This window comes from Myripristis murdjan, chromosome 3, assembly GCF_902150065.1.
Source record: "Myripristis murdjan chromosome 3, fMyrMur1.1, whole genome shotgun sequence".
NCBI classification, from domain to species: domain Eukaryota; kingdom Metazoa; phylum Chordata; class Actinopteri; order Holocentriformes; family Holocentridae; genus Myripristis; species Myripristis murdjan.
This window is the reverse complement of record NC_043982.1, coordinates 51681-114180: the sequence shown is the minus strand read 5'-3', so window position 1 is coordinate 114180 and position 62500 is coordinate 51681. Positions and strand designations below refer to the sequence as shown.

The 62500-nt window shown below is 43.8% G+C and overlaps 2 protein-coding genes across 2 annotated transcripts in view; both read left to right on the top strand.

Annotated features, from left to right (window-relative positions):
• The first annotated feature begins 18525 nt into the window (after positions 1-18525).
• LOC115376309 (kinesin-like protein KIF2C) lies at positions 18526-29867 on the top strand. The gene is made up of 21 exons (XM_030075799.1): positions 18526-18786; positions 18878-18972; positions 19221-19322; positions 20698-20746; positions 21660-21803; positions 22211-22330; positions 22569-22663; positions 22814-22909; positions 23071-23125; positions 23285-23447; positions 24156-24246; positions 24407-24470; positions 24794-24885; positions 24996-25138; positions 26968-27181; positions 27749-27859; positions 28442-28509; positions 28668-28734; positions 28825-28863; positions 29001-29094; positions 29684-29867. Exons 1-21 carry the CDS (start codon positions 18726-18728, stop codon positions 29752-29754), a joined length of 2034 nt encoding a protein of 677 aa, XP_029931659.1. The 5' UTR covers positions 18526-18725; the 3' UTR covers positions 29755-29867.
• Positions 29868-52598: 22731 nt separating this feature from the next.
• LOC115380345 (ATP-dependent RNA helicase DDX1-like) overlaps positions 52599-62500 on the top strand; it is a 10262-nt gene continuing 360 nt past the window's right edge. Inside the window, exons 1-13 of the mRNA XM_030081484.1 lie at positions 52599-52691; positions 53034-53130; positions 53640-53687; positions 53830-53913; positions 54206-54289; positions 54464-54540; positions 54767-54839; positions 55441-55517; positions 55636-55750; positions 60978-61116; positions 61385-61445; positions 61600-61698; positions 61965-62054. Of these exons, the coding sequence (XP_029937344.1) occupies positions 52599-52691; positions 53034-53130; positions 53640-53687; positions 53830-53913; positions 54206-54289; positions 54464-54540; positions 54767-54839; positions 55441-55517; positions 55636-55750; positions 60978-61116; positions 61385-61445; positions 61600-61698; positions 61965-62054 (1137 nt within the window). The remainder of the gene's footprint in view (positions 52692-53033; positions 53131-53639; positions 53688-53829; positions 53914-54205; positions 54290-54463; positions 54541-54766; positions 54840-55440; positions 55518-55635; positions 55751-60977; positions 61117-61384; positions 61446-61599; positions 61699-61964; positions 62055-62500) is intronic.

Here is a 62500-nt window from a genome sequence, read left to right as displayed (position 1 = left end):
GACTGCGGACGATTACGGACTATACAGGACGAGTGAACACCTCGGCTGTGGTGGACTCCTCACTGGCGGAAGAGCTTAATACCTTCTTCGCTCGCTTTGAGGCTGGCGGCGCTAGCGCTGTGGCTAACGCGATCGAGGCAGGCGGCCTGACCGGTGAGGAGGACCGCCCACTCTCGCTCTCGGAGCACGACGTCAGGAGAGCTCTGAGGCGAGTGAACAGCAGGAAGGCAGCCGGCCCAGACGGCATCCCCGGGCGGCTGCTAAAATCCTGCGCTAACCAGCTAGCTCCGGTGTTCACCACCATCTTCAATCTGTCCCTGGCCCACTCTGTCGTCCCCACCTGCCTAAAAAAGTCCACCATCATCCCTGTGCCCAAAAAGACCAACCCAGCCGGTCTAAATGACTTCCGCCCTGTAGTTCTGACCTCCGTGGTGATGAAGTGCTTTGAGAGACTCATCAAAGACTTCATCTGTTCATCACTGCCGGACTCCCTGGACCCCCTTCAGTTCGCCTATCGCCCCAATAGGAGTACTGACGACGCCATCACCCATGTCCTCCACTCCACCCTCTCCCACCTGGACACCGGTAAGGGGAATTATGTGCGTCTGCTGTTTATTGATTACAGCTCAGCATTTAACACCATAGTTCCCCACAGACTCGTCACCAAGCTCAGGGACCTCCAGCTCCCGTACCCTCAACACTGGTGCCCCCCAAGGCTGCGTACTGAGCCCTCTGCTATACTCCCAGTACACCTATGACTGCACAGCTACACACCAATCCAACATCATTGTGAAATTCGCGGATGACACAGTGGTGGTAGGCCTGATCTCCAACAACAACGAGACGGCCTATCTGGAGGAGGTGGAGCTGCTGTCTTCTTGGTGTAAGGACAACAACCTTGACCTGAATGTCGACAAGACCAAGGAGGTGGTGGTCGACTTCAGGCGAGAGAAGCAGAGGATCCATTATGCACCGCTCAGGATCTATGGGACCCCGGTGGAGAGAGTAAGCAATTACAGGTACCTTGGGGTTCACATCTCTGAGGATCTGACATGGACTACACACACCACAGCGTAGCAGTGGCAGTAGTAGTAGTAGTACTAGTAGTAGTAGTAGTAGTAGTAGCAGTGGCAGTATTATTATTATTATTATTATTATTAGTAGTAGTAGTAGTAGTAGTAGTAGCAGTAGTAGTAGTAGTAGCAGTAGTAGTAGTAGTAGCAGTAGTAGTAGCAGTGGCAGTAGTAGCAGTAGTAGCAGTAGTAGTAGCAGTGGCAGTAGTAGTAGTAGTAGTAGCAGTGGCAGTAGTAGCAGTAGTAGTAGCAATAGTAGCAGTGGCAGTAGTAGTAGTAGTAGCAGTAGTAGTAGCAGTGGCAGTAGTAGTAGTAGTACTAGTGGTAGTAGTAGTAGTAGTAGCAGTGGCAGTAGTAGTAGTAGTAGTAGTAGCAGTTGTAGTAGTAGTAGTAGTAGTAGTAAATGTAAATGTAAATGTTCTTTATTTATATAGCGCTTTACAACAAACCTTTCGGTGAACCAAAGTGCTTTACAATAAAAGGAATAAATAAAAGCAGTGAGAGACAATAAAGACAAAAAAAAAAAAAAAAAAAAAAAACAATAAAAACCAAATATAAAATACAATAAATAGAATACAATAAAATAAACTTAAAATGTCATCATGCTACTAGTTTCTAAAAGCCAACCTAAAAAGATAGGTTTTTAGTCTTGATTTGAAGAGGCCCAGGTCAGAAAGCAGACGCATTTCAGCGGGGAGCTTATTCCAGAGCCTGGGAGCAGCAACAGAAAAGGCTCAGTCGCCCCAGTGTTTGTATTTTGACCTGGGCACTTCCAACAACAGTTGGTTAGACGACCTCAGCGCTCTTCCAGGCTCACGAACCGTTAAAAGCTCAGATAAATAAGATGGTGCGAGGCCATTAAGAGCTTTAAAAACAAACATTAAAAGTTTAAAATCAATTCTGTAGCAGATGGGAAGCCAGTGAAGGGAGTTAAGAACAGGAGTGATGTGCTCTCGTCTGTTAGTGTTAGTTAAAAGACGGGCAGCGGCATTTTGCACAAGTTGAAGGCGACTAAGAGACGATTGCGAAACGCCGATATAAAGTGCATTGCAGTAATCTAATCGTGAACTGATTAGCGCATGGATGGCTTTTTCCAGGTCATGACGGCTCAAAAACATTTTGACTTTAGCCAGGAGACGTAGCTGGAAGAAACTAGTCCTGACAACATTGTCAATTTGTTTGTCAAACTTCAGATGACTGTCAAAAACCACACCCAGATTTCTGACAGTTGGACTGAGCTTTGAAAACAAAGTGCCAAGGCCAGCCGGCACAGTATCCCTAAACACAATGCATTCAGTTTTATCATCATTTAAATGAAGAAAATTAAGGGCTAGCCAATGCTTAATATCAGCAACACAAGCAAACAAGGAACTCTGTGCAATGTGACTGTTAGGCTTCACTGGCAGATAGATTTGTAAATCATCTGCGTAACAATGAAAAGAAAGGTTGTGCCTCGCTATAATTGACCCAAGAGGCAACAGGTATAAAGAAAAGAGAATAGGGCCAAGAATAGAGCCCTGTGGGACCCCACAGGAGAGAGGAGCACAGGAGGAGGACAAGTCACCAACCATCACAGAGTAGGTTCTACTGGATAAATATGATGTAAACCACTTAAGGGCAGTGCCGTGGATACCAACATAATCACTCAAGCGTGACAGGAGGACTGAATGGTCCACCGTGTCAAAGGCTGACGTGAGGTCAAGCAGTACTAAGACAACAGGGCATTTGGCATCCACAGACAGCGCAATATCGTTGTGCACTTTTAACAGTGCAGACTCAGTGCTGTGTCGAGATCTGAACCCAGACTGAAACTTTTCAAGAACACTGTTGTTTTCCAAAAAGGACTGTAATTGTTTAAAAACAACTTTTCCTAGGACCTTAGAGAGAAAGGGCAGATGAGACACAGGTCTAAAATTTGATAAAACTGAAGGATCGAGAGTAGGCTTTTTAAGAAGGGGCCTGACAACGGCATGTTTAAAGGCCGTTGGGACGGTTCCTAACCTAAGGCAGGTATTAATAAGGCCCAGCAGGCTAGGCCCCACAGTATTAAAAGCCGATTCCAGCACAGTGGGAGGGACAATATCCAATGGGCAATTTGTAGGTTTTAAGGATTTAACTATGTCACTTAAAGAGGAGAGAGAAACCAACTCAAACTGGTCAAGTACAGCAGAGTGAGTTGGGTCAACAAGCAAATCATCATTAAAACGCAAGTTAAAATTATTACTGGTGTTTTGTCTGACAGAGTTTACTTTGTCAGCAAAATAACAAAGAAACTTCTCACAAGTGGCGTTTGAGACATCAGTCACAGCAGAAATGCATGGGTTAAGAACAGCATTAATAGTATTGAATAACACCCTGGGACAGTGATTGCTGCTAGAAATAATATTAGAGAGGTACTGAGATTTGGCTTCCCGTACAGCCCTCTGATAGTCAGCAAGAGAATTCCTCAACATTTCCAGGGACACATGCAGTTTGTCCTTCTTCCATTTACGTTCGGCCTGCCTGCAACGTTGCCTGAGGGCGCGGGTGATATCGTTCAACCAGGGATCCGTTCTTGGCTTAGCCGATTTTTGCCTAAAGGGGGCAATAGAGTCCAGAATGCCAGCGCAAGTGGAGTGGAAGGAGGAAAGAAAACTGTCAGGACAAAGAGGGGACACCAAGTCATTCAAGGAAAATAACTGTGAGTCCTTGAAAGCAGCAGTAAACTCATCAGCCGTGGAGGAAGTGATGATGCGCCGCTGCCGAGATGGAACCAGAGGTTTGCTCGCTGACTGGGGGACTGTCAGTTCAAAAATACTACTATTCATAAATAGTAGTTGCAGTAGTAGTAGTAGTAGTAGTAGTAGTAGTAGCAGTTGTAGTAGTAGTAGTAGTAGTATTAGCTGCAGTAGTAGTAGTAGTAGTAGTAGTAGCAGTGGCAGTAGTAGTAGTAGTGGTAGTAGTAGTAGTAGTAGCAGTAGTAGTAGTAGTAGCAGTTGTAGTAGTCGTAGTTGTAGTAGTAGCAGTAGTAGTAGTAGTGGCAGTAGTAGAAGTAGTAATAGTAGTACTAGTGGCTGTAGTGACAGTAGTATTACTCCCAGTATAAAGACAGTACACAGTAGTACCACCAGTATGAAGTGAGAAGTGAATACCTGTCGTATCATACACTGCAACAGGCCTCTCATCAGCTTCACCACGCTCTGAGAGACAGACAGGGAGAGAGAGAGACAGACAGGGGGAGAGATAGACAGACAGGTAGAGAGACAGACAGGTAGAGAGAGAGACAGAGAGACAGACAGGTAGAGAGAGAGACAGAGAGAGAGACAGACAGGGAGAGAGACAGACAGAGTTTGATCATTAAGCAGTGTAGCAGAGAGAGAGAGAGGAGCTCTGACATTCAGGCCTCGATCTGCCGAAACCCAACACTGGCACTTATGGCCTCTGGCATTTAAACACACACGCACGCACGCACGCACGCACGCACGCACGCACGCACGCACACACACACACACACACAGTAGTCCTGCGAGCTGACAGTCCGTTGCTCCAGTTCTCTTCGTGTCTCTCATTCATGCCACATTAGCTGGCAGGTGAGTCTGTCAGTGTTTACATCACACACACCACATCAGCACACACACACACACACACCACATCAGCACATCACTTCCCTTCACCTGAGGCTTTCCCCAGCCTGCACACAGCACACACACACACACACACACAGCACACACACACACACACACACACACACACAGCACACACACACACACACACACACACACACACACACACACCGACCTGCACCTCAGTTTATGTCATTTTGTTTTATTTTATTTTGAAGTATACTATATTTTTCCATCATAACGATGATACTTTTATTTTCTCAATAGGATCTGAGCTCGTTCTCTGGCTCAGTGATGACTTCACTTGCGGCTCAGACATCTGGCTTTCCCAGCCTCTGACGCTGAGGGAGGTGATGTGTTTGTGTCCGGCCCAGGTGTGTGCAGGTGTGTCTCTGACCTCACCTGCTCCAGCTCGTAGGCCTTGGCCTTGTCCTCGTCACGGTCTGCGTTCTTGCGGTAGGCGAGGCTCAGGCCCCACACGGCCAGCACGCCGTACACGTTGTCCCGCACCCAGGCGTGGCTCTGCTGCTCCGAGGACGGCAGCAGGCCCGTGACCGGGTCCTGCAGTGGGCGGGGCCAAAGGAAAAACACAAAACGGCTTCAGAGGCCGGCCAGAGACAGATTTCATATCGTAAGTTTGTAAGTTCTGATGGGACAGGAGGTTCAACATTTTACTTTCAGATATCACTATAAAAATTCACAAGTTGATTACACACACAAAGACAAGAAAAAAAGTCAGTTACAAGTTCTTTGAATTATTCTGTTTACACATGCATATCACACATTATCTGATTTGATATGCGCTAATAAGGAATATAAGGAATAAATGCCAGAAGAGACATTTAAACAGTGAATTAAAAGGTTACTATTTATATAGTAAGCTATTAAAATGTTGAACCCCTTTCCCCTGTGTGTTAAAAGGCTGTTTTTTGGTATTATATGGTCATATAGAGGTGATTTTCAAAACTTTCCACCAATGGGATTTCTTGGGACTTTTTCCCCCTCACTCAGGACAAACTGAGGATACAGAATCAGTTGAGTTTGCTTCTCTTGCAGTTTGTCCCAGGTTGACCCCAATTTTGGCCTAAAATGACTGGACTAACTCTACAGCAGCTGACAGGGTGTCCTTCCATGTTCTCAGGCCATTGTCTTGTTGTTTTTTGTTGCTTATGTTTTAAGATAAGATAAGATAAGATAAGATAAGATAAGATAAGATAAGATAAGATAAGATAAGATAAGATAAGCCTTTATTGTCCCAGTGGGAAATTTGTTTTGGACTTTGCAGTGTCTGGATAAAAAAGGCAACAGCAGCTCCATACTTACAGACATAATAAAATACAGCAGGAGAACAAGTGCCTCCACTCCAGTGCACATGCCCTTTGCATCATCATACACACACATATTACAATAACACAGTGAGGAGTGACACTTAAGCAATATAAAAAGAAAAGTACAGTCGCATCTCCACATTCACTGCAAAAACTCAAAATCTTACCAAGAATATTTGTCTTATTTCTAGTCAAAATATCTTATTACACTTCAAGTGAAATTTCTCTTGAAACAAGTGAAATTGTCTAAAAACAAGTTACATCTGAGGTGATCATGTCTTATTTTATATGTAATGAGATATTTTGACTAGAAATAAGATATTTTGACTTGAAATAAGACAAATAATCTTGGTAAGATTTTGAGTTTTTGCAGTGTTTCTGCCTAGGTGGTGTTCAGGACCTTAATAGAAAGCGGCACAAAGGAGTTTTTGAAGTGGTTGTGCTTGCTTAGGGGAGTCTGCCTGAAGGGAGGGGCTGATGTTCAGGGTGGAGAACATGGGTTGGATCTGAGATGATTTTCTGTGCTTGTTTAGTTATGGTTTGTTGGAAAATATGTTGAAGACTGGGATGTTGGCGGACACCCGTGATCGTCATGGCTCTCTGTGTTAGTCTGTGAATTTGGGCCTGCTATTGTTTTGAAATTTGACTTGAAAAGTGATTTATAAATTAACATGTATAGTTATTATTATCATTGTTATTATCATTATTTACTCATTTAATCACTTTTTTGGCTCAGCCTTCTCTCAGACATGCAGCAGCTGGGCTGATCTGCTCCTCCTGCCCCAGATGTGCAGCAGAAACCTGGTCTGATAAAAGCCTCCCAGAGAGAGAGAGACGGGACAGGCAGGGGACGGAGAGACGGGACGACCTGCAGCAGAGGGCCTGAGGTCGGATTCGAACCCGGGGCGCTGCGGTCGGGACGCAGCCTGAACAGGTGGGAGCCACCGGGACGCCCCAGGCATCCTGTTTTTGTGTCTGACCCCGACCCGAATCCCAGATTTTGCTCGTCCTCCATCGTTAGGTCACATCTGCCACCTGAAATAGTCCATGTGTTGCCTTCAGTGTCATCACGGAAACTCCAGCACTACACAGGACGAAGGTCCATCGTTTTTGTCATTATCACAGTGGAGATTCACTGAAATAACATCGATGTGACCAAACCTGAACTGAATCCAAACCTAATTTCTAAATTTTTGTCTAACCCTGTCCTGACACTTTGAGGCCTAACAGATTCGGGCGGTCGGGTATCCACACTCTGGAACCTAAGCCTGCCGGCATCAGGCAACTCTCCTGTCATATCCGGCAGACCTGACCGGGTGGGCACGGTGCCGGACGGTGCCACGGCCGGCCCACCTGATGCCGACTGATGGTGCCGCGGCATGTGCGGATCAGTACGGTAGTCTAGAAAACTGGAGATTTTTTTTTTTTTTTTTTCTTCTTGTGTGCCCCCAAGTAGATTGCGCCCTTGGCAGTTGAACTGCCCATAGCAGAAACCGTCCCTGCTGCCGAGTCTGCCAGCACAGCAGGATACTGCTGCAACTCTCTCTCACTTGTTTGCGTTGCGCACGCACAGCTGGTTGTCTGTCTGTCACTGAAAGTGTAGCCTCCAAATCCAATCCAGTCTCTCACTCTCTCCACCAGTCACATAAAAATGAAATGTCATAATCAATAACAGAACACATAATTCTATTTTTTCTATTTTTTTTTTATTTATTTTTTAATTATTATTATTTAAAAAAAAAAAAAAAAATCTCCCACAGAACCCGAAGCAGGCCCGAAAATGTTGGGTCGGGTAGGGTTGGGTCGGGTCTTAATTTTCAGGCCCGATGAGAACTCTACCTCCCAACACATCGCTTCCCGACACAACACCACAGGACACACCGCTTCCCGACACCCCGCTTCCCGACACACTGCCTCCCGACACACCTCACCGCTCTCCGGCTCCCGACACACTGCCTCCCGACACACTGCCTCCCGACACACTGCCTCCCGCCTCCCGGCACAACGCCACCTGACACACCGCCTCCCGCCAAACCGCTTCCAGACACAACACCTGCCTACATAGGCTACTGCTTCCCGACACACAGCCTCCCGACACAGAGCCGCTCGCTTCCCGACTCACCACCTCCCGACACATCTATTAAACAAACAAACAAAAGTACAGGTCTCTCACCTGGCTGCCAAATCACAAAGATGCTGCCAAAAAGTAAATAAAAAAAAAAAAAAAAAAAAAATAGACAGCCTGAAGGGATTCATATATGAGCAGCCGGGTAACCCACTATGTCCAGTGGCCTCCCTGGAGAAATAGCCTACCTCTCCCTGCTGCCTCCTGATCCACCTGCCTTTTATCTCCACCCAAAGCGGACACAGTGTGACAGCGCCGATGTATGGTAAATTAACAGTTTACTTTTATTATTATTATTGTTATTGTTAAAACTGACATTAGGCATACGTCTGCGCAAAAACGCACGTCGCCAAACGCACAAACGTCTGTGCAAAAGCGAACCTGTCGCTACACGCACACCACCAAAAGAGGAGTCCAAACATAATTGAACACTATTTTAACAATTGTGCTATTAATGGAAATATCCAATTCAACATTAACAAGCCCAAATAGCCTGATGTGACATGATGCTGGCACTAGATGAAAAAGCAATCTTAGCATCTGTGTTACTTGGCAACCATTCTGTCCACTCTATCTTGCTTGGTGGAAGAATGAATAGCCTAATTCTCATTTTTCCTTGTGTGTTTATTTTATGGGCTAAATGTAGGGTGACCGTTTTATAAAATCAATAAGCCCTTTGAAGCCGTGAGTTACAGTCAGGGTTGGACTGGGCCCTGTCAGGCCGGGAATCAGTCATGAAACCGGGCCGCGGGTGGCGGCACCCGGGCCGCGGGTGCTGCTTTTATAAAACGGTTACCCTACATATAGCCCATAAAAGAAAGTTACGCCTGTGACAGGTATAGCCTATCACAACAACAGCCGCCCGACGCTGGAGGCAGTGTGTTGGGAGGCGGAGAGCGGTGAGGTGTGTCGGGAGGCAATGTGTTGGGAAGTGGGGTGTCGGGAATCGGTGTGTCCGGTGGTGTTGTGTCGGGAAGCGATGTGTTGGGAGGTAGAGTTCTCATCGGGCCTGAAAATTAAGACCCGACCCGACCCGACATTTTCGGGCCTGCTTCGGGTTCTGTGGGAGATTTTTTTTTTTTAAATAATAATAATAATAAAAAATAGAATTATGTGTTCTGTTATTGATTATGACGTTTCATTTTTATGTGACTGGTGGAGAGAGTGAGAGACTGGATTGGAATTGGAGGCTAAACTTTCAGTGACAGACAGACAACCAGCTGTGCGTGCGCAACGCAAACAAGTGAGAGAGAGTTGCAGCAGTATCCCGCTGTGCTGGCAGACTCGGCAGCAGGGACGGTTTTTGCTATGGGCAGTGCAAATGCCAAGGGCGCAATCTACTTGGGGGCGCACGAGAAAATCTTTCTTTATTTCTTTCTTTCTTTCTTTCTTCAAACACTAGAGCACAGGTGTCAAACTCATGCCATGGAGGGCCAAGAGGGTCCGTGTATGATTCGTTCAATTGATATTCAATTGATAATCAAAAAACAGTAAAATAAAAAAATGACTTGATATTCCATAGTTTGTTTTTCAATGTCACACAAAAAAACAAATAACAAGTCGTTTTTCGAACCTTTGATGTTATGCTCAGGTCAAAAAAAGAACATTTAAAAAACAGTGGCCCGGAAGTTATTAGGCGTATGGACTTCTTCATTTGTTGTGATTACCAGTAGGCTACGTTCGGGCGCTTACAGTGACCTCATTGGAGTCGCATGCTGACTTTATCAAGGAGTTATTTAAAACAGGCAAGACTCATGCGGATATTTCCACGGTTCTGCCTATGTTGCCACCCTAGGTGAAATTACTGGCTTGCGCCCTTCCATGTTACTTGGACCACCAGGCTATCATACCTGCTACGGGAATAGTCCAACCACATAGTAAATGTCAGGCAATAATCACACGGCTTCTTCCAGGCTCTGAATACCTTTGCCAGATTAACTTGTGACCGCTGTTACAGTGATGATAACAGCCACACACACATAGCAACTATAGCGACTACAATGAATTTGACACATAGCAACATGCATACAGCTGGCCCTGCAGTTTAGCCTACAATAGAAATCGATTCCCCAGTGGATGCAACAACTGCATCCACCGCCACACTATAAAAAGGAGAGCATCAAACTTTATCATGAAGGGTAAGTTGTTGAATGTGGTTGAATTAGTGTCACAGCAGGTACGATAGCCTGGTGGTCCAAGTAAAGAACTTACAATCTTTCCTTTGCGTTTCCCACCCGTATCGAACCCCAGGTGGACAATTTCTTATTCTGAAGAAAAATAAGCAAAATATGGAGTAGATTTCTGATCCCACTGTTTCACTGAACCGCATGAACCACCAACACGCTGAAAACAAACAAAGGTCACCAGATAACATCGAAACCAATTAATCCGTAACACCGTAACGAGTCGTTTACATTTCAGGTTGTGTCTTGCACAAAATCAGGGAAGGTTTTTGCTATGGGCAAGCCCCCGGCGGGCATCAGGCGGGTAGGTCGGCAGACCACCCGGTCAGGTCTGCCGGATCTGACAGATGAGCGACCGGTGCCTCGGCCGGCTCGCCTGATGCCGCGGTCGACTGGTGCCGTGGCATCAGTCGGGGGGTGGGAGGTTGGGGGGCGGTGGGAGTAGTAACATGGAAGGGCGCAAGCCAGTAATTTCGCCTAGGGTGGCAACATAGGCAGAACCGCCACTGCACAAAATCTTCTAACACTCATTTCTGAGCATCTCTCGACTCCCATCTGCTGCAGCGTGGTGGAAATATCCGCATGAGTCTTGCCTGTTCTAAATAACTCCTTGATAAAGTCAGCATGCGACTCCAATGTGGCCATTGTAAGCGCCCGAACATAGCCTACTGGTAATCACAACAAATGAAGAAGTCCATACGCCTAATAACTTCCGGGCCACACAAATCAGAAAGATTGGATATCAAAATCAAATTCGGCCCTGAGACCGTTTTTTAAATGTTCTTTTTTTGACCTGAGCATAACATCAAAGGTTCGAAAAACGACTTGTTATTTGTTTTTTGTGTGACATTGAAAAACAAACTATGGAATATCAAGTCAATCCGTGTATCATTCGTTCTTTCTATTTTCAATTGCCAATCAAAAATTAAAAAATGAAAAAGTGACTGGTTATTTTGTTATTTGTTTTTTAATCTAACACCAAAATCCAAAATATGCCTGGTTTTTCATAGTTCAATTTTAGGCTCGGATCAAAAATACGAAATGGAAAAACGGGAATGAGGACTGAATTTGATTTTATTATTTAATTGGTCCGGTTTACGTGACCCAGAAGTTTGGTAATGAGCCGTAGCTCACAGCAGATCACAGCAGCCAGGTGCATTCAGTCCCGCCACCCTGATCACCGCCACCATGGATAGTTATTACGTGTTGTTTCAAGGACCAAAGCGTGTGACTAAAAGAAGAGGACATGACAACCGAAAAAATCAGCTGAGCTTCTTAACAATGATGGGTAGTAGCTCCAGAGACCTTCTTAACCGATCTGGGAAACCCAGCCCTTTTCTGTGAAATTGCACAGTGGCGGTTCTGCCTATGTTGCTGCCCTAGGCGAAATTACTGGCTTGCGCCTTTCCATGTTACTACTCCTACCGCGGCGCCAGTCGGCCGCGGCATCAGGCGGGCCAGCCGCGGCACCGGACGGCATCAGGCGGGCTGACCGCGGCACCGGACGGTACCGCGCCCACCCGCTTTGGTCCTCGAAACAACACGTAGCCTAATAACTATCCATGGTGGCGGTGATCAGGGTGGCGGGACTGAATGCACCTGGCTGCTGTGATCTGCTGTGAGCTACCGCTCATTACCAAACTTCTGGGTCACGTAAACCGGACCAATTAAATAATAAAATCAAATTCAGTCCTCATTCCCGTTTTTCCATTTCGTATTTTTGATCCGAGCCTAAAATTGAACTATGAAAAACCAGGCATATTTTGGATTTTGGTGTTAGATTAAAAAACAAATAACAAAATAACCACCCTGCTGAAAAAAACAGCTTAAACCAGCTAAAGCTGGTAGCAGGTCCAGGCTGGTCTTAGCTGGTTTTAGGCAAGTTTAGCTGGTTTACCAGGCTGGACAAGCTGGTCAGGCTGGTGTTGCTGGTCCATCAGTACAGGTGGCCAGCTTGGTTAGCTGGTCACGAAAGCTGGTGGTCGAGCTGGACCAGCTGGATGGCCAGCAAGAAAAAAACAGCATAGACCAGCATGGATTCTTTGCTGGTCTATGCTGGTTAATGCTGGTTAGTGCTGGTCTGATGCTGGTGTAGCTGGTGGACCAGCATGGGAATGCTGGTGGATGCTGGTGGACCAGCATGGGATGTTGTTGGACCAGCATCCCCCAGCAAACATGCCCCAGTGGGGCCCACGCAGGCTTTTTGTGGGCACTGTGGGCTAGGGCCAGCCCAGACCAAACCTACACAGGCCCAGTGCTGGCTTGCCCAGGCAAGGCCCAAAGCTCTGAGCTCACCACGGGCTCTCCGTAAGCAGCCCATAATAGTGGATTGCCCACAGAAAGCCCATGTTGGCCCAGTGTGGGCCAGCCCATTTGGGTCCAGAGCAACTTTTGTACCTTTGGGCCCATGCTGGTTTTGTGCAGGCAGCCCAAAGTCATTTCCCACACTTTGGCGGCTTTTTTTTTTTTTTTTTTTTTTTTTTTAATGTAATTTGAAATTCAGAGAGAGACTGCATTTATAGCCTCTGCACAGAATGCATAAAAAATCCATTATTTGAATTGGATTGTGTCTACACATGATCACTTAAAAACTCATGAACAAATATTACTTTTTGTTTTTAACAAGAAAAGCCTATAATTTTTAATAGATAATTGATGTTTTAAAAGGTTTAGCAGGGTTCAGAATTAACAGTTTACCATTTTTTTGGTCAATAGACCTCATTTACATAAAATTATACCTCATTTTTTTAGTTAAAAAAAAATAAGGAGAAATTCTGAATTATTTTGACAATAGTTAAACTCAGGCATATAAATGGATGGATTATCGCAGACTGGTATATGTGAAAATGAAATTGACCAGGGAATATCACAGGAGGGGAGAAACTGAAAAAAAAAAAAAAAAAAAAAAAAAAAAAAAAATATATATATATATATATATATATATATATATATATATATATATATATATATATATATATATATACATACACATAATATAATTCAGCGCAAGTAGTGATCATCAATTTTATTTGAAGTGAGTGTAACAGAGAACCATCTGCCATTTTCAGGCAGTTATATGGAAGAAAATAGAATTTTAAATATAAAAGAAAAGTGAACACTGCCCTCCCAAATTACGTCCGTGCTTGGAACTATTTTCTGCTGAAGAGGTGCCATATATCACTACACACTTGAGCCTCTTCACATGCCTCACCGGAACAGAGCGCGACCGTTACTTCTTCTGGGTGAAGGTGGTATTTTCCCGAGGTGAGTTTTAATTGTAATGTTTCATCTTAAAGTTTAATGTTACAGCAAATATTGTCATAGTGTGTGTTCTCCTGGGATTGTATTTGAGTATGGTTTTAGTTAATTCAGACCATTAGCCATTTTTTTTCGAACGTTGACGAATGTTAGCTATCTTTGTCAGCTAGCAAACCTTGACGTTGACGGTTGGCTTAGCTTAAACTTCACTCAGCGAAAAATAAATATAAGGTTGGGCTACTGGTCCCTATCATCCTGTTTCTCATATTCCTCATGTCCGATTACCACAGTGGCCTGCGAGAGTATTTAATTTTCTGACAACAGTCGGGGCTCCAAACTGAGACCAGATCGTGGCATTTTGCCGTTTTTGAGACAGCGCCAATATTTTCTACTACTCTCGCAAAGCACGCGCGTCGTTGTGCGTCGAATTTGCCGACGTTTTTCTTTGACTATAATTTTAATAATCCATGTTGAGGGGGGAGAGAGTTCACCTGTCTGAGTGTGTGCGTGAGGAAGGCTGAGGGTCCAGCTGCGTGGGTCACACCACCTACACTCCTCGGTGTGGGTCTGTGCCTTTTTCAGCTAACGTCACAGTCTCTCCGTATGTACTATGTTTTTGCGGACAGGAGACAGAGGGGGCATTTGTTAAACATGGCCTTACACCCTCTACTTACTCAAGTCCACTTTGTTTGCGCCGGTTTGCGCATCCTCACGGCACTTCACGACTCATGCTAGTCGCGGAGGGTCCACAGTGTAAAACGGAGTTCAGTACGTGTAAGAGTGAGGAGGCAAGCACAGTGGAGAAACACAGCGAGAGAAATGTATTGTGTACCAAGTTTTAAAGGCTACTGTACGTTAAAATAGACTATTAGCAGTCAGGGCTTAACGTACACAGCTTTTTTTTATGGCTAAAAATGAAGTGGTACTTGGAGGCCGGTGTCTGATGCATGTAAGTGACTTGTAATGGGCAGCATGGTGGTCAGTATTAGCAGAGATAATATTACCAAGCAGCTGTTTTTATTCCAGAACTACCAGTCAGTTTTTAAATGACTGCATTAATCAGAAATAGTTTTCTTTTCATCAGTAGCTACTTCCCATGTGAACTGTTATGGATTTGGATTATTTTTATGGACTTAAGTCAGAAAGAGTAGATGAGTCTGTTTGCTAGGGGGAAAAAAAACACTTCTCAGGCTGACCATTGAGCACTGATAAAAGTGATAAAAGAAAATTTTTCCTGAAGCATTTAGCCTCAATAAAGTGTGATGAACAAAAGACACTTTTATATTCTGGGTTATTAAACCGTGACTTTAAAATCAGGACATCAGTGAAAACAGACAATACTAATAATCAAAAATATTAACGTTTCTTTTCAGTAAAACTTATTTGTGTGCCGCTGCCTGACAGTGCACAGTTTAAATACTGCATGCAGGTTTTTATTCAGTGCAGATGTTTGTTGATCAGGTAACAGTACAGAGAGAGAAACTCATATGGCTGTGAGCCTAATATTACAGCACTGATGTGCTCAGACACAAACAGCTATTGAACTGACTGACAGCTGATCCAGATGTGATCAGGTCCGAACGACACCTCCCTAAAACTCCTTCCCTTCATAACCGCTAGTTCCTGGACATTTTTAGACATAAAAAAAATATCAGCAAATTTACAAGTTGCACACGTGCAAGTGGTTGCCAAATATGCTTGCGCTGTCTCAAGGGTCGCTGCAAAAAGTGACCATTTGGTCGCAGTCTGGAGCCCTGTACAACAAATGACAACAAATGACACACCCAAATATGCTCATAATGTCAAATGTTATCTTCAAACAAACAGTGTGAATTCTAGAATAAACAGATACTGTAACGTGCTTTTATTGTCTTTCACAAGGAAAATTACCCACGTCTTGGCCTTCTTTCTCTACTCTCCTTCTCTCTCACTCCATCCCTCTGTTTCTCTCCCTCTTTGTTCCCACCCTACTCTCTCTTCCAGAACAGAGACAGAAAACCAAGAAGTACAGACAGAAGAGGAGTTGATCTTGACTTCCTGGTTCGTGACACAGAGTAGAGAGATTAAGGTATATCTCTGTCTCACTCAAGCACACACACACACACACACAAAGAAGGAATACATCCACTCTGTCGGCATATTTAACATATTATTCACTGCTACACTGTCTAAGTGATTGAACATGGTGGCAACTCTGGAAATAGAAAATTAATATGTGGAGGACAGTGTTGATATTGTGGCGGCCCGCCAAAAATAAATGACTGTTTGATAACACTGGTATTAGAAATAGCATATAGATACTGCTCACTACACACAGTATTTTATATAGGCCCCTTTACGTTTATGTTTCAGAGGCTGTAAGAAAATGCTCCCTCCAGCCAAGTCCTCAGGAGTCTGAAGTTGAGGATGAGATGAAGGTGTGGCTACGGAATTCAAGAGACAGCGGGTGGACGAATGGAGCGCTACCATCGTCGGCTGACTACCCAAGAGACTTTGGGGGAAGAGTGAGCTTTGCCAATCAATACATCACCTCAATTGAAATATGGACATGTTAGCAGCACACAAGAATATATTTTCAGCATCAGAGGTCAGAGTTTTTGCTTTTTCTTTGTTTGAAGTATGGGCTGAAAAATGTGCCACTAGTAACTGAATTTGAATCATTCATATTTGGATTTTGACTGCAGTTCCTCTCATGTTCCATTGACCATGTTTAGTAGGAAGAGTTAGGGGGTCACGAACAATAGATATCAATAGATCACCACATGATTTCACTGATTACCTCACCTTGTATCAGAAAGGAGGAACCAATCAGTGAAATCACCTGGTGGAGGTTTCGGTTGGAATGAAAACCTGCAGCCTCTTGGCTCTCCATGGCACCAGTTTGACAACCCTGTCTTAAATTAATAAGGCTGTAATGTGCAGAGTAGAACATTTTTCATTCAGTGTAATGTGTTTATATTTAATAAATGAATTGATTGGAATCCTTTTGACTATTGTACATTTTTGACAATGCATACATCAATGACCACATCCATTTCAGATGTATGGAACTCCCAAAGGAAACTACACTTCTAGCTGAAATACATTTATGTGTGGAACTGATTTATTGTTTTAGATTAATAGGGGGATTTAACTGCAAAATCAGTGTGGGCCTAGCGAGGGCAGTGAGGGCTTCCTGAAGGCTAGGTAAAGCCTGCCTGCTGTGCGCCCTCTAGCCAGCCCGAAGTGGGCCCATACAGGGCCAGTGCAGGCTTCCTTAGGGGTTAATGAGGGCTGCCCATGCGGGACCAGCACTGAGGGGCCAACATTTTGCCAATGAGCAAATTCTCAGGGGACCTGCGCGGGCAGCCCACTGGGGGCCCTAAGTGGGCTTGTAAAGGGCCACTGCAGGCCTGTTTGCTGGGCCAGCATCTCATGCTGGTTATGCTGGTCACCAGCATAACCAGCATGGGATGCTGGACCAGCATAACCAGCATGGAATGCTGGTCACCAGCATAACCAGCACAGGATGCTGGTCACCAGCATCAAAACACAACATATGCTGGTTTTGCTGGTATAACCAGCATACCCCATGCTGGTCTATGCTGGTTTTTTAACAGGGTAATTTATTTAAATAAAGTTTTTCTGCTTCAGTTCACTTAATGTGTTATTTTATTTTGTTTATGTTTACAAATAGACTTTAAATAGCCTTCATTTAGGTACATTTTCATGACCAGCTCAACCAACCGTCTGATTCTGTTAACTGTTCCAATGTTCTAAATGTTATGATGAAAATTACTTCATAAATGATGGTACGTTGTTGTTTGCAGTAAATATGAAACTGACACTCAACTTTCTCATATTTTAATGGATTATGTTAATACATACCTTTTTTATATATCTCCTGCTGTTTGCAACTGGCTGAAATTCACCATCATATATTCTATTCAGGAAACAAGGTAGTGTACCACCTTAAACCAGTATAAAACAGCTAAAACATCAGCATAAGATGGCCCTCTCCAGCTTGACCAGCTAAAACCACCAGCATAGGCTGGCCCTCTCCAGCTTGACCAGTTAACACCAGCATAGGCTGGCCCTCTCCAGCTTGACCAGCTAAAACCTCTCTCCCTCTTCGATTGGCTCTGCCGTTTCTTGCTAATGTGTGATTGGCCGTCCCCGCTGTCACTCCATCTGGTTGTAAACAGCGCCTGGACTTGCTCACCAGTGAAGAAAAAAAAAAAAAAAAACTACCCAAGAGACTTTGGGGGAAGAGTGAGCTTTGCCAATCAATACATCACCTCAATTGAAATATGGACATGTTGCGCATCACCGGTGATCGAAGACAACATGTGTTTGGAAGCTTTGGCTAAGCTGACTATGTTAAATGTTAATAGTTAACCATCCTGTGGTGTTTGAGTCAAATTGACTCGTGTTCACTTTTCTTTTATATTTAAAATTTGATTTTCTTCCATATAACTGCCTGAAAACTGAATCCCTGCGGGATCCTTACAGGGAAAGGGAAATTTTTGTGTAGGATGAAATAATTTACAGGGAATACCAACAAGGTTAAGTGTTAAAGCAGTGATTATTAATAACTACGGCTGTTACTAATAGATCCAAGAGGTGGCGATATGGTGTAACGTTCAAGTCAATCTGCGTTCATAACTAATTAACGCGCACAACCAATCAATTTTTCCATTCCCGGAAATAGCGTCAATTTAAACGTTCGGCGTGGCGTTAGTTTGCTTTTTTATTTCGATGGGTTGTTTTTTTCTTTTTTTACAGCGAGACGGAGGACAAATAAGTTAACCCCCGAACATTAGCTTCGTTTATGGACTAAACCAGGGGTGTCAAACTCGTGCCATGGAGGGCCGAGAGGCTGCAGGTTTTCATTCCAACCAAAAACTCCTCCAGGTGATTTCACTGATCACCCTACCTCCAAACAGAGAGGCGGGACTAATCAGTGAAATCACCTGGTGGAGTTGTTGGTTGGAATGAAAACCTGCAGCCTCTCGGCCCTCCATGGCACGAGTTTGACACCCCTGGACTAAACAAACCAGAAAGTACACACTCAAAGTGACAGCGACAGCGTTTTGGCTTGGACTGTTTGTGTTGTTTTACTGTCCGTTAAGTCAAGTTACCTGAACGAGCTGAAGTAACGTTAGTGAGCTGCTGAAATGGAGGCCAGCCTTTCCAGACTCCTCACCGGGCTTTTGGTGTATATTAGCCGGAGTGACGGTGAGTCGTCGTTATTTATTATCTGTGCTAAAAGTTGGCTGTCATGTCGGCCTTAAAACTCTGACAGGCGGTGTCTTTGTTTGTGAACCAGGCCGAGTTCATCTCGCCACTGTAAAATCTGTCGATGGCGTCAACTCCTCAATCATGGTGGAGTGGCTTGAGAGGAGCATAGGCCGAAGAAAGGAGGTTAGTAGCTCAAAAAACGGCACACTTTCGTAGTGGACACTGTAACTTCCATGACAATAATTCCTTAATTACTTTAAAATTGTACCATCAGAGTTTTTGAGGCACCTGACCATGGATATTTTTGTTTCCAACTAATCTTTTCTCCTCGGTTGTCGTCAGCACAGAGTCAAGAGTTTGTTACTGAGCTTTTGTTGGTGTCAGGAATTGATTGAAACTATTTTCTACCCATGTGTGTCTTTGCTGTGTAGATTGAGCTGGAAGAGCTGTGTGCGCTCAATCCATATTTGCGGGATTATGTCAACTCACTCACCACCAAAGCTGTCATCCCAGCACCGCCCTCCCCAAAGAAGGCAAGACTTATTTACTCATAATTATGTGTTTTCCCTTTCTATGAGTACACAAGACCGCTTGCATATGCATTCTGTATTTATTATCGGTATCATTCAGAGTCTGTATAGGGGATGGGGGCGTGACGTCACGGTCGGAGCGCCGCAGGGGCTGATGGGAGAAATCGCCATATTGTGAGGCCACTTGTTGTTCGTTGTTGCGCGCCGAGAAGTTACCGTCATGGGAAGAACCTGTTGTGTGGTCGGATGTAATGTATTTTATTGAGCTTAAAATTATATTCAGGCCATATAAGAATTACATCAGGGCATGTCAATTTATAGCGTAATCTTTTTATTGAAAAGTAGGCTAGGCCAGGGGTCGGCAACCCGCGGCTCCGGAGCCGCATGCGGCTCTGTCATCCCTCTGATGCGGCTCCCTGTGGCTTTTGAAAATAATTGATGAGTATTTAATTAAAATGTATTTTATTTTAGTTCGTTCGTTTTAAAAATGTAATTCTAAATTTGAAGATTATGGTGATCTTGTAACATCTAAATAAAACGTGTTAAATCTTTTTGTCGCTCTTAAAAGCAAACATTGCACACGCCTCACAGATGACAGCTTACGATCCTGTGTAAAGATGAAGGTGACGGCACAAAGCAGGTTTAGTGAAAACTCTGATTCTGTTAACCCTGAATGAGGGAGACTGAGTTTTCCGTTTCACAAAGGGAGGTAGGCTAACTTAAGCTCTCGGTCAGTTACTGCAGTAACAGACTCCATGAAACTAACCTGATCGGGACCAGGTTTTTCTCATGAAACCTCGAGTTTCTCTCTGTGTCCGCCCTCTTCTTCTTCTTCTTCTTTGGGTTTTATTGGCGGATTGCAATCTTACCTTGAAGGTGCATACCGCCACCTACTGAACCGGAGTATGTAGAATGCATGCTAATTTATATTACTTCATGTCTATTAATTATAATTATAATTTTAAAAAAACCCACTATATTCTACAAAATACGTCCCAGAATGCATTGCGCAGTGACGTCGGTTGCCAAGCCCTATAGAACACACAGCCAGGCTGGTGGAAACTACTTGTGCTACACAGTGTAAATAGAGCATAGACTCATCATTCATATTTCTCCTATCAGTGTTGGGCTTTTCAGATCACAGTTCAGTGATCTGAAAAAAAAAAAAATGACAGGTGATAGGCCTTGGTAAACTTTATGGTTCTTAGAAGATGGAAGAAAAAAAAAAAAAAAACCTTTGCCTGACTTGGCAGTAGTTGAGCTGACTGGTGAATACATGCAGGCTGGGAGCTGGAATCAGTTGTGTGTGAGCTCAATTATTGACATGCTCATTACTCAGCAACTATTTCCTTTGTCTCTCTGCTCATTTCTTCAATAGAAGTATGAGATTCGACTGCGTTCATCCAGAATTCCTGTACCTGCATCCTGTATGTAAACCGATCACACTGTTTTATGTTTTTGTTGAATCAGTTAAGTAAGTATTGTTTCTCCTAACTGTGTTCTCCTTCAGTTTAATGATGACCATTACAGGGATGGAAATGATCAATTCTTGGCATGCAGTCCTATCTGTATATCTCTATCCATCTGTTTTTAATTGTGGTGACTTAGACAAATGATACAGCAGATGAAGAAGACAGCAAAAAGTGGTCATTATCACACAGTGATAGTGCACAGTGTTCAGTCATAGGACTATTGGAAATTTCTACATGTTTGTCAGTTTCTAACTCTGTGATGGTACATAATACTTTTTAATTACCAGGGCTAACTGGTTCAATTTTTTTTTTTTTTTTTTTACTGTTAATTAGTGATATTTTCATCTGCTGATATGATTCACAAGGTGTCATAATTATTTAAGCACCCGGAGCACTTACCCCAGTGATTCCCAACCCAGTCCTCAAGTACCCCCTGTCCTGGAGGTTTTTGTTTCAGCTCTACTCTTTCACACCTGATCCATGTAAGGGCTTCATACTGATTGGCTGAAACAGATCTACCTGAAGAGGGCGTGCATGAAGGTGCAAGGGCCTTAATTGGATCAGTGGGGAAAGAGTAGAGCTGAAACAAAAACCTCCAAGACAGGGGGTACTTGAGGACTGGGTTGGGAACCACTGATTTACCCCACTAACTGTTTTTTCCACTCCTTACTCACGACTATGACATCATGGGTGTGTAACATGATCTTTTTTTCCTTGTCCACCTGTTGCTTTTGCTTTTGTGATTTAGCAGGCTGACTTGTAATCCCATAGAGACAATAGTTAACAAGTTTCTGACGCTGTGTAACCACTGACCCAGTCACCATTACTCATTTTGCTGCTATGTCACTTGGATTTGCTCTACTTTCAGTTGCCACGAAGTCTCAGGCCAGGCAGACATGTTTGTTCGAGGCACCTTCACCCCCAGTATCGGTCCCGGCCTCAGAGTCTGCTGGGGCAAACCCTGAGTCAGTCCACACTGATCCCCCTGCAGCATCAGTCCTCACAAATTCTGGTTGGTACTGTGTCTTCTGGATGGTGTACAGGGGGAAAAAACTGTAATAAGCTCCAAAACTGATATAAATTATGTTTTATAAAGAACTGTTTTATTGTACTTTGTCAGTGACAGGTAACCTGTCTTATGCCCATGTTTTACATATTTGTAGCGCACACTCATTAAAAATAACACATAAGTAACTATCAGAATGTATGGATCATATTAGATCTTAACAAGAAAAGCTTGTGTGACATCTTTGGTCTTCAGCCAGTTTGCCTCTACATTATCTTTGAGGATGTTTTAGTCATGTACAAATCATTCTTTGATGCTTTCCATCATCATTCCTTTTCTGTGCTGCCACTATAGTTTTCCATACATATTAAAACGTGTTAGTTAGATTTTTAAACACATGTCTTCCTTCCCAGCAATTCCAAACACGCCATGCACGAGGAGCAAGGCCAAACAGGTGTCTTCTCTGCCTACGATCAGTGAGGCCACCAAGGCGAATGGAGCTGAGAGACTGCCTCCTCTGCCTGTAGGAACGGGTCAGTGGTGGATTTTACACACGTACTCTAGTCACACAGGACCACATGGCTTATATTGATACTGCGTATACACCGAGAGAGCCAGTCACAGTGAAGAAGACAACAGCCTGTCCTCCTGGTTGACTGATGGAGGCATGAGTCCACTGTAGACTGAGCCCATCAGAGTGTAATGTGCATCTGTACATTTTAACTTTTCTCTTGTTGTGCTTAGTTTTTGTTTTTAATCTGTGCATTTCAGGCAGACGGAGAACTGTGGCCCCCCAGGAACTCAGCAAGACAAACAAAAGGCTGTCTGGTGTCAAGCCACCAGACGCACAGCCCAAGAAGGGAAAGGTGAGATCTTTTTATTTCCTTCATAATTGTCTTTCTACCCTTGTCAAATGGAAAGGTGCAACTTTGTTAAAATTTTTATATATTATTATAGACATGCCGCCACAATAAGTGCAACTGAATTTGGTGGTTATATCTTTGTGTCTCCTGTAGTTTGGAGAGGCTCATCGGCCCAACCAGAAGTTTTACGACATGATCCAAGATTTTAGAGAGACCTTGGAAGTTACCCCACTGTCAGCCTCTGACCTGGTAAGATGGGACAAATGTGCCAGACTAGGGGATGTGCTGAACTGATTTTTTTTTTTTTTTTTTTTAACAAATTCATTGGCCAGCACCATTGACTGATGTGTGCATTCCTCCTCCTTTTCTCTTTATTCTTTCATGTCCTTGCGTACTCTGCTCTTGCACAGGTTGAAGCTCACAGAATTTGTGTGTGTGTTCGCAAGCGGCCACTCAGCAAGCAAGGCAAGTTGAGAATAATGTCCTACACATGCTGTGTGCAGTATGTTCTTTTTATTTCATTAAAAATAATCTCACAACAGGATTACATTTCTCCATTGGCATATAATTAAACAGTGTTTCCTTGAAATGAATTTGTATTTTCACTTGTTCCTTGCATCCCAGAGGTCAAAAAGAAGGAGATTGATGTGGTGTCTGTACGTGGGAAAGGGGCTGTACTGGTGCATGAGCCAAAACAGAAGGTGGACCTCACCAAGTACTTGGACAACCAGGTGTTCCAGTTTGACTACTGCTTTGATGAGACCTCCACCAATGACTTGGTCTACAGGTAATGAGCTTATCTTGCCTTTTACTATGCAGCAGGCTGGATCTGATACCAGGTTTTCTTTGAGCCAATTGGAGTTGAATTTTCATCCTGATCAGAAGAAATGATGAAAAACTCCCGATGAGTGCAATCATCAGCCACAAACAACTTGGTAGATCATAGGTAGATTCCCAGTGTGTTTATTGTTCTACAGTATAATGTGTAGAAAATAAAATTAATTCATCACTAGTTGGTAGAATTGGAAGAGAAGTTAAGATGTTGCATCTTGTTCTTCATTCAAGCACCTAGTTGCTGCGGTTCATTTTCACAAGTTTAACATTGTGTAGCTCAATAATGAAAATGTACTTCATACACACTTTGTACTATGCTTATACCTTGTTTATGATGGCGACTAACAAACTAAAGGAAACAAAGACTTAAGTGGGGTCTTTTTAGAGCTGCAGCTAACGATTTTTCTTAATCGATTAATCTGTCGATTTATTTTTTTGATTATTTGTTTGGTCCATAAAATGTTGCAAAATTTTGATCACATTTCCCACAGCCCCGTCATAGAGGAGTAAAGAGACCAGAAAATGATCACATTTCAGAGGCTGGAATCCAAGAATTTGGAAAATGTCTTCTTACAAATAATTCAAAATGATCAGTCCTCATAAAAATCACCAAAATTATTAATAGTTGACAGCTAATAGATTATTTGACTAATTGTTGCAGATTCACAGCCAAACCTCTGGTCCAATCCATTTTTGAGGGAGCCATGGCAACATGTTTTGCCTATGGCCAAACTGGAAGTGGAAAGACTCATGTAAGTCTGTAGCTTCTTTTTCTTGCTTGGTTAAAGTGCTTGTATGGAGTTTTCCAGACTGCAGAAAATCCAGATTCATACACCACACTATTCTTTCAATTGTACTCTCTAATATAATCAGATTCTGTATTAATTTTTCTTTGATTATTTTCATTTATAGACTATGGGAGGTGATTTCACCGGCAAGCTGCAGAACAGTTCCAAAGGCATCTACGCTTTGGCAGGTACAACCTAAATCCCCAGTGGTTTTCAGATCTACACATTTGGCAAGTGCATGTGATCTGAGTGTTTTTCTCAAATCATTAATAAAACATTTTTTACCAACTGGGACCAGTAACCTCCAGTGGTCACAGACTCTTTGAGTACAGCATTCCCTCTGGTCTCATCTTGGGATTTTAAGAGTTGCAGAGTCATTGAATACCATGGGGTTTACCATTTAAATCACTGGATAGAAATAGATTAAAAGTATTTTCGGCTCTCTTCACGCATATTGTTTGTATTTGATTTGAGTATTTCATTGTTAACTGTACCATCTTTTTCCCTTCAGCCCAGGATGTTTTTGCCCTCCTAAGCCAGAGGAGATATGCTAGCTTGGATCTCTGTCCCTACGTGAGCTTTTTTGAGATTTACAAGGGGAAGGTAGGAATTATGGACTCTGTCACCTGAAAAATGTATTAATTTTAAACGCTTGTCAGGAAAAATGACTGTTGTTACAGTGTTGTTCACGTGAAGTGTGCTTGTGGATTCAGGTGTACGACCTGCTGAACAAGAAGGCCGAGTTGCGTGTCCTGGAAGATGACCGGCAGCAGGTTCAAGTGGTGGGTCTGCAGGAGGAGTATGTTTCCTCAGTGGAAGAGGTCATAAAGATGATAGAGATGGGCAGCACTTGCAGGTGTGTGAGCTTTTCAATGCTCTTCAATTTCAGAGTTTCCTTGCTACTTGAAATTGCCAGTTGAATGAAATAGTGCTGAATAGTTACATCAAAGTTCTTTAATTCTGCTGATGTTGTAAAACTCAGTCATTTTTAATACTTAACAAGTAGTTGAAACAACTAATTGATGAACTACATTCTAGTTGTTTGTCCTTTCAAGGATTTCATTAAAAACCAACTGACACAAAACCTCAACAAGTTTTTAGAGTCAGTTGATCATTTGCGCCATAAGCTTTCTTCCATAGGCCAAGAAGCAAGCAGCTCACTGTGTACTTGTGTATTAGCTCCTTTTAAAGAGTGATCAAACCCCAAACCTACATCTCTGTGAAGCCTGACCTCCAATGGTGAAAGGAGTATTTCATCTGTCGTGGCAGGTGAAAGACGAGGGACTCTACTTTCACCATTAGAGGTCATACTTCAGAGATGTGGGTTGGGGGTTTAGTTACTAATGAGCTATCCCGGTAGGTACATCCTGCTTGCCATTTGGTTACCCTCCCATGTAGAGTGTACATTGTATCCAGGGTAGCAATTGAGGGTTTGGGTTCTAATTTTTAACATGGTTAGCATTTTCATTATAAATAGATATATGAAAATAACAATAGAATCACTCAGTGCTTCTCCACAGTGTTGGCTACTTTGAATATCACCAGTGTTTCAGCAACACAACCTTCATCAGCGTTTACAGGGTGGAAAACATGCAAATGATGGTACATAAAAGGTTGTGAACTTAACTGTTAGAAGCTGGTAACAGCTACTTGATGTCACTGTCTGACTCAACGTCATCCATCTGCCCCATTCCTAGATTGTTACAAAAACTGCTTGTTATCAGTATTAGATAGTGTTATATTTTTCTCAACCGTGAATGTCTTTGACTTGAAAGCGTGTTAGAAGAAGTAGGGAATCGGTAAATCTACATCTTGAGCTTTTGGAAAAATGGGTTGGTATTGCGCGTACATGTTGCTAACCATGAACTATAGCAACTGCCCACATTTTCCCATTGAAATTATTTATATTTTGCAAGTAAATCAAAGTTTACATCAAGAACCAATGTTATTATTCTCTGCTTTTTAATTACCTGATTCAGAACACCTGTGCTAAAGATGATCAGCAGCTCTATCTTGAATGATTTTTTCTTGTACACCCTGACAAAGGCTCTGTTGCTGAAACTTTCTGGATATTAAAAGTTACATACACAGAGGAATTAAACTATTTTATCAGTTTAGCCTGTACCTGCAGACCGCATCTTTAGCATTAACACTTACCATTATCATTTTCATTTTTTATCCGAAATAGAGCTGTGTTCACTTAACATCCATACATAATGAGTCTCTGTCTTATAACTTTATTCAAACGATTTCTTTAATGTTGTTGGGAATCTAAAATACTTACAGTATTTGTCTTGAATTCTAATATAATTGGTATAAGCCTATTGTTTATTGAATAGTTGGGAATGTTTAGTCATAAGTCAGGAATTTGTGATTACAAGTTCTTAATTTGAAAAATGGCGATTTTTAGAAAGAGAGGCTTGCAGTATATTCAGGTAATTACTATGTTCTAAAATCTTCCTGCAGTCAAGAAGAATAATAATATTACATCAAGATCATAACTGTTGTGGAGGTGTACCAGAGAACTCATTATAACTCAGTAACATAAAAACACAAGAGGTACAACATAAGTTCTCAGTCCCTTTGTAATGTCCTATCTGGATGTCCTGATCAACTTGCACATTAGTACATGAAATACAGTATTGCTGCCTGTTAATCCTCACCTCTTTTCAATATCTGTCCCAGAACATCAGGGCAGACCTCAGCCAACGCAAACTCATCACGCTCCCATGCAGTCCTGCAGATTGCCCTGAGATGCAGTGACCGTGCAAAAACGCTGCATGGGAAGTTTTCACTGGTGGATCTTGCTGGTAATGAGCGAGGCACAGACGTCAGCTGCAATGACCGCAGCACACTGGTTGAGACTGCAGAGATCAACCGCAGCCTACTAGCTCTCACGGTAAACTATGAATTAATTAGTAGCTATGGCTGTGAAGGGACAAGAGCATGTCATCTTTTCTCCCAGCTATGGGTGCAGATATAGCACACCTGAAAGCCTCACATGGAAACCATTATGGAGAAAGAAGTGATCCAAACAGTCCTGACATTCTCAGAGGTCAAGTTCAAGTTTGCACCGAGTTCACACTACATGACTTTTAAAGTCGCCCGGTCACTGTAGTGTTCACATTGAAGAACTTGCTGTATTGAATTGTGAATCTTTAATTAGTTGTGTTTTGCACACTACGTGACTTAGATTCGTCAGGGATGCATCCTGGTGTATGATCCTATGTGTGACCTCCCTGTCGCTGCTGTCTGGGCTCCAAACTACATTTTGTCACAAAAACACATGAAGATTGAGACATGCAATACCATGCATAAGACAGGATGTTTTTTTTTGTTTTTTTTTTGTTTTTTTCCCCAAAAATGGATGTCTGCGAGACACAAGTGATCAAAGTTGTTTTGTGTGCTGATTTTCAGCAAGCCATATGGATGTGAGTAAAGATGCTTTGACTCTTGTTTTCTCCAGGAGTGTATTCGTTCTCTGGGTAGGAACAGCGATCACATTCCCTTCAGAATGAGCACGTTGACCAAAGTCCTCAGAGACTCCTTTATTGGAGAGAAATCCAGGACCTGCATGGTATGTTGAAGCAACACCAAATATGCACCAAAGTAAGCTTAGCTTTACTCTGGCACACAGTGTGTTGAAGTATAAATGGATACAGACGACCATACAGTAGTTAATGACAGTACCAAAAATCACAAAAGCACAAATTCTGGCTCAACATTACTCTGGCAAACCAAAGCTGCTGTGGTACCCGCTCTACCCGGTGAGCTACTGAGGTGCTCCCAACACAGAGTGTATTACCGCGAAAATATAGGTGAAGATGAAAAGTCCACACAGTGGATTGTAATAGCTTTTGTTTGATTTTAATCCTAATGTTGTGTTTACATTTCAATAACTGAAAAAAAAAGAAAAATCAGTATTGGAGTTCATTGTACCAACTAATTTACTGAGAAAGCAAATTTCAAGCAGTGCTGCCTTTATTCAGCTCTTAGATGCAAGTTATATCACCAAAACAACAAAATAGAATTTTAAGAATCCACCACTGAAATTAATTGAAATGAATGTAATTCTTCAAGCCCCCATTATGCTAAACTAATTATGTTGACTATGTGTTAGATGATGATGATGATATTTATTTATCCCCCCTTCTCTCAGATTGCTACGGTGTCTCCTGGTATGGCATCATGCGACTACACAATGAACACACTACGTTATGCTGACAGGTATAGATTTTGTTTATTCATTTTTAACTCTCCAAGTTAAGAGCAAACCACAAACCTTGGATGCCACAGGTAATACATGTCATTAGCTTTCACAGCTACTTGGGAAAATGCTCTTCCTCTCACCTACTTCATGACATGTTTTCTTCTCTCTCTGGTAGAGTCAAGGAGCTGAATGGCCAATCCAAACCTGGTGGAGCCATTAAGGCAAAGGAGCAAAGTGATGAGGTCAGATTTTTAAAAATGACCATAATCAGTAATCATACTTAAGGTCTGTAGTATGTGCAGCTGTTTGAAATTGCTTTTCTTTACCTATAGGAGTCTGTGGATCAGAGCATGTATGATGCCATATCGCAGGTGTGATGTACTTTCCCTTTATTGTCATTTAATTTTTGTTTACTGCAGTGGCTATTTAAGCAGAGAAAGCATAATGGCATTTAAAAAATACAATTTCCCTGTAGTTCCTTGTATTCTTTCATTTTCCTGCTCTCTAGACGGCCAGTGAGCTCATGAGGGCCTTGGAGCAAACCTCCTACAACATTGAGGCAGGACTTCCTGACCTGGTGGATCATTCAAGAAGGCTGCTGGGTTAGTACAAACAAACTTGAACAAACTAGTTTTGTCTTCTGTCAGCTTTCTATTGGAAAGCACTTCCTTGCAATTGGGACTTAGGAAAAATAGCAAGACCTTTCCTGTGCTAAAAGTTCTAATTTGTGATTCTGTTGTAGCACCACTTTTCAGTGCTGCTAAGTTTTTTATGTTGATTTTTGCAGTCAAGTCAACAAGATCTTTATTAGTTATAATGGGACCTGATCTCTGCATCTGTGCTGATCTGAGCCTTCCACTTACAAGTCACACTCTTAACTATATTTATATGCCTTAATTTTTTTTAAGAGTAAAAACTTTAATTGCATCAGCAGTGGGGAAAATTTGAGCATGTCTGCAGAGATGTTACATTATCAAAATGTTCCAGACTGACTTTCTCCTGAGTTTATTGTTCGGCCTTGCATCCACTCTGGTTCAAAATATTTGTTGCTTCATCTTTTCATGTTTACTTCAATCATAGTAATTATTTGACCAAAGTATGTGCTGGTTTTGTTGTGGTATCTGCACACTGCATATAAGGCCCATTCTTGTGAGTTTGAACATAAAATGAAGGCTTTTCTGTCATTCACAGATACAGTGTTGGCTTTACAATCTGCAGTTGATGAGGAGCGACCGGCAAGGATGAACCCCAGCGACCGCTGACACAGCACTCATCTGTCATCCATGACATGTTTTAAAGAAATGTTAGAGAGATTGCATAAAGGCTATAAAGCACTATTTACTCAATAAAATAATAAAATGTGTTCAAACAGCATCTCAATATCTGATTTTTGTTTTGTTTTGTTTTTTTCTTGTTATCTGTTATCTTTTCTTAATGCGTGAAAGAATGTCCTAAAGAAATTTAAAGAGATACAAATTTTCTGTGAATTCATTAACTGATGTCCATGTTACAGATGGGAGATTTGAGATTTTGGAAGGTTTGTTAAATCTAATTTAATCAAATCTAAATCTAATTTTGAATTATTGGTTACAGACTTCTGTCAACGCTCTGCTCACGTTTCAAGCTGACATTGGTTTGGAATGGACATGTACATTAAAAGGCAGGATAATTTATCAGATTAGAGGCCAGGTTTACTGAAAATTTGTTGAATAATTTTAAAATATTTTATGTTAAGAGGTTTAAATATTTCTCCCACATCTCTGGTTGCACCATTGCAATTACCATAACAAATATTACTTTTGGTATCATGTTTTCATGATACTGCACTGCCCTCTTTATTAAAGATTCCGCTGTTTACAAAAGAAACAAGCACATATGTGAGGAGCCCAGCCTTTTGTTACTTTATTAAAGTAACAGGGGAAAAAAAACTTTCTGTTGACCATCATTCAAATCTTTGAACTTGTAATTTGATATTTACTTAACCTGTCAGAATGATGTTCCCTTATTGGTCTACAGATGTGCTGGAATTCTGCAAACTGCTATTCCATTTTAGGCCTACTGCATTTCAGCTGTCTGACCTGAAGAATATCACTGCTTCAAGGGGCTTATTGATTTTATAAAACGGTTACCCTACATATAGCCCATAAAATAAACACACAAGAAAAACTGAGAACTAGGCTATTCATTATTCCACCAAGCAAGATAGAGTGGACAGAATGGTTGCCAAGTAACACAGGCGCTAAGATTGCTTTTTCATCTAGTGCCAGCATTTGGGCTCCTTAATGTTGAATTGGATATTTCCATTAATAGCGCAATTGTTAAAATAGTGTTCAATTATGTTTGGACTCCTCTTTTGGTGGTGTGCGTTTTGCGACAGGTGCGCTTTTGCGCAGACGTTTGTGCGTTTGGCGACGTGTGTTTTTGCGCAGACATATGCCTAATGTCGGTTTTAACAATAACAATAATAATAATAAAAGTATACTGTTAATTTACCATACATCGGCACTGTCACACTGTGTCCGCTTTGGGTGGAGATAAAAGGCAGGTGGATCAGGAGGCAGCAGGGAGAGGTAGGCTATTTCTCCAGGGAGGCCACTGGACATAGTGGGTTACCCGGCTGCTGAATCCCCTCAGGCTGTCTATGTTTTTTTTTTTTTTTTTTTTTTTTTTTTTTTTTTTTTAACTTTTTGGCAGCATCTTTGTGATTTGGCAGCCAGGTGAGAGACCTGTACTTTTGTTTGTTTAATAGATGTGTCAGGAGGAGGTGCGTCGGGAAGCGAGCGGCTCTGTGTCGGGATGCTGTGTGTCGGGAAGCAGTAGCCTATGTAGGCAGGTGTTTTGTCTGGAAGCGGTTTGGCGGGAGGCGGTGTGTCGGGTGGCGTTGTGCCAGGAGGCGGAAGGCAGTGTGTCGGGAGGCGGAGGGCGGTGAGGTGTGTCGGGAGGCAGTGTGTCGGGAAGCGGGGTATCGGGAAGCGGTGTGTTCGGTGGTGTTGTGTCGGGAAGCGATGTGTTGGGAGATAGAGTTCTCATCGGGCCTGAAAATTAAGGCCCGACCCGAACCGGGCCCGACTGGGCCAGCCCGACGCCCTACCCGACCCGACTAATTAGCCGAACTTTAGGTCCGACAGCCCGATAAAGCACGCGAAAAAAAAAAAAATAAATAAATAAAAAGGCCAAATTCGCCATCATTTAGCAGAGCCTGTCGGCCGCGACACCGGGGCACCATCAGTCGTTATCAGGCGGCATCATCAGTCCGCCTGATAACCGCCTGATGCTGGCCGGTGCGGCGGCCAGCATCAGGCAACTCACCTGTCATATCCGGCAGACCTGACCGGGTGGGCGCGGTGCCGGACGGTGCCGCGGCATGTGCGGGTCAATACGGTAGTCTAGAAAACTGGAGATTTTTTTTTTTTTTTTTTTTTTTTTTTTTTTAGTTTTTAAGTAGATTGCGCCCTGGGCAGTTGCACTGCCCATAGCAGAAACCGTCCCTGCTGCCGATTCTGCCAGCACAACGGGATACTGCTGCAACTCTCTCTCACTTGTTTGCGCTGCGCTCGCACAGCTGGTTGTCTGTCTGTCACTGAAAGTTTAGCCTCCAAATCCAATCCAGTCTCTCACTCTCTCCACCAGTCACATAAAAATGAAACGTCATAATCAATAACAGAACACATAATTCTATTTTTTTTTTTTTTAATTATTATTATTATTTAAAAAAAAAAATCTCCCACAGAACCCGAAGCAGGCCCGAAAATGTCGGGTCAGGTCGGGTCTTAATTTTCAGGCCCGATGAAAACTCTACCTCCCAACACATCGCTTCCCGACGCAACACCACCGGACTGAAACCCTGTCAGTCTGTCAGCCTGTCAGTTCTGGTTCCGGCGCCGACGCGAGTGGCAGCCTTTTCAGCAGCTCCGTGTATGTCCGCATTTTTTGTCTTTTATTAGTTTAGTTTAGTTTGTTTCCAGTTTGTTAAGCTGTACCTGATCTGTATCCGTGTGCTACCTGATTATGGATCTTCACCCGCTGAAACTCGTTTACTCGAGAAAACAACTACTTTCTCTGAAGACCAAGTCCCGTGTCGGCGTGGTTCCACATTCACCTGACGAGGTGAGGAGACCGTACCGAGGCTGCAGAGCCGGCGCTAAGCTGGAGGCTAAGCGGCTGGAGAAAAAGTGGCGATATAAACCTACGGTACCTGCGGTAATCATGGGGAATGTGAACTCACTGCCCAATAAGATCGACGAGCTGGCTGCGCTGGTGAAAAATGTCAAGATCTACAGAGAGTGCAGTTTGTTGTGCTTTACTGAAACGTGGCTAACGACTAGCATCCCAGATGCTAACGTGGAGCTACCCGGCTTCAGCACAGTCAGGTCGGACCGAGACAACAAAGCCTGCGGGAAGCGGAAAGGAGGGGGGCTCGTGGTGTACGTGAACACAAGGTGGTGTAACCCTGGGCATGTAAGTGTGAAGATCTGCATCTGCTGCAGGGACATTGAACTTCCGGCCATAAGTTTAGGTCCCTATTACTTGCCCAGAGAGTTTGGACACGCCATCGTGGTCATTGTTTACATTCCGCCCCGAGCCAACGCAGAAGTCGCGTGTGACGTCATCCACTCCGCTGTTGACAAACTCACAACACAGCATCCCGAGGCGCTTGTGTTGATCTCCGGGGACTTCAATAATGTGACCCTAGACAAAACACTTCCTGCTTTTTTCCAGTATGTGGACTGTAACACCAGGGGAAATAAGACTATTGACCTGCTGTATGCAAATGTAAAGGATGCATACAGGGCCACCCCACTGCCTGCACTGGGAAAAGCTGACCATAATCTTGTTCTGCTGCAGCCTCACTACAAACCAAAGGTGAGGAGACTACCCACAACCACACGGTCATTCAGGAAGTGGTCTCCTGAGGCAGAGCACGCTCTGAGAGACTGTTTTGGCACTATTGACTGGGATGTACTGCAGGGGTCGCACAGCGGGAACATCGAGGGGGTTGTAGACTGCACCACTGACTACATTAACTTCTGTATGGATGTTGTTGTTCCTGTAAGAACGGTGCGCTGCTATGCGAACAACAAGCCCTGGATCACCAGTCACATTAAAGGCCTTCTGAACCAGAAGAAGAAGGCCTTCAAAGACAGTGATAAGCAGGAGCTGAAACGCGTGCAGCGGGAACTCAGAGTCCAGCTCAGGGAGGCAAAGGAGCAGTACAGAAGGAAGTTGGAGCAGAAGATGCAGAACAACAGCATGAGGGAGGTGTGGGACGGGATGAAGATCATCACCGGCTGCAGATCCAGGCAGGGGGCCACCATTGAGGGGGATGGGGGGAGGGCGAACGAGTTGAACAACTTTTTCAACAGGTTTGACCACCCCATCTCACTCTCACCTCTGATCACCCTGCCCCCCACACCCTCCTCTGCCCTCCTCCCCCCGCTACAAGTGGACAGACGCGATGAGGAGACCCCCTCTCTGCCTACAATCACAGCAGCCCAGGTGTGTGGAGAGCTGAGGAGGCTTTGCCCCGGCAAAGCTGCAGGTCCAGCTGAAGGCCTGCGCGTCAGAGCTGGGAGACCCTCTGCAGCACATCTTCAATCTGAGCCTGGAGCAGGGGAGGGTCCCACTGCGGTGGAAAACATCATGCATCGTCCCAGTCCCAAAGAAGCCACGTCCTGCAGAGCTGAACGACTTCAGGCCGGTCGCCCTGACGTCACATGTGATGAAGACCATGGAGCGGCTGCTGCTACACCATCTGAGACCGCAGGTGAGCCATGCCCTCGACCCTCTGCAGTTTGTGTACCAGGAGAAGGTGGGAGTGGAGGACGCCATTGTCTACATGCTACACCGATCCCTCTCTCACCTGGACAGGGGCAGTGGTGCTGTGAGAATCATATTTCTGGATTTCTCCAGCGCCTTCAATACCATCCAGCCCCAGCTGCTCGGTCACAAACTGACTGATATGGGAGTAGGCTCACACCTGACGGCATGGATCATGGACTATCTGACAGGCAGACCTCAGTATGTGCGACGGGGGACTGCAGGTCAGACACTGTGATCAGCAGCACAGGGCGCTGCAGGGGACTGTACTCTCTCCAGTCCTTTTCACCCTGTACACGTCGGACTTCCAGTACAACTCGGAGTCCTGCCACGTGCAGAAGTTCGTGGACGACACGGCCATCGTGGGCTGTATCAGCGGTGGACAGGAGGAGGAGTACGGGAAACTCATCCAGGACCTCGTAGCATGGTGTGGTTCCAACCACCTCCACGTGAACACCTCCAAGACAAAAGAAATGGTGGTGGACTTCAGGAGGACCAGGCCTCACCCGGAGCCCGTAAGCATCAACGAAAGAAAGATTCCACACATTTCCATGTGTGGAAATGGTGCAGACCTACAAATACCTGGGAGTGCAGCTGGATGATAGACTGGACTGGACGGCCAACACGGACGCTCTGTGCAGGAAAGGACAGAGCCGACTGTACTTCCTCAGGAGGCTAGCGTCCTTCAATATCTGCAAAAAACTGCTGCTGATGTTCTACCAGTCTGTTGTGGCGAGCGCCCTCTTCTATGCGGTGGTGTGCTGGGGAGGCAGCATCAAGAAGAGGGACGCCTCACGACTGGACAAACTGGTGAGGAGAGCGGGCTCTGTTGTGGGCGCACAACTGGAGAGCCTGACATCCGTGGCAGAGCAACGGGCGCTGAGCAGGCTCCTGTCAATCATGGACAATCCACTGCATCCACTGCACAGCACCATCACCAGGCAGAGGAGCAGCTTCAGTGACAGACTGATGTCACTGTCCTGCCATAAGGCTGGATCAAGTCTGACAGTTCCTGAATCCCAGTACCGGGCGTCAGGTTCTGTCGACGGTCTTGGTCTCATGGTTTCACACTAACTCTGAACCTCAGTCGGAGCGTGTGTTCCTCAGGTTAGGTTATTTTCCTCTGCTGTTTAAATTGTTCATACTTCTGTTTAAATTGTTTATATTTCTATTTTTTTTATAATCCTTGTTTATAGTGTTTATATTGCTTACTGTTATTTATCATCTGTGTATACTGTATATTTCTTCTAAATTTGCACATTGACCTACCTCTATGCACATTTTATACACCCATGCACACGTTTTTTTTTTTTTGCACATTGCTTTTTGCACACTGGGTTGTACTTAGATTTTATTCTGTTGTACTTAGATCTTATTCTGTTGTACTTAGATCTTATTCTTTATTCTTTATTTTTTATTTACTTAATCTGTAATCTGTGGATACTGCTGAAAAACTGCGAATTTCCTGCGGGATGAATAAAGTATCTATCTATCTCTCTATCTATCTATCTATCTATCTATCTATCCATCTATCTAATTAAATCTGTCTTCCTGCTTGTTTGTTTGTAGTAATGAGTACAGTTAAAAGATTGTTTGAGGCAATACACTGAGGGAAGGAGGGCCAGGTAAGGGCAAGGGCTGGGCACAATTCAGCAACAAACACAAACTGATCACAGTTAATGATTGCTCGAGCATATGTGTTAGTGGGGCTGCTAACCCTAACCCTAACCCAAAAAATTTAAATCATGATTATTTTTGCAAATGTTGAGATAATGATTATTTAACACAATTACTTACTGATTTTGGGAACTAATGCTTTTATTGTACTGTGGTCCTTTATAGTAGCTCTCCTTTAATTATATATATATATATATATATATATATATATATATATATATATATATATATATATATATATATATATATATATATACATATATGAAAAACAAACAGCCAAAAAATAAAATAAAATAAAAATGAAAAATAAGACCACTTAAACATTGTTCAACTATGTTAACGACCATCGAAGTGGTCCCAGATCACTGAAATAGTTTCAACTTTTTTTCACCCGGCATTTTCATCCCTCTATCTTTCAGCTTTCACAGGGGGTAGAAAGTAAATTAAGTAAAGTTACAGCATATTTGGCTAACCTGGCACCAGCTCTGTGAAGTTCCGCTCCAGTTGAAATGAAATCAGAGTGTTTGGGGGAGTGGCACTGCTAGGGAGGTAATAAGGGAGTAGCTCATTTGATGTAAAACACTGAAGAAAGTCTTATTAAAGCTAGGGCAACATTCCTACATGGAATGGACCACAAAAATCATTTTTGTGGATTTTCTGGTATTCATGAACGTGCGAAGCCAACTGAAAACAAAATTTTATTAGTCATGCAGCCTTATGTGTAAGTGTGTATGTATGCAGTGTATTAAGAAAGTATTCAGACCCGCTTCACTTTTTTTCACTTTTGTTATGTTGCGGCATTTTTTCTCTCATTAATCTACACTCAATACACCATAATGACAAAGTGAAAACAGAATTGTAGAAATTTTTGCGAATTTATTAAAAAGGAAAAACTGAAATATCACATCGACTTAAGTATTCAGACCCTTTACTCAGTACTTAGTTGAAGCACCTTTAGCAGCAATTACAGTCTTGAGTCTTTTTTGGGTATGACGCAACCAGCTTTGCACACCTGGATTGAGGGATTTTCTGTCATTCTTTGCAAATCCTCTTAAGCTCAGTCAGGTTGGATGGGGACAGTCAGTGGAGAGCCATTTTCAGGTCTCTGCAGAGATGCTCAATAGGGTTCAAGTCAGGGCTCTGGCTGAGGCACTCGCGGACATTCACAGAGCTGTCCTTAAGCCACTCCTGTGTTGTCTTGGCTGTGTGTTTAGGGTCATTGTCATGTTGAAAGTTGAACCTTCAGCCCAGTCTGAGGTCCTGAGCACTGTGGAACAGGTTTTCATTGAGGATATCTCTGTACCATGCTCCATTCAGCTTTCCCTCAACCCTGTCCAGTCTCCCAGTCCCTGCTGCTGAAAAACACCCCCACAGCATGATGCTGCCACCACCATGCTTCACTGTTGGGATGGTACTCGGCAGGTGATGAGCGGTGCCTGGTTTCCTACAGACATACCGTTTGGAATTAAAGCCAAACAGTTCAATCTTGATGTTATTTTTCATACCTTGACATGTTTCAACGGTAAGCTTCCGTCTTCATCAGAAGGTCACACGGGTGGAGTTGTGTGATGCGGTTACGCCCGATTGTGGACAGCATCGGGTCAACATAACATACAACCTGTCAAAATACCTCGCAGAAATAATAAAACCACTACTAGGCCAAACGGAACAACATTGTAAAAATTCAAAAGAGCTTAAAACATAAAAGTGGGAAAGGACGAAATATTCATATCTCATGATGTCGTCTCACTGTCTCACCAAAACACCAGTAGAGGCAACACTACAAATAGTACAGCAACACCTACTAACGGACAAAAACCTCATAAAACACACCAACCTAACAGTTCAAGACATCAGTCAGCTACTCCAATTCATCGCTACTTCAACATATTTCCAATTTCGCAATAAGATATACAGGCAGAAAGAGAGATTCGCCATAGGAGATCCACTATCAGCCATAATGTGTGGGTTTTACATGGAACATCTGGAGAATGAGGCAATCACATCGGCACCGGAGGAGTACAGGCCCACACTATGGAAGTGGTACGTGGACGACATCCTGGAGAAAGTGAAGGCAGGACATACGCAAAAACTCACAGATCATCTCAGAAAGGCGCACGGCAGGTAAGGGAAAAAGAGGAAAGAGGAAACGAAAACAAAGAAGAGGAAAAAACACGGAACACAAACCGGAGAGCAGAGGAGTAGTGACACTACTGTACGTCAGAGGGGTCACCGAGCGCATTCAAAGAGTCATGAAAAAACACCATATTAACACACCCACTTACAGTGGGAGGTGTAACCCACCTGTCAAAAAAACTGACAGGTGGGTTGCACCTCCGTAACATCAGCTGAAAAAAAGCGTCACACAACTCCACCTGTGTGACCTTCTGATGAAGACGGAAGCTTACCGTCGAAACATGTCAAGGTATGAAAAATAACATCTTTCAATACACATGTCTATGATAAAAGAAAACACCAAAGAACTTACTACAAGTGAAGACATAATGAATCCCATACTATTACAGTTCAATTTTGGTTTCATCAGACCAGAGAATCTTGTTTCTCACAGTCTGAGAGTCCTTCTGGTGCTTTTTTGCAAACTCCAAGCGGGCTTTCATGTGTTTTGCACTGAGGAGAGGCTTCCATCTAGCCACTCTGCCATAAAGCCCAGATTGGTGGACAGCCGCGGTGATGGCTGTCCTTCTGGAACTCTGTCCCATCTCCACACAGGATCTCTGGAGCTCAGTCAGCGTGAACATCGGGTTCTTGGTAACCTTTCTTACTAAGGGTCTTCTCCCACAATTGCTCGGTTTGGCCAGGCGACCAGCTCTTGGAAGTGTCCTGGTTGTACCAAACTTTTTCCATTTGAGAATTATGGAGGCCGATGTGCTCTTTGGAACCTTCAGTGCAGCAGAATTTTGTTTTGTAGCCTTCCCCAGATCTGTGATTGCAACAGTCCTGTGTCTGAGTTCTGCAGGCAGTTCCTTTGACCTCATGGCTTGGTTTTTGCTCTGATATGCATTGTCAGCTGTGAGGCCTTCTATAGAGAGGTGTGTGCCTTTCCAAATCATGTCCAATCAATTTAATTCACCACAGGTGTGTGGTGTAAACTCATATTTGGCATTGAACATGTTAATGTACAAGATGTCACATCATGCCTGGGTCTGCAGCCAATAGTGCGAGCTCGAGAAACACACCTGAATTTGATTGCCTACTGCTAACTGTGCTGTGCTGTATGTTTTTCTGCTTATTATTTACGCTCAGTAAAACAGTCTAAAGTAAAATCAAAGTGGTCAACATTGCCTCTACATAAGAACACAACATGGTGTCAGAAGTGGGATGACTTTGAGCAACAATGCACGGCTGGAAAATGTTTATTTTTGATTAAAAGAAAAACAAAAACAATCCAGCATGTACGGAGACAGCCAGCAGCAGCAGCAGCCAAGGGCAGCAGCACCTCCAATGGCGACGTTCACCATCAAAACACCTGAGCCTTTCAACTTCTCTAAGTCCCATGAGTGGGAGGAGTGGATAAGGAGGTTTTAATGTTTTAGACTGGTGAGCAACTTAAACACCTCCTCCGAAGCTAACCAGGTAAATACACTGGTGTATTGCATGGGGGACGAGGCTGACGACATGCTACGCGGGCTGGAACTTACAGCCAAGCACATTCATCACAGCCCTGTAGGCACTAGCAGCAAACTGTGAGTATGGTGATCTACATGACGAAAATTTGAGAGACAGATTAGTAGTGGGCCTTAAAGATTCATCACTGTCTGGGAGAATGCAACTTGATAAGGATCTCACTCTTGCAAAAGCCATCACAATGGCTAGACAGTCAGAGGAAATTAAGCGGCAGCAGACTGATCTGAGAGAGCTAAGTGCTAGCAAAGCAGCTATGGATGCTATGCATTTTAAGAGAGGGAGACAGCAGAAATTTAAAGCCAAAGAACAGACACAGCCCAAAAATAAGAAACCTGTGCAGAACAAGGCAGAACACAAAGCATGTGGAAAATGTGGAAAATCACTCTCTCATCCTGCATCCCAGTGTCCAGCTAAGACTGTAGAATGCCACAACTGTGGTAAATGGTTACTATTGGAAGGTGTGCAGGCTAACAAAGACTGTAAATGCGGTTGCTGAAGATGTCGATGAACTGTTCCTTGGAGAAGTAGCCTCTGGTGAGGAGCCATGGATGGCTGACATCAACATAAGGGGGCAGCAAGGTGTCATTCAAAATAGATACCGGGGCAGACGTCACAGCTATTCTAGAGCAGGTGTACAAAAGTGTCATGCACAGAGAGGGGGAGCTAGAAAAAGCCCTCAAACTACTCTATGGTCCTGGTGGTGTTAAACTAACTGTCCTGGGGTCAGCTACAGAATTACTCTCATATAAAGAGAGGAGCATTACAGAGAAAATCTTTGTAGTGAGAGACCTGCAGGTGGCACTGTTGAGTAGGCCAGCATCAGTAAGCCTTAAACTAGTAGCCACAGTTGATACCATAGACCAAAAGACAGTAAGGAAAACATATCCTAAACTCTGTGATGGACTTGGGTTGGTCCAGAAGCCTTACACCATTAAAGTCAAGCCTGACGCAAAGCCATTCTCTCTCAAAGTGCCAAAGCGTGTCCCATTGCCACTCGTGGGCAAAGTGAAAAAAGAGCTGGAGAGGAGACTCTAGGGGTCATCAGCTGCATAGAAGAGCCAACAGACTGGTGTTGTGGCATGGTGGTGGCTCCGAAAAAGAACAGACAGGAAGTCCGCATTTGTGTAGACATGACACCCCTAAATGAGTCACTGTGCCGTGAAAAGTTTATCCTTCCCTCTGTAAAACAAACCGTGGGCATGCTGACAAGTGCACAATAGTTCACTAAGATAGACGCAAACATTGGTTTTTGGCAGATTCCCCTGTCCAAAGAATCAGCTCTCTACGCAACGTTCATTATGCCATTTGGGCGTTACCACTTTAAAGGCCCCATGGTGTACACTTTTCCAGGGTTTTATTTTAATTATTGATATCCCTAGCATGATGTATTTGTGGTTTTGAGTACCTGTGGTCTGATAAATATAGTTTTACAGCTCCTCTTTCTTGCCTTTATCCCTGAGCTCTGGCAGCACGGTTCGTTTAGCCAATCAGAAGAGAGAATCAGCCCCTCTCCACTGATTGGCTGACTGAGTGACATATGGTCGGGCCAATCAACTGACGTCACTGTGCAATGCATTCTGGGATGTAAACAATAGAGTGAGAGAAAATGGAGCCAACGAGATACCATACCATGTCTGTTAGAGTGTGAGAGAGAGAGAGAGTGATGACTGCGCATGACAGCAAGATGGTCGCGCCTATGCCGGCAGCAGGCCGTCTGTGCTGGTTCCTCGTTGTGTTTGCTCTGTTTTTTGTTTGTTCATTGCTTTGTGAGAACAGTGCTAGTTTGGTGATTGTGTATGATTTTCATACCTTGTTTAACATCCGTGCATCGGTGCTGAGATCGCTGTCTCACCGATCTGAACAGTGGAGCTCCCACCGTCACCTGCACCGCAAAATCCCCGGGGTCATCTGGAGGCCCTCCTGCACCTGCACCCAGCCGAGAAAGTCCAGGAGAAGGAGTAGACGGGCAGGAGCCGCGGTAAAGCTCCGACAACAAACCAGAGGCCGCTCCCTGTCCGTGCTCCACGCCATCTCCAAGGCGGATGGCCCTTGGTGGAGGCTGGCATGCCTACGACCCGTCCTCCCGGCGTCAACGGCGCACCTACCGGCGTTTGCTCCGGTGTCCCATCGGCGAGCGCACACGAGAGTGGCTTCAGTGCCTGCGTGTGTGGGAGATCCTCATGCTTCGCCCCCGAGTGTGGAGTTGCTACCTGGAGACGAGCGACTGAGGAGGGAGACCCCTTCCAGGTGTCTGCGGCCCCTACCCCGAGCCTCAAACTTCGGCAGAGCTGGCTCGGACCGCATCGCTTTTGGGCTGATTAACGCCAGATCGATTAGAAACAAATCATTTGTTTTAAATGATCTGTTTGTCTCAAGTCACCTGGATTTTCTGCAGATCACAGAGACCTGGCAAAAGGCAGACGAGTTCTCCTCGCTTAATGAACTCTGCCCGGCGGACTGCTCCTTCTCATGTGCCCCGAGACCCACCGGCTCAGGCGGGGGCCTAGCCTCCATCCACCGAAAGTGCTTCCACACACGGACGGTGGGCTGCAAAGCCTACTCCTCGTTTGAAGTCCTCATAAACAAGGTTGGCCGCACAAACCCCTTTTTCTGTGTCCTTGTTTACCGCTCTCCAGGCAAGAACGGGTCCTTCCTGGCTGAGTTTGGTGACTTTCTGGCATCTATTCTCAGTTTCGAGAGAATCCTGCTGCTTGGAGACTTCAACATCCATGTAAATAAGTGCGCGGATACATTTGCTGTGGACTTCCTCAATCTCACGGACTCCTTCCATCTCATCCAGCATGTGTCCAGTCCGACTCACGAGAGAGGTAACACATTGGACCTTGTTTTCACCATCGGTCTAACTGTTAGCGACGTCCATGTTGTGGACTTGATGCTGTCAGACCACAAAGGTGTAATGTTTCGCTTATCTTTTGACATTGACTTTGTTCCGGAGAAACGTGTGAAAAGCTCCCGCATTATAAACAATCTAACAGTGGAGAGCTTTAGAGCTAGTTTCAACTGCAATGTTTTGATGTCGCTGGATGATGACGTTGACTGTTTGGTTCGTGTTTTCAATGCCCACTGCGCAGCCATTCTGGATGACGTAGCTCCTGTCGTCACTCGCTCTGCCCGCCCCACAAATTCATCTCCCTGGATGAATGAGGAGATCGGTGTGCTCAGACGTAAACGCCGCAGAGCAGAGAGAGACTGGAAGGCGTCCAATCTGGAAGTCCATAGACTGTACTATAAAGACCTCACGTCTGAATACAATAAGCTGGTTGAAACGGCCAGGGCTGCTTATTTCTCTAACCTCATCTCCTCTAACAGGAACAACCCCAGAGTGTTATTTAACACCATTAACACAATTGTTGCTCCTCCTCTTCCACCTGTACCTGTGTTTTCAAATGATGAGTGATGGTCTGCTTCGTTTGCTGGTGAGATAATGCACTTGCACTTTATGTTGCACTGCCTCTTATGCATAGCTATGGCATTATTGTTGATGATGTTTTTGTTGTTGGTGATGTCTATGTAATAATGATGCGACGGTCAACTGACTGTTTTTTGTTTTATCTGTTTTTTACTGTACAGCACTCTGTGTATTCGTACTGCGAAGGGTGCTATATAATAAAATTTTACTTACTTACTTACTTACTTACTTATAACTATTTGAAAACTTGTTGAAAGCGAGTTATCATCTTATGTAAGATTGTCATGGCTACCGCCGAACGTGATGTTATACAACTGTATGTACTTGAGCCCGACTCCGATCCCAAACCACAGAAGACGCGCATGGACACAGCGGTCCCTCCAGGGATCAGCGAGAGTGAATGTTTCAAATGTTTTTCTTAACCCAGACACTCAGGTTGCATAACCTACAGCCGAGAGACTTTACTAAACATCAGGGTAAAGCATGCTGCAAAAACTGAGGCATTCTGCTTTGATGTGGACATACAGCACAGGATTTTACCAGTGTCTTTACCGGCAGTCACCAGGGAGAGGAGGAAGCGCAAGTGGTGCGAACGTGAACAAAGGAGGGGGAAGAGAGCCGGGATCCACGCCAGGCTGACTTTACCCATCAATCAAATTCCCAAGTGAAAAACGCTATCTCATTTTGTGTGCACTACTGCTGTATGTGCAGCAAAATGACAATAAAGCTTGATTTGATTTGATTGTGTCGGGTTGATAAAACAGTCTGCGCTGAAATGAGCCCAACAGATGAGCAAATTTGGACTAAAACCCTGTGGGACCCGTGAAACCGGGACCCTGAGCGTGATGGTTTACGACCGTACGATCCCGAACAACACACAGCAGGAGAAACCGAACCACCTCAAATCTGTTTATTACAAGATGTTTCAGAATGGTACATTATTTTTTGTTAAATATGTTGTGAACTTGCTGCCCGGGGAGCGGAGGGGTACTGGCTAATTTCGCTAGCTTGGTAGCTGGTTGGTCGGGGAGTTGAAGCTAACTGGCTAAGTTCGCTAGCTTGGTAGCTTGTTGGTCGGGGAGTTGAAGCTAACTGGCTAAGTTCGCTAGCTTGGTAGATTGTTGGTCGGGGAGTTGAAGCTAATTGGCTGGGCTCGTTAGCTTGGTAGCTTGTAGTCCGAGGAGCGTAAACAAACTGTCTGAGTTGGCTGGCTTGAGAGTTGGTTGCCTGGGGATTGAAGGCGGGCTGTCGGCAGAGTCACTGACGTCAGATTACAGACTGGCGTCAGAAATCCGCTTGTTTTACAGGGACAGTTTCAAAAAAGGGATTCGTGCACTTCTCCATTTATCATAGGTGAAATGCTTGGTACAGTATATATGTGGTCCCAAGACCTTCCCTATCACGCAAAAACAACGAAAATTTCATTTTTCAGGCCATGGGGCCTTTAACCGCCTGCCCTTCGGCATCTCCTCCGCCCCAGAACACTTTCAAAACATGATGGTGACAAAGGTCTCTGCATGCCTAGAAGGTGTTGTATGTCACATGGACGATATCCTAGTCTGGGGGCCAAGAGAGTAGCATGACACTAGGACGCACGCTGTCCTGGAGTGAGCTGAGAAGGCAGGGGTCACACTTAACATGTCAAAATCTGCATGAGGCCAGATCAAGACAAAACCAGAGCTGTACAGGACATGAATAGAAAGAGCCGACAAACATAAGCAAGCTCAGACGTTTTTTAGGAATGGTAAACCAGCTTGGGAGATTTTTTACCAAATCTGTCTGAAAAGAACAAAGCACTGAGAGACGTGCTGTCCAAAAAGAATCAGTGGTGCTGGGGTCATGAACACAGAGGGCGTTCTGCAGCCTCAAGCATGAGCTCTCCACTGCATCAGTCCTACAGCTGTACGACCCCAACAACCCACTGAAAATATCAGCTGATGCTTCATCCTATGGGCTAGGGGCAGTGATGCTTCAAAAAGATGATAATGTGTGGTCTCTAGTTGCTTATGCTTCCAGATCCCTGACTGACAAAGAGCAGCATTATGCCCAGCTGGAAAAGGAGGCACTGGCGCTGACAAGGGCCTGTGAGAGATTCAGCGATTTCATCCTGGGCCTACATTTTGAGTTGGAAACCGATCACAAACCACTTGTGAGTCTACCAGGGGGGCAGGCTCTGGACGCGCTGCCACCCCGAGTACAGAGATTCAGGATGCACTTAATGAGGTTCTACACAATTGCACACGCACCAGGGAAAAGCCTCACAACTGCTGACACACTCTCTTGCGCCCCACTCAGAGACAATGTCACACGAGAAGACAATGCCCTGATGGAAGATACTAATATCTATGTTGATTCAATAATGGACAATCTCCCCAAAAGTGACAAATACCTGACAGAGCTCCATGAGCAGCTGTGTGCTGACAGCGGCTGCAGGCAAGTCATGGCGTACTGTGTGGAGGGATGGCCAGACAGAAATCAGCTATAAGGCCCAGTCAAACACTACTGGCACAAGAGGGCACATCTGAGTCAGTGTTAATTTTGACAGCCATTTAATTTTAGTCTTAGTCTAAGTCTTCTGGACGAAAAATGCTCATTCGTCTTAGTCACATTTTAGTCATTGCTGTCCTTAATAGCAGAGGTGGCAAAAGTACTGACAAGTACAAAAGTAAAAAGTAAAAATGATTTTTTTTTTTGTTTTTTTTTTTACCATTAATGATACATATACCTTTTTGATAACTTTTTGACAAAAAAAAAAGTTCAGGGCACACAAAACAGGAACATTTCCTCTTTTATTAACAACCTGCAAAGTGCTGGTACAGAGAGAATGAACATTCTAGTTTTGCTGCAAGCCCAGTTTCACACAATAATCAAGACTGAACTGACCAGAGGTCTTGAATGAGTACCTTGATAACAGCTTTGGTACTCTCAATACTTAATATACTTAACGTATATGACTTTTAACAGATTTTTTCTTGCTTCTCCGACTCTGTTTTGTTGTCGGCTAACGTTATCTTCCCTGGCAACTGTCTTCCTCCATGTCTCCAGATTTCTCTATATGGTTTTCTTTTTCTTAACTGCTCTCATGCCCCGCGCCCTCTCTCCCTTTCCCTCTCTGTGCAGGGTTTCCTCCAGGATTTTTTGAAACTGTGGGGGAGGGCTTCAGCATTAATGTTAATAATTTTTACCATGGATCTGTTGTAGCACAGAGGAGATATGCTGCTCAAACACTCAGTATGTAGTGTTGGTGTATGTTTATGAGTTGTAGAACATAATAAATTATCTTGAAGGAGTAGATGTTGACTCCAGTAATTTAAAAATATGTTAAATTATTATTTGTTTTAAAAATGTAAATTACTTATCAAACACCCCTAACAATTCAACTACCAATGAATGAGCAGTAGTATGCATGTGATAACATAGAATGAAAAATAAGCCGAAGTGATACCTCTTCTCTGAATAGACAAGCTAAGCCAGTGTGCTGCTGTTAGCCAGTGAAAATACAGCGGAGTGGCAACTCTTCGCTTTGTTTCACAATCTATGTCAGTGCGCTGCTGTAGCTGGAGAGTTTCTCTGCCTTTTGTTCTCGTACGGTGCCGGTGCAGGGGCCTCATGTATAAAGCATGCGTATGCACAAAAACGTGGCGTACGCCCTTTTCCACGGCAAGGTTCAGATGTATAAAGAGTGAAATGAGCGTGGAAATGTGCGGTGCCTCACGCCAACCTCATAGCTGGCGTATGCACGTTTCTACAGCTATTGTTCCTTTGGCGACACTTAGAGGTGATGCTGGGAAACTGTTGATAATGTGAAAACAATTACACTTCAGAGTGATGTGCACATCTGAAACACACGAACAATTAAAATTGATGAAGAATTAACACACCCATGTGTCTGCAATTGCATGAGTGGATATAAAAGCAGGTGCAAAGTGATGCAGAAAATACCGTTAACAATGGCTGCTTTGGCACTACTAGAAGACATTGCAAATGGTGCAATAAGGAGAGAGCGTGTGTTTGGAGACAGAGAAGATCTACTGGCGCATGATGACGACTGGCTCATCAGCCGCTTTAGGTTCCCGAGGGCAATCCTCCTGGAACTGTGCGCAGAGCTGCGACCGGCCTTGGAGCGCGGCACAGCGAGGAACCATGCACTGCCTGTGCCCATACAGCTGCTGACCACACTGGGGTTCCTCGCAACAGGGGCATTCCAGAGGGAGCTGGCCGACCGATCGGGACTGTGCCAGTCGACCCTTAGCCGAGCCATGCCAGCTGTGTGGGACGAAATTATCCGCATGTCAGCCAGGTATATCAAATTCCCATACAATGCAGCTGAACAGGCCAACATTAAAGCGCAATTTGCAGCGACAGCCGGTTTTCCTAATGTAATCGGAGCTGTCGACTGCACACACATTGCTATAAAAGCGCCATCACAGGATGAATTTGTGTACGTCAACAGGAAGCATTTTCATTCTATAAATGTACAGATCATACACTATATTACCAAAAGTATTCGCTCACCCATTCAAATGATCAGAATCAGGTGTCCTAATCACTTGGCCTGGCCACAGGTGTATAAAATCAAGCACTCAGGCATGCAGACTGTGAAACAAGACATTTGTGAAAGAATGGGCCGCTCTCAGGAGCTCAGTGAATTCCAGCGTGGAACTGTCATAGGATGCCACCTGTGCAACAAATCCAGTCGTGAAATTTCCTCGCTCCTAAATATTCCACAGTCAACTGTCAGCTCTATTATAACAAAATGGAAGCGTTTGGGAACAACAGCAACTCAGCCACGAAGTGGTAGGCCACGTAAAGTGACGGAGAGGGGTCAGCGGATGCTGAAGCGCATAGTGCAAAGAGGTCGCCGACTTTCTGCACAGTCAATTGCTACAGAGCTACAAACTTCATGTGACCTTCAGATTAGCCCAAGTACAGTACGCAGAGAGCTTCATGGAATGGGTTTCCATGGCCGAGCAGCTGCAGCCAAGCCACACATCACCAAGTGCAATGCAAAGCGTCGGATGCAATGGTGTAAAGCACGCCGCCACTGGCCTCTAGAGCAGTGGAGACGCGTTCTCTGGAGTGATGAATCACGCTTTTCCATCTGGCAATCTGATGGACGAGTCTGGGTTTGGAGGTTGCCAGGAGAACGGTACATTTCAGACTGCATTGTGCCGACTGTGAAATTTGGTGGAGGAGGAATTATGGTGTGGGGTTGTTTTTCAGGAGCTGGGCTTGGCCCCTTAGTTCCAGTGAAAGGAACTTTGAATGCCCTTCCTCTTCCAACATGACTGTGCACCAGTGCACAAAGCAAGGTCCATAAAGACATGGATGACAGAGTCTGGTGTGGATGAACTTGACTGGCCTGCACAGAGTCCTGACCTGAACCCGATAGAACACCTTTGGGATGAATTAGAGCGGAGACTGAGAGCCAGGCCTTCTCGACCAATATCAGTGTGTGACCTCACCAATGCGCTTTTGGAAGAATGGTCAAAAATTCCTATAAACACTCTCCTCAACCTTGTGGACAGTCTTCCCAGAAGAGTTGAAGCTGTAATAGCTGCAAAAGGTGGACCGACATCATATTGAACTCTATGGGTTAGGAATGGGATGGCACTTCAGTTCATAGTATGAGTAAAGGCAGGTGAGCGAATACTTTTGGTAATATAGTGTATGTGATGCGCAAATGCAACTTACCAACATTGTGGCGAGGTGGCCTGGTTCAACGCACGACTCATACATTCTGAGTAACAGCATGGTTGGGAACAGACTACAAGCTGGCACTGTGCGCGATGGGTGGCTTCTAGGTGAGTAAACAATTTATTAGTTTAATTGTCCTAATATTATTCTCCCTCATGCGCATTGAGCACGTGCGTCCACAAATATGATCCTGACTTCACAGCATCAGTACTAGTCAGTGGTTAAAGTTTGTGACTTGCTGTTTTTTGTCTCTGTGTGTTAAGTACTCATGTCAATAAACCAGTGCGTAAAGTGTGAAATATCTTAATCAGCCTCACCTTTTCCCCGGCGCACTTCTGCATTCATTTACGACAATAGTGTGTGATCTGTGCTCGTGGTGTATAAAATTAACAAATAGAAACTATACATGACTTAACATAATTAACTGACTGCTTCCAATTGACCCCAGGCGACTGTGGCTACCCACTTAAGACCTGGCTGATGACCCCTTTTGCCAACCCTCAGACTGACCAAGAGCGGAGGTACAATGATCTCCATTCCCGCACTCGGTCAGTTGTTGAGAGGACAATCGGCCTGCTGAAGGGACGGTGGCGCTGCCTGGACAAGACTGGGGGCATGCTGCTCTACAGCCCTCAGAAGGTGTGCCGCATTGTGATGGTGTGCGGCGTCCTCCACAATGTGGCACACTGGCACGCCATACCACTGCCAGAGCATCATATCCCCCCACCAGACGAACCAGAAGCTGGGCTCATTAATGCTGCACATCCAACCCTTGAGGCCATTCGGGCCCGGCAACATTTGAGTTCAACCATATAAAAGAGGCAAGGACACAGAAATCATTTGTTAACCAAAGCATTTATTGAATTGCTGATGTTTGTAGGACACCGATGAGTTGATCCAGGCGATCATTGATACCGCCGATTGCCCTCACTATCTCCTGTTGTGACTCCAGCACAGCACGGGTGAGGACACGGCCAGTCGGGCGGGCGGCAGCAGCAGCCGGTGGTTGCTGTGCACTGACGCCGGAGATGCCGGGGATGGTGGAGGAATCCCCCGACTGTGCGATGCCCGAGATGCTGGAGGACACGCCGGGGTTGCTGGAGGAATCCCCCGACTGCGCCACACCCGAGATGCTGGGGATGCTGAAGGAGACGCCAGGGATGGTGGAGGAATCCCCCGAATCTGTGGCACGTGGCTGTGACTCCTCTCCTGTCTCATTGTCTGTTTTTAAAACAATAAATTCAGTATTTAAACACGAGTCAATCTTTGATATCCTCTTTCATATGCTGGCATGTTTAAAGTTAAATTCAAAAGATTTGTCAAATCACATAACATGCATAGGCTACATTTACGCATGAACCTCTGTTATAGGACTGTGAGCAGGCCATTGACCTGTATACTAAACACGTTTGTTGTGAGTTACCCAAAAAGATATTTACCTTGGGGGTAATCAGAGTCACCCAGAAATGCTCCCACCACCCCCGAAAGAGCAGTGTCACTCACAATTGTGGCGACCCTTTGCTCAAATGGGGTGAGCTCCTCCTGTCCTGTCCCCCCACCTGTTTGGGCCACACTTTGGCGGTGGGCAGCCGCCCTCCGCTTAACGCCGACCTTTATGTCGGACCACTTCTTTTTAACCTTGGCCAGTGTGCGCCTCTCCGACCCCACAGCATTGACCGCCACACACACACTGTCCCACTCACTCCTCTTCCGTTTACTGCTGATGCCAGAGGACAGCGTGCCAAACAGAATATTTTTGCGCGCCTCCACTTCATTTAGAAGAGTTTCAACCTCACAATCAGTGAAATTCCTCTTTTTTCCGCTCTTACTCATCTTTAGTTTTTAGTTTTCTGTTCATGAAGAAAGGGGAATCTCAGGTGGAGGGCCATTTAAATATGATTTGCATATTTAAATGGGGGCGTGGAAAGGGAGGGGTCAGGTACTCCAACATGTGCGCTCAATTCCACGTTGATTGGGATGTTCAAAGGAAATGTGCTTGGATTCATGTGTACGCACAGATTTATACATCTGGATTTTTTTGGGCGTACGCCGTTTTCTGGATTTAATCGTACGCCATTTTCTAGTAGGAAATCCACGCAAGTCTTTATACATGAGGCCCCAGGTGTTGTAATGTTTTTCTTGGTGGTAACGAGCCCGCCCGCCCCCACCAAAAAGAGAGAGAGAGGGAGAGAGAAGTAACGAGCCTGTTTTGACAATGTAAGGAGTAGAAAGTACAGATATTTGTGTTCAAATGTAGGGAGTAAAAGTAAAAAGTCGGCAGAAAATTAAATACTCAAGTAAAGTACAGATACCTGAAAAATCTACTTAAGTACGGTAACGAAGTATTTGTACTTCGTTACTTCCCACCTCTGCTTAATAGTTTTAGTGTAGTCTTAGTCAACGAAAATTAAAAAGATTTTAGTCAAGTTTTAGTCGAAAATTAAAAAGATTTTAGTCAAGTTTTAGTCATTAGTTTTAGTCATATATATACATATATACACATACATATACAGTACAGGCCAAAAGTTTGGACACACCTTCTCATTCAATGCGTTTTCTTTATTTTCATGACTATTTACATTGTAGATTCTCACTGAAGGCATCAAAACTATGAATGAACACGTGGAGTTATGCACTTAACAAAAAAAGGTGAAATAACTGAAAACATGTTTTATATTCTAGTTTCTTCAAAATAGCCACCCTTTGCTCTGATTACTGTTTTGCACACTCTTGGCATTCTCTCGATGAGCTTCAAGAGGTTGTCACCTGAAAAGGTTTTCACTTCACAGGTGTGCCTTATCAGGGTTAATTAGTGGAATTTCTTGCTTTATCAATGGGGCTGGGACCATCAGTTGTGTTGTGCAGAAGTCAGGTTACTACACAGCCGACAGCCCTATTGGACAACTGTTAAAATTCATATTATGGCAAGAACCAAAAAGTACATCCAAAACAAAACAAATAGAAAAATGTGATACGTTTTGGTGTTGAAAGATAATTTTATTTTGCTCTTTGAAGAAAAAAAAAACAGAAGAAGATTGTGTTATGTTATTGCTGCGATTTGGAAAAAAAAAAAAAAAAAAAACAACAACCTGTGATTTATGGTGTTTGAAAGAAACCTGATTTTCCCATTTGAAAAAAAAGGAATGTTATTTTGTTCTGTGCAAAAAAAAAAAAAAATAAGGGGAGAGGTGTGTATTGCTATTTTCAAACTGAAGAAATTTTATTTTAAAAGAAATGAATGAATGAAATGAATGACTGAATTTGAGTAAGGCTACAGCTATAGTTATTTTCGAACTTAAAGTAAGGGGGATGTGGTGTAAACTAATATTTGGCATTGAACATCTTAATGTACATGACGTCACATCATGCCCGGGTCTGCAGCCAATAGTGCAAGCTCGGGAAACACCTGAATTTGATTGACTACTGCTAACTGTGCTACGCTCTATGCTTTTGCCTACTCATTATTTACGCTCAGTAAAACAGTCTTAAGTAAACTCAAAGTGGTCATCATTGCCTCTACGTAAGAACACAACAAGGTGGACTCTAATCAAGGTGTAGAAACATCTCAGCAATGATCGAAAGAAATGGGAGACACGTGAGCTAAATTTCAAGTGTTGTTGCAAAGGGTCTGAATACTTATGTCAATGTGATATTTCAGTTTTTCCGTTTTAATAAATTTGCAAAAATTTCTAAAATTCTGTTTTCACTTTGTCTTTATAAGGTACTGGGTGTAGATTAATGAGAGAAAAATGAATTTAAAATATTGTAGCATCAGGCTGCAACATAACAAAAGTGAAAAAAGTGAAGGGGTTCTGAATACTTTCTGAATGCAATGTATGTATGTCATACCTTGCTAGCACCAGCTGCCAGCTGATCTGCTTGTTCGCCAGGCGGATCAAACCAGGAGGCAGAGAGGAGCTGGAGGGGCTGGAGGTCACAAAATCCAACATGAAACACACTCAGACAAAAGACAAACAACCAGGACCACAAACTGCCAGACAGAGCTATAAGAAATTTGTGATTTGCATTACCCTAATTAGCTTTACAAAGTTTATGTTTTGAATTTATTTTTTAGATTAGTTTAAGTATAGGTTTTAGAATAACTGGATAGTTTAACATTGGTCTTTATTTAAACAAAGATGTTTTTAAAGTAAGTAACTTCATAGTTATACAAATGTGAAATTCAACTTTACATCTCCAGATTTATTGTCAGTGAAATATAAAAAACAAAGCTATAGCATTATGCTTACTCATAACCTCCCGAACTCTCCTCAGGCCTTCAGTATCCCAGTGATCCAGATTGTGTATGAGACACTAAAGGACCAGCAGGAGGGAAAGAAGGGCAGAGCTACTGTCAAGACTGGAGGAGCTAGTGAGAACATCTTAATATTCAGGGCCTTTTGGATTGAGATCTTCTTTGCATTTCCAGCTAATTTGTTTTCATATTGTTGTACAGACCTTTACTTCGTCAAGCAGTATCGTGATCGTCTTTCTGTTGCAAACAAACATCATCACCATGGAACAGTCACATATATGGGAGCTTAACTCTGACATATAATTGTAGCATTTGGTATATGAAATGTCACAGTAGATGCAATTGTTTTTGAACAAACAAAGTGTCTTTAATTTTAGTGAAAATTTTAAGATTTTTATGAGTAAATTAGCTGGATGAAATTCCCCACAGATGCTGAGATATAATTAATTAGAATTGCTATGTCAGGCTCATTATTTCCCATCTGTTCTGACCAGTTCTTGTGTAATATAAAAAATGCTTTCAAAATACACCAAACCATGCCAACTATTTTACTGTGATTGATAGCTAATTTATTCAAGTAACTATTCACTATGCAGATGTTGGACTTGTGTTTTGTTTTGTCACAGTCTTCAACTGTTGGCAGATGAATCCTTATGACCGCAGTCCAGCCTTTGGTAAGTGAGAAGAATGAAAGCCTTCTTTCATCTTATCTTATCATGTTACATTCAACCACTAGACAGCAAATTAATAATATGATGTATTCAGCTTTGCTATGTATCCCCCAGTTTTTTTCTGACTTTGGTTATGCTTCCACAGCAATTGGTCCAGATGGATTGTGTTGCCAGAGCAGGGAGTTTAAAGAGTGGCATGGCTGCCGCTCCACTAAAGGTGTCACCAAAGGTAAGCAGTAGAGATAAAGTGCCTTCAGCAGGGGTTGAAAATGAGATCAGTTTGCATCTTGACACTAATACATTCTATGTTAAGTAATCTATGTTAGAGTAATCAATATGTTTCTACCAGACAAAACAACTGAGAGGATCATCAGTGTTATAGAAACAGATGTAACTTTAATCATGTCTTATGTAAGGCCCTGTAAGGCTTATTTAAGGCCCTCATCCACACACACACACACACACATACACATACACACACTCTCTTCCCACTTCTCATTGGCCCTCATTTCTGTGAACAGGAAAATACTACTATGAGGTGACGTGCCATGACCAGGGTTTGTGTCGTGTTGGCTGGTCCACCAGTCAGGCAGCTCTGGATTTGGGTATGAACCTCCCTTTCATCCACAGTCTCCCTGTTATTCAGGCATTCAAGGCTGGGTTCTGCTTTCACTTAAATCTCCATTTGACCCTGAACCATCAATCAAGCTGCCTCAGTAGACTCAGTAGAATAGTTACTTGAATAAATGAGCTATAAATTAGCTGTCCTCTCTTTCTAGGGACTGATAAATATGGCTTTGGTTTTGGTGGAACTGGAAAGAAATCCCACAACAAGCAGTTTGACAGCTATGGAGAGGTAAAACAACAGTGTTTCATCGGATGAATAACCATGTCACCTGTGTATATATTTTTAAATTATTAGTATAAACAAAAATAGAAATCTGGCACACAAATCTGCAAATACATTGGCTCAAAGATAAGTCTTTGACATTTGCCTATGCAATTGTGAACTTTTTGTCACCTTAATATGCTAAAAACAAACAAAAATTAATGATAATTTTAACTCTTGTGCCTCCACACAGGAGTTTACCATGCATGACACAATTGGATGCTACCTGGATCTAGATAATGGCCATGTCTCGTACTCCAAAAACGGTGCAGTATTTACTAGCCTCACTAGTTATGATTCCAAATATAATGGTAATTTAGGAATTCTGGAGTTACAAGGATACAAGGATACAAGGAAGTTTATTTGTCATTATACAACAGGTTGAATAATGAAATTAAAGTGTGGTTCCCTCTTGATTGATTAATTGATTGTATAGAAAATAAAATGATTAAACATGGAGGAGTGCAGATGGTGCATTTAGTCGTCTCACAGCCTGAGGGAAGAAGCTGCTCTGTAGTCTGGTTGTACGGCAGCGAATACTTCTGTATCTTTTGCCTGATGGCAGCAGGGTGAACAGGCTGTGGCTGGGGTGGCTGTTGTCTTTTAGGATCCTTTTGGCTCTGCGCAGGCACCTCACCTCCCCGATATCACTGATGCTTGGTAGATGGGTGCCAATGATGTTTTGGGAAGTTTTAATCACTCGTTGCAGAGTCTTCCTGTCCTGGGCCGTGCACATCCCATGCCAGTTTGTGATGTTTCCAGTCAGGATGCTTTCAATCGCTCCTTTGTAGAAGCTGACAAAGTTGGGGTAAAATGTAAAAACATATAATTACTGATTTCCCATTCCTCATTTTCTCTTTCTGTCAGGCAATGACTTTGGTTTGGCTTTTGAGATTCCCCAACATCTGAAGAACCAACCTTTCTTTGCCTCCTGTGTGTTGAAGGTATCATTACAGTGCACATCACAAATACCATCATGGTAATAGTGGTCTGTGGAAACTAACTAGAATGGCACACACTTTGCACATGCAAGTTGTAATTTTGTCCCATCTTGTCTGCCAGAATGCAGAGCTGAAGTTCAACTTTGGAGGCGAAGATTTTAAAAATCCCCCTAAGAACGGGTTTGTAGCTCTGGACAAGGCACCAGATGGTCATGCAATCAAATCTGCTCAGACAGGTGTGTGGGTCATAGTTCACGGCAGGCAGTTAGGTTGAAAAGAAATCAGTTGTGTTTAGATGGTGTGTTAATATCTTAAAGCAGGCATTCTTAAAGCTCAGCCCTCAGAAAACTTTCTGGTGGCCTGCGGTGATGTAAGGTGACATGAAATGCATGTGTTGTATTTGGTCCTGTTTCAGTACAGTTTTAAATCAACCTATAACGCACAGTACTTTGCTTTTAAGTATATTCAAACTGTGCCCCCTGGGCTAAGCTGTCAAGTTAGGCACGTTTACATGGCAGTCGGTTAGATGGAGGAGCAGGGGCTATTGTGCAAAAAATGTCAGTACTTGCCCCCTTTCCACCAAAAAGCACCTGGTGCTAGTTTGGAGCTGGTGCTAGAGCCAGTGCTTAACTGGTGCCAACAAAGAACAGCCCTGCGTTCCAAATCGCATACTTATACTTTTTACTTTTAGTAGGTACTGCAGCTGCCCTTACAAAGTATGTAGTTTAGTATGAACCCTAACCTAACCCTAACCCTATATTAGACATTGCATATGCATACTATTGGGACACACTACGTACATCGTCCCTAAAGTCCGGCCCTCTCGCTCACTTCCGCCGCCGTCCGTAGCGGCAAATTTGAATGTTGTTGTCAAAATGCCACTGCTGTTTCATACTGCGCTGTCCTCTGTCATATTTATTATCTTCTGTCTTCCCGTCACTTCTGCTGTCACTGTCGTCCGTATGTGGGCGTGGCCTGTACTCAGTCAGAGCGACGTAACGTCCGCTGCACAAAGGATTGTGGGTCAGAATGGCCAGAGCAGCATGCTGAAATCCATACCAGAGAATGTCTAATATAGGGTTAGGGTTAGGGTTGATAGAAAAGTTGATAGAAAAGTCCTCCTTAAGAGTGGTGTTTCCAGATTCTCTTGGTCTTCAGGGGTCCGTTTCACAAAGCACCTTTAGTGAAAACTCTGAGTCTGGTAACCCTGAAATGAGGGAAACTCCGAGTTTTCCGTTTCACAAAGGGAGGTAACTCAAAGCAGAGAAAGAGGGGTAACTCTAGCTTAAGCTCTCGGTCAGTTACCGCAGTAACAGATTCCATGAAACTAACCTGGTCGGGACCAGGTTTTTTTCATGAAACCTCAAGTTTCTCTCTGTGTCCGCCCTCTTTCAGCCACACACGGTATTTAACTTCCTCATTCATTCAGTCAGCAGGCGAGTTTTCGCATAGATGTCTGAACAACGTTTTTATATTTCATCTTAGAGGCCACTCACACTGGCAAGTTTGATCCGCGCCCAAGCACGATTGCCCTTAAAATCCGGATTCTTTGACCAGTGTGATCGCTCCGTATCGTGCTTGAATACAGTACACTTCCCCCGCTCTGGCACGGTTGGAAGGGGTGTGCTTCTGCACGGTACGGGCGCGTACATGAGCACATGCACGGTCACGCACGCAGTGCGCGGACGTAAATCATGCAACTTTCCTCCTGCCTCTGCAAAACTGTTTAATGTGCACAGCGCGATTACCGGCGAATGGCCGCGTTGCGCAATCAATAATCAACCATGTTGTCTGTGTCATTGTCCGTTGTGCTGCTGCAACCGCGTATAAACAAAAGTCGGTTTATAATGAAAGTACAGCAGTCTGTGTGCGGCAATCCGGCAGACCTGGTGCTAGCCGGCACCGCGCGGTGTGCGGCCACCCGGTCACCCGGTCTGCCGGATCTGACAGGTGCTGCTCCGGCTGTCAGTTGGACCTTTCTGAAGAAGGAGGAAGTTACCTCCGAAACTGTCAAGGTAAATAAACATCCCATGTCTGATTAGAATGACCAAAAACGTTTTTTAGTTAAAAGGAAGACGATGTATTTGAACTACATTTATTTATAATGACGTCGGGCCATGCCTGTTGTTGTCGTATTTCAACGTGATGACGTGCACACCGGGGGCAATCGTGCTTGAGCGCATTTGGGAAAAAGGTAATGTGAGTGCAGGCCAGCCGCTGACTGGGGAGGGGGGGATTTTGGCTTTAGCACGATACGGGCTCAAACTTGCCAATGTGAGTGGGCCCTTAAGCTGCTGCCAAGTGTGCTTCTCCCCCGCGGGATTGCACCTAAATGAAATAAATTAATAGGCTACCATTCAAGCAGTTTTCCCCTGTAATATTATTGTCATTGCAACGGACTAGGATTTAAACTTACGCATTGACCCGAGCAGCAATGTTCTCCCACGCCGTCTCCCTCTCCTTTGCCGCTGCAGCGGTGTTGCACTTTCTTTTAAAAACATGTTCAAACTCGCTGTATGAATGCATTAAGATTTCCAGTTCAACTGGGGTGAAAAACGCAGGCTGACCCTTCCCCGTTGCCATGGTGACTCGTCAAATCGGGGTTCCATTAACGCTATCTTTTTTATAGCTGTGGTGCACGCGCTTAACTCCAGGTGAAACTACTCCGAGTTGATAAAATCAACTCAAATCAGCTGTTCTGGAACCGAAAACTCAGAGTTTCCTATCTCAGAGTAGATCAACTCAGAATTCGGGGTAAGACTCGGGCTGTGTCTGAAATCACTCACTCACTCACTACTCCCTACTCACTATATAGGGAATTCAATGTAGTGGACTATATAGTGAACTCAATAGCGGACCGTTTCGGACACTACTTCGCCCGTTGTTCGGCGCCGTTCCGCAATGCATGATGGGATATATTGCCTCCAGTGGACTATATAGTGAACATTAATAATCACTAGACATTCGGACACCCCTACAAAATGGTGTAATCACTATATAGTGCACTATATAGTGGTTAGGGAGTGATTTCGGACACAGCCTCGGAGATGGTTGAACCTGCTTCGTGAAACGGACCCCAGGTGCCATCAAGTGGGATCCCTGGTCGTAAACAGCCGCAAGTCCGTCACTGACCAGTCAGCATTCATTAGCAAATGCTAGCATGTTATGGCCAACAACAGCCCAACCTGTAGGAAATTGAAAGGATATAAGTTCTTGCTAATTTCACTTTTAACCTATAATCCATATTGAACTTTCAGAAACTACAACAGTATTTGCGATTTTTCAGCCATAAACAGTTGTAAGAGACAAATTTAGCCTTCTAGCTCCATAGAGCCCCATTCACTCTGCACTTGCCCGCGATCACCGCCAGTGGAATTACGGTGGAACTGCAACCAAGTTCGATACAATGGGGGTTAATGGAGAGTGGCAAGGCTCGTCATAGATGGGCTCTGTCCATACTGCGAAATATGACCGGATATAGTAGAATATCCTGGTACTCTTGGCATACTGCATCTGACATACTATGTATTGGGACACACTAAATCTTTTTTTCCCTACTAAATAGTATGATAGTATGAGTATTGGAACGCAGGGCAAGTTGGCTTTTCCACCGGCCAACAGCCAAGTGAGTCAAGTCAGAGCCACGTCATTACATCGTCGTAAAACGTGATCACGTGGGTGTGCGAGACACTCGCTTGGAATCACAACAACAAACATGGACGACCCACCGTAGCGATGCAAATACTGCTCGTTTGTTTACAAGCCTACATTGCGGTCCAGAGGCGAAAAAACGCAATTATTGCCGGCTACCCATCGTATTCGTGGTCGGAACAAACGGTGACTATGTTTAGCTATACGTTTATATCGATCGCTGCTCTCGTTTGAGTCTGTAAGTCCGCCCACCAATGACGCGGTGGGCCGCGTCATCGATTCTTTCTCTGGCTCCCGTTTAGCCCCTGCTCGCCGTTGGTGCTTGCTTGGAACCGATTTGGAACCAGTTTGGCCGGTGCTTGGGTGGTGGAAAACCAAAAAACTGGTGCTAAGTCAGGCACCGGCTCCGAACCAGCCCTGGTGGAAAAGGGGTAAGTGAGGAGAAAAGGAAGTTTCATGGGAAATGGAGCAACAGTTGATTTGTTGTACCTCACAGGTTGTATAAAGTGCTGTCCCTAATCTGTAAGCAGATGTGCTAGGAATTTAACATAAAACACCATTGTGACACCATTACCTGTTATAAAATGTACAAGTTCACAGTCAAGGAGCATACAAATAAGCTTGAACAATTTCAGAGAGGTTTAAGTGCCCAACAGTTAGTTTTCACAAATCTGTTTTAGCCTCATTAACTACAAATTGTATTTATTTTACGTCACAGGTTGCAAACCATTTCCAGGGCGTAAATTGTAAACATATACCATGAATAGATCTACAAATGGACAAATAGGACTTTTGTCTTCAGGAAACACAACACACATTTCTCACATGATTCATAATTGCCATGATCTTTAGAATAGGCTATTAAAGAAAAAAAATGTTTTGGAATTACTTTGTCTTCCTTTTTATGTTGGGCAGTCCTCAATCCAATGCTGCATTCCTAAATTGGCCCTCAGTCATAACTTTGAGAGCCCCTATCATAATAAATAGGGCTATCAGTAAATAGGGTTGGGTGATACCCTATATGGACCAAAGTGTTGGGACACACCACTTAATCACTGAATGCACCAGTGCAGTCATCCAACACTGTTCGGATGAACTAGAAGTGAGATTGCGAGCTAGACCTTCTCGATCAATATCATTGTCTGACCACACATTTGCCATTATGGATGAAAGTGTAAAAATTCCCACAGACAAACTGCAAAATCTTGTAGAAAGCCTTTTCAGAAGAGTGGATGCTGTTACAGCTGCATGGGTGGGACCAACTCCATATTCTTGTCATATTGATGGATTTAGAATGGGATGTCTTTAAAGCCCCTGTAGGTGTAAATGTGGTGGTCTAAATTCTTTTGTCCATATAGTGCATATCAATATTATATCTACTGTCATATGAGACTAGATGCCATCTAGTATTTTGGGTGTCTTACTATCGAGATAGATATGTTGTCTTTTCCTGATTTTTAAAGGCCACAGTACAGTAAACGGATGCAATTTTCTGAACTCATTTTACTGTTGTTGCTGTTCTGTTATTTGCCTCTACCTGCTTGGTCATTATATCCACATTAGAAATTAAGATTTATTAAAAAAAAAAAAAAAAAAAAAAAAACTTAACTTATAAATAGCTTATGAAAGCACCCATAGCATTCCCTTAGTTCTAATGCTTCAGCTAAATCACTCTCAAAAGCATGTGCAAAAGTTGCATTTTGACAATACTGATAAGCCCATAAACACCAAAATGCAAGAACAATATCAAAAACAGATTTCAGCATTGTCACAGTTAATATTAATGAGAAACTATACTCTGTGTTTGTGCAGGAAGTGCCAAAGTGAGCCAGATGAAGGCATCATCCAACGCTCCCAAAGCCCTGATCATCGAGCCCTCCAAAGAGTTAGCTGAGCAAACCCTCAACAATGTCAGCCAGTTTAAGAAATATGTGGAAAACCCCAAAGTCAGGTGTGACTGAGTTTGAGAAAGCTCATCAGATTAATTGGACATTTATAATTAAAAAGCTCTTTTGAGTTTCACAAACAGAGACAGCTACTGTGAGCATGCATTTGTTTCAATGCACTCATGAAAAGCAATGTTGTAAATCCATGTCCTAATGTCCTAAATAGTCAATATTTTATGTATTTTATGTATGTTCCAACTTTCCACCCTTGGATGGAGACAGTGCTTAAGGAAAAATTCTTCAGCTTACAGTTTGTAAATCCATTCACTGCAGGGATCTGCTGATTATTGGTGGAGTGGCAGCAAAAGAACAGTTGGCTATTCTAGAACAGGGGGTATGTATTATATACTGTCTCCAACGAACATTCAGATAGTTTTCATACATTTAAACAGAGACCTAAATTGATGTGAACCAGCATATGTTTGAGAATTGTCCTGTCTCTGTGCCCTCTTCCTTTGCTGTGCTATCTCTTCCTCATCACTTCTCAGGTTGACATTGTGGTGGGAACACCAGGGAGGCTGGATGACCTCATATCCACTGGGAAGCTTAATCTGTCCCAAGTCCGATTCCTGGTGTTGGATGAGTGTGTATGTACAATGCAATAATCTCATTAACGACTATGTCCTGTCCAAAACACTGACTGCCTACAATTTAGTGTGTTCCCCCCAAGAAATTAAATGGTTATTTAAGATAGTGGGCTTAATCTCCCAAGTGTTCAAATACATTTCTCAAAAGTTGTAATCATTCAGTTGTGTAAATCTTTTAGGTGTTTTTCCCATCATCTAACTGATTCTTACATTTTCCACAGCTACAGTGTTTTGACTTAAATTTCTATGTTTTGTGTCTCCCTCAGGATGGTCTCCTCTCAGCAGGCTATACAGACTTCATCAACAGGGTCCATAACCAGATCCCCCAGGTCACGTCTGATGGCAAGAGGCTGCAGGTAAAATTTTTGATAAGTTGCGTTTTGACAGTTATATTAGTGCTGTGTTTCCCCTAGGATTCTGGCTTCAGCACATGCACGAAAAATTTTTGGGGTGTGAACCATTTGACTTGGACCAGGAACACACTCATCTTCGTGGTGATGAGGTCACTTGAGGCAGCCTGTCAGGGGGAGGGGAGGCCGTTTCAACCAGGGGCTACCGCTCTGGGTCGGAACTCGTACCCGCGGCTGTAGTGCTTGGAACGCTCGTGTGGGTGTCCATTTGACTTGGACCAGGGACCGGAGGAGTGCAAACGCACTCATCTTCGCCACTGGTGGTCAACTCAGGCTGTTGTACCTTGCGTTTAAAAAAACGCTGATATTTTCGCCTGTTTTTCAGATGGCTGGAGCCAACGTAAAAAATGTGTTGATTCTCCTCCTCTCTCTGTCTGCTTGGATGGCAGGTA

Bases quoted from the DNA above. Each gene is read 5' to 3' on its own strand.
- LOC115376309 (XM_030075799.1), top strand. From the start codon at position 18,726: ATGGAGGCCAGCCTTTCCAGACTCCTCACCGGGCTTTTGGTGTATATT. The intron at 27,860-28,441 runs GTATGTTGAAGC...CCCTTCTCTCAG, and splicing joins AGAAATCCAGGACCTGCATG to ATTGCTACGGTGTCTCCTGG. The intron at 28,735-28,824 runs GTCAGATTTTTA...CTTTACCTATAG, and splicing joins CAAAGGAGCAAAGTGATGAG to GAGTCTGTGGATCAGAGCAT.